We start from the raw sequence: 72,089 nt of genomic DNA, 5'->3' as shown, positions 1-72,089 counted from the left end.
TTGGCCCATCATTCACCCATTTGTGTGATCACTGTGATTGCAGGCATTTATGCCTATATGAACCAGTCCTTTCCACAGATCACTTATACAAACATCGGAACAGCCTCCCCATTTAGCTTTGAATGCGTTTACTTACCCATCTGGCTTGAAATCCTCCCTTCAGAGCACTGAGCACAGTCATAGCAACAAACTGGCTTCCCCTGACGAACCACTCTGCTCTGGCCAGGACGACAACTCTCAACACATGTGGATTGGAGCAGCACCTAAAAACAGAAGAGGTTTTCTGGGGAGAATTGTCATATTGCTTCATGATACTTATACCATCAGCCACCCCAATGCAGTTACAGATACATATATGCACTCCTGTAGTGGGAATGCATAGTCCCTCTACTCACTTCCCAATGAATTGGAATTAGACCTCCTGAAGCACTCTGGGGAGAGCTGCAAGGTGACAGTAGAATGTTTCCCTGCACTCTTCTGCTTTTAAAAGTAGCATGTTTGAGAGCAGTGTCTGAATAGGTCACATTCATAGAGCAGATTTTAAGCACTTCATATGGTATCTGAGGTTCAAACTACACAATGCATTAAATGAGTAGATTGTCCCTTTCCAGATCATTGGTGTCTGTAACCAGGAGGTGTCAGATTGGGGGCAATCTGCATCAGGAGGGCGATGTAAAGAAAAGGGACTTTTTTACTTTTCTCCCAGTGCAGCCCCAGTTCAGACCTATCTGCCCCCTTGGCTCCTACGTGAAAAATAACCAACAAGCATACAAGGGCCAAATTATGCATTTAAAGACATGTGCAGTTGACTATAAAAAATAATTACAATAGCTCTTTAAGTGTATTACATGCACTTGACCAAAAAAAAAAAAATCAGAGAAAACCAACAGTTTAAACACTGCAGACAATTCACCACCTGCAATTCCACTTATTAAATGCATACCCCAGAGTGAGCCTGAGACTGGAGAATGAAGCTGCTATTCTCTCTATAGGTCTCACTTCCCACATACCAGTCATAGTTTTTAATGAGACAGCATGTATTTTATGAATATAAGGATTTGCAAGGTAATTTTGAGTATGTGCAATTTTAGCTTTACATGCCGACTCTGGAATGTAACCCTTGAATAAGATGCAGGTTGACTATATATCTTATTGCAAATGCCATTATCAACTAGCTCCACCAGCTTTGTAAGAGCAGCCAAGAGTATCTCAACAGTTACCCAACAACCTGGATTACAACTTGCAACTGTAAAACCTACAGTTTGGTTCTTTCTACAGTAATGGTTCATTACCTACAGTAATGGTTCTTTCTACCTGGTTAAACCTGTGATTCCACACAATGGCACTTTCATTAATGGCAAACTCTTTTCCTCCAGGAGCCTGGTGGAACATCTTTCCAACTTTGACTTTATGGAAGGATTTATTGGTAAATGCAACCAAATTGATGATATCATATCCAGGTTCCAACTCCCCATTCTCATCAAAGAATATTTGCTCTCCTGCACTATTGTTGAAGTGGACATTTTTCAGAAAGAAGTGAAGCTAGATTGGAGGAGAAACCAATGAATAAACTGGGACAAGTTGTTAAAATTCACCATTTTTTAGTTATTATGCAAAACTATAATCTTAACATTAGAAGGCAACATTATTTTAATCTCCTCTTCAAAAATCACAAAACACAATTGTTCACCAGGACATCTTTTTTTCTTCTTCCAAATTTCACATTAGCAGTGTTTCAGACAACCTATTCTTGAATCCAATAACAAGATCCTTGAGTTCATCCCGGGAAGGCATAATGTCTCTACATACTTCTTGATCTTTATAGTACAGATGGAGAAATTATTCCCACCTGCCATGGCTGAATTTTCTGAAAGTTCCAAAGGCCTCCATAGCCCCTTGCTTCCTGCTTGGATTTAGAGGAATACATCACATGGAGAGCATGTGCTACAGCATACACGGCATTGTAGATACCATAGCTCAGGCCAGACATTTTCATTTCAAAGCGGGATCCCAGGGCATTTCTCAGCTTCTCCTTCCTAGTGCAGGTTTTCCTGCCTGGTGTGTACCAGTTATACGAACACTGAAATGCGACAGACCAAAACTCATGTATGGAATAAAGTCTAAAATGAAAAAGGTTTAATGTCTCCAGGAAAAGTTCATATCCTGCTACATCATTTGTGTGTGGTGTGTAGAACAAGGTGCCATTGAAAGATTTGGGGGTGAATAAGCCCCAATTGAACAGCGTTTCAAAATCCCACTGAGCTGTTACTATCCAAACTGTCCGGGTTGTGTGGTTTAAAAAATGTTCATTTATAAATAGAGCCCTTCGTAAAGAGTCCACAGACCGTGAAGGCGCATGAACGAGAATCTCATTAATTTGGGTCAATAAGAGAGTAGAATTAATTCTTTCTATATTTTCATATAACTGTTTTTCTTCCATCCAGTATGACTTCAGTGTTGGAATAATTTCCTTAAAAGCAAGACAGATATTGATCTGGAGGAGCTGAGGAATGAGAGTTCTCAATAACCTTTCCCCGCTGTCATCTTCAGAAACAATGAGGCCAACCCAGGTCCATCCAAAGTGCTTGAGCAGTACAACAATCCCAGCATACTGATCATTTTCATGGGGGATCATCCGATAAAGAGATGGAAATCGAGTTTTATCGCTCAGAGCAGGATCAAGCGAGCCATAAATCTAAGATGGAAAAGAATTGCTTCTTTAGCATGAAAAATTTACCATTAATCCTGAATACAAATCACAAATGACAAACAAAGGAGAAGTTTGGTCTCATGGTATTTGATCTTCTTATATATATTAGGCTAAAAACCCTTGGATTCTGCACCCTGGACATGATACCACACAATACTAAAGAACACTGATCCTTCCTCATTTTGGAACATGGGTCCCTTGTATTACGATAAACCATAGGAGTGGAGATAAAGATACATTCAAAGTGGCTGGTCACATTGCACCTAGTCAGTGACAGACTAGTAAGGCCTGGCAATCCAATATGAACTTATGTGGGAGCCAGTTCCTCTGAACCGAATGGGGTTTACTTCTGAGAACACATGCATAGGATTGCACTGTTTGATGCTCCATCTTAAAGGCAGAGCAGGTTAGATTGGGTTGAGGGTGGGTGGGATGATAATATGGAATATTTACACATTTCTCTCTACTGTTCAAGTTCAGAAAGAGAGAATGCCTCAAATACGTGCTAAAGGCAAAAATTTTATTCAATATTGATGTGTTTCAATCACATGGAGTTGCCAGCAAAAAACCTGTCCCCTAATGCAGAATCCAAAAAGGGCAGGTATTTTTTTCATCTTCCTTTTCTTCTCCACTAGCTTTGGTTTCTTCTCTCTTTCTTCTGCCAAGGCCCAGAAGATGTCTCTTTTCACCCCAACTATCAAGAACCAAGAGATCACAGGCAACTTTGGTTCACCAAAGCAACTCAGCGGTGTGTTGCAGTAATAGCTCTGGTACTTATAAGGATGGCCTTGCAGTGTTGTAAAATCAGGTCAATAAATCCTTCTGCCTGGGAACTCCCTTGGTGATTAGGGCAAAAGGCACTCTACAGTTGGTGCAAAAGTCTGAATTTTGGGATCCCTGGTTTCTTGCAGCTTCTTCACCCCAAAGCCCCCTCCCCCCATACTTTTCCAAATAAAGAGTTTAACATTCAGCTAATTTGTATATGATGTGAGCAGAGAACAGGTTAATTCCTCACCTCTGCCATTATCCCATTCTGATCCCCCTTTCTTAAAGTGCTTTTAGAAAGAAGGCATCAACATTTGAAGGTGTGTGTTGGAATAGATAGTGCAGTTAGCTTTGAACCAAGAGATGAGGAATATCTCATTTCTTTGGAGTTGCACCTCTCCATATAGACAATTGCACATACCTGTGGCATCTTATAGATAAGTAGGATATGGGGCATCTGCTTGGTCTTTTGGGGGGTAAGCCCTCCAATGATGGCCACCAGCTTCCTGTTCTCACCCCAGTGGTAGTTCAGGGGGTTCCCCTGTCCTGTAAAAAGGAGGGACATTGTTCCAAAGCTGGTTCCTAAGGCATTGTAAGCATTTTCATAGATCTTGTATCCCAACGTGCTATTGGGTAAGAGGCTGGCATCCTTGTTGATCTCACTCACAGCAAATGCCAAGGCCAGGACATGGTGGTAGTATTTAGAAATGATGCTGCAATGAGATTTGCATGCAGTGTGAGGTCCCAATGCACATTGCTGGATTAATGTACCCACCATGGCCTTTCTGACTCTTAGAAGCTGTTACTGTGTATATGTAGTAGGGCAAAACCTTCATAAATACACTGTCATTGTTAAAAGATGGTGTCACCTGGACTCAGCCCAGGTGACACCAAGTCAAGGCCTCCTTGGGAGTAAGCCCCAAGTGTCAGCAGGACTGGGGACCTGTGCAGGACACCTACATGGGGGTAGGGGCAGGGAACAGCTGGGAGCAGGAAGACATGTGGGCAGGAAGGGTGGGGTTAGGCAGACCTGAGGTAAGCCTCATAAGGGAGCTGGAGAGGGAGGAGGGGGTCGCTCCTCTCCAGAGTGGTGGAAGGCCAGAGGGAAGCCAGTGGGAGAAGGTGACCCAGGCCAAAGGAAAAGGAGAAAGGCCTCCATAGGAAGGGGGCTGCGGTCAGCTCTAGAGAGAGGAGGCTGGGGCAGAGACCTCCCTGACCCAGGGCCTGCCCAGACCCAGAGGACGTACCCTGTTGAGAGGTGGTTGTCAAGACGGACGCTCGACACCTACTACAACCCAGGGGGACTAACTGAGAAGGGAGCCAACAACAAGGTACCGTGGGCCCTCCCAAGGCCAGCCAGCCTGACTCCGGGGAGCCAGGGCAGTGCCCTCCAGAGCCAGGGCGCAGGGCCGAGGGACTCGGGCCGGGAGGCCGGGGCTACAATCTCCAAAGAAACGGCAGGACTGGGTCCTGAGCCGCTCCGATGATGATGACACCAGTCAGCCTAGACTGAGGGGGGCCGTGAAGAAATGAGCCCCCATGAATGCAAAGAGGTTGACTCAATTAAACCTTCTGTGTAAAGCTGCCCTGCCTGCTTCCTGTTCCTTAATTCACCGCCGACCACCACGCCTCGACCAGGTAAGCCCCTCGTGCTCGGTACCGACCCCAGGGCAGGGGCCTCCTCCCGCCACGGACATTACAGATGGTTACTGTGTTACTTTTGTCTGCTGCTGTTTCCCCACATCCTCTCCATTTCCTAAATCTGGTTTTGACTCTTTTGAGGGATGCAGTTGATCAGATACATTTGTTAGTCACTGCTGTAATCTGCCCAAACAAATCAGTAAATTTTACAATTAAGGAACAGGTGATTAAATCAATGAACACACAGACACGCAAGATACCAACCTATGGGGTGGGGCATTGGTGTTGGGGGTGGTTTTTGTTCTGACAGCAGCCTGACAGATCCTCACTGCCTTCCTGCCTCTTAGACCAGATGCAGCTCTCAGTACAGAAATAATTCTGTGCCTGGCTGTGCCGCTTCATATGCTCCTCTGTACAAAAATAAAATCCACTCAGGCAGAAAGCTAGTATATGAAGGACAAGGGTTCTAGACTGGTGTTCTCCTTGAAATTCTAGTTTTCTTTCTATTATTATCTCTCATACTTTATCATTATGTAAAATATTTTTAGAATTCCCCCCCCCCACCCTTCTACACCTTTTCTTTACTACAGAAATCAATGGGGAAAGAAAATGATCTGGAAACATCCCTGTCAGGAGAAGAGTATTTAACCTCAGTGATGATCAGGTCTAATAGGACGTCCATACGGATTTCAATATGTGGTGTGAATCTCTTGAACATCTCAGGAATCTATCATGCAGTCCCAGCCTCCAGTCTGCACTGGAACTGACCAGACACAGGTTCACTACCACACTGGAAACTGTGCCTTGGTTTTAACAAAGAGCAGATTATCAGTTCAACTCAATAATTGGGGATGTTTCTGCCTCTCACTCAAAGAAAGAGAAAAACTGTGGGAATCCAGCATGAAGCAGATACTTCAGAGTTGTGATTGGATACCAGTAGCCCAGACTCAAATCTATGATTAGTTGCAAAGCTCTCCCCATCACCTCAGAGAAATCACAGGGACTCCAGGATACTTATCAGGGCAACTATGAGAATTAAAATGAACACACACAGCTGCATGGATGGGGCTAAGAAGAGGAGGCCACCATCCAAACTGCACTCAAAGGCATTCCTGGTGACATGGATGCTCACAGGGCTATGACCACCCAACCATACATGGGAAGCAGGAGAACCGGAATGCCAATGTGGCCCTTGGTACATCTTTCAAGCACAGGAGAGCTACTTACTAAGCCTCCAGTGAGGACACATCTGGAGTTTTGCTGAAAGAAACCTCCTTCAGTTCAGCAACACGGAGGGGGACAAATTCGCCAATGACAAGATCATCGAAAGAAGAATCTTGAAGGCTGCGTTGAATGTCGAGCAGCAGACCCCAACTGGATTTAGAGTTCTTGCTGACAACATGAGGCAGAAGCAAAAGCAGCAGCAGCAACGAACAGGAGCATATCAGCCTGAACAGGAGCATATCTTGGTCTCAGTCTCAATTGTGCTCAAAGATTCTCAAGGTGATACGGACACTGGCAGTGCTGGACACAACCATCGGCCTTTGCAGACAAAGAAACAAAACTATGGAATCCCCCTTGACAGCCAAAGGGGTGAGGGAAACAGGACCTTTACACCATGTCTAACTCCCAAACATCCACTGAGGAAGGTTATCTTCAGTTAGGGCACAATCCTAACCAGGTCTACTCAGAAGTAAGTTCTGTTTTGTTCAATGGGACATACTCTCAGGAAAGTGTGTTCAGGATTGCAGCCATAGCCTCCTAAATCTACATGATGCACATTGTTTTGAAGAGAGGCTTTATAAAGGGATTGAAGCAGATCACCAGCTCCCAAGGAGAATTCAAGGGTTTTAGTTACAAGATTCTTCAGTGGCTGCTGTCTTCCCCCTGTGCTTTCAGGAGCTGAAGGCAGGGATTATTATGATTATAGGACAGGTTATTGCAGACCAGAACTTTTGTGACTATCTGCAGGGGTAAAGAAATCATTTTTGTCTGATTCATAGCCAATGGTTGTGTGTGTGTGTGGAGTTCAGCGGATTCAGAATAACCTGAGTATTAGAGATAACTTGGCGGGGGGTGTTGACAGACATGTTATACTGGTGTAGAAAGCAGGTGAAAAGGAGCCATCCATGACTCATTGAGATTGTGAGGCTGTTGGTCAACTAAAACATCACAGTTCAGACTGAAAGGAATGAACCAATGTCACATGGATCTCAATGTCACAGGAAATGCATCAAGTCTCCTGTGAACCAAATTCTAGACCTGTTCTTCCCCTAGAATCCTGTGAGAACTTTTGAGGAGTGAGCTCATCAAGACACGTTCATTTGTGACCTGAGGGCCCATGATTGCTCATCCCTGGTCCTCAATGGGTGCCATTTAGCTATCCACTGCCATAAGTGAAATTCTGATGGCACAAATGTTGCACCACCTCAGCGTCCTGCATTACTGGACAGAAATCTCTTTCTCTATTGTCAGGTCAGATGTCAGTGTCAGGTGCTTGACAGAAACATATCTAAGTCTCATCCCCCAAAGGGATCAACAGAACATATTTTGCTGCATCTGGGAGGAAAATGAGTCAATTCACCCTCATTTATTATCTATTCTCACTGGTTTCAACATGCTAAATGCAATACAAATACAATACAAGTTTATATTGCACAAAATTGCAAGGCACAAACTTGAATGGGAGGAGAAGTATGAAAAGAAAATAGAAGGCCAGTCAGGTACCCAATTTATTTTTCCTTACAATCTGCTTCCTGGTGTTCAGCTCAAATTCCACCACAATAATGTAGAATTTGGGAAGAAAGATGAAACCCAACGATCCAGCACAAGAGACCAAGACGGAGACCTCCACGGCAACCATGTATTTCTCCTTGGACCTGGGGAACATGAAGGCTGTCAATCACTCAATCAATTTAAAGATGCAGTTCAACATCTTCGTAACAATTTATTATTTTTTAAGCAGTTACAAACAGCTTAAGATAACTAAAGTAGATGATTGCATTTTGGAGGAGAAGGGAGGAATGAGAAATTAGATTGGTGAAAATTGAAAAGAATCTCAGGATTATGTCCAAGAGGAACAGTTGGGAATAGAGAAGGAAGTCACATGAGTTTCTGTAAAACAATGGACATATCTCATGGGTTTCATGCACAATGCTACGTACGAAGGTACTCAAGCAATTCAGTCAGGTAACAAAATTCTTTTTCCTTACTAAGTTCTTGGTGTTCAGTTGGGGCCTCAACACAATAATGAAGAATTTGGGGAGAAAGATGAAACCCAACAATCCAGCACTAGAGACCAAGATGGAGAAGACCTCCACGGTCACCATGTATTTCCCCTTGCTGCTCAGGTAGGCTGGCACAAAGGACACCCAAACACTGCAAAAGACTAACATGCTGAAGGTGATCAGCTTGGCCTCATTGAAAGTATCAGGCAGACTTCTGGCCAAAAAAGCCACCACAAAACTGACAAGGGCCAGAAATCCCATGTAGCCCAGAACAGTGGAGAACATGAAGACTGAGCCTTCGTTGCACTGCACTATGATCTGACCTGTCAGGGAGTGCGCGTCAAACTCTGGGAAGGGGGGAGACACTGCCAGCCATGCTGCACAGAGGCCAGTTTGAATCAGACAACATGCCACGATGACGGACATGGCCAATCTCGTCCCTAACCATTTTCTCATCCTGTTGGCTGGTCTGGTGGCCATGAAGGCCAGGACCACAGTGAGGGTTTTGGCCAACACTGAAGAAACAGCTCCTGTGAAAGTGATGGCAAACAAGGTCTGCCGGAGAATGCAGGATGCCTTTCTGGGCTGCCCAATGAACAGAAATGTGCAGAGGAAGCAACACAGCAGGGAGAACAGCAGGGCACAGGTGATGTTCCAGTTGTTGGCTTTGACAATGGGGGTGTTCCTGTGCCGAATGAAGCTCCACACAAGCACAAGTGTGATGGTGGAGAGCAGCAGAGCAGAAGAAGCCAGAACGATTCCCAAGGGCTCTTCATAGGACAAAAAAGTGATGGCTTTGGGAATACAGCGATCCTGGTTCCTGCTTGGATGCTGGTCCTCTGGGCAGTCACTGCAATGATCTGCATCTATGAGAAACATGCAGAGATTCAATATTTCAAAGTGTGTCTGTGTCACCTTAGGCTGTCTGGCAACAGTGCAGTGCGATCATATTATGAAGCATGTCAATTAATATATACAAAATAAATCACTCAAATTTTTCCTTACATCCATCACTGTATGTAACACAATCAGGTATCCTTCCAATGCTAACCTTTAGTAAAACTGGCATCAGGCTTTACCCAAAGGTCAGCTGTGCTGTGCCTAGGAAGTGTGTGCTGTCATGGGGGGCAAACAGCCGGCCAGCAGGTTCAAGGATTAGATACTGGTGCATGTTGCTGCCACCAGGATCCACCTCCTCTCTTCCCTGGCCTGACCCCACCCCATCCACAACATACCCCCACTTCTGAACCGGCATCTGCAGCAATGTGGTTCCGGATCTGCAACTGCTTTGAAGCAGATGCTTGGTTTGGCCCAGTGGTGGCACCAGCTTCACGCCATCACTGGGCCTTTGACAACAGGAGACACCTGCCCCACTGTCATCACAGTCCCATAGGACTGGGCCATACGTTCTGCTGATTTGCTGCTTTACTGACTGCATCAGTATGATGAATTGAGGATTGGGCCCTCAGGGTCCAATCCTAAAGGTTCATAGCGCTGGTGCTGAGCTCCAGTGCTGGCACTGGGTGTTGTAAACTTGTCATAAAGCATATTTACGGCACCCTTGGAATAGGTAGAATGCCATGTGACCGCATGGAGATATGTGGGACCACCAGGCAGTGGTATGGCCTTTTGGTTTTGGGATGGCGTTCTGTGAGGGGGAAGGTGGCATGGGGCAAGAGATGGGGTGGGAGGGGTGTTGGAGCGGCAGTGGCTTCCTCTGCCAGATCCTATCCTCAGCGTCCGACCTAATAGCTTGACATGAAGGTTCTCACATCTATGCCAGCAAAATAGCTAGTGCAAACATGAAAAGCCCCATAGCGGAACCTGAGACATTCCTAAGGATAAGGGGACAAAAGTTCCTGGACGCCACAGTTCCTCTGAGTGCTGGGAAAGAAAAGATTGGGCTGGAAGACCTTTGAGCAGCTCATTTCCAAAAACTTCTGCAACACCGATTGGATGGAGCATCACCTTCTTCACTTACCCAGCTGGCTGGAATTCCTCCCTTCAGAGCACTGAGCACAGTCATAGCAACAGATCTGCTCCCCCTGGCGTGCCACCTTTGTCTGTCCAGGATGGCAGCTCTCAGTACATGTCGATCGGGGCACCATCTTCAAAAGACCCAAAGGAAAGTGGTTTAATATGGAAAACAACTGTTTTCTCACTGCTGTGAAGTTTGGTTTGTTTTGCATGAGAATACAGTAATGACATATAAGTCACGTTTCTGTAAACATCTATATTCCACTTGTGCTCCTCATATACTGATTGATTTACATCTATATTTATATGTTTCTTGCCAGATGTTTCTTAGGCTGGTTTATGTAGGCAGGCTGTAGACCCAATAAGTGTCTTTACAATATTGTTCTATATATGAATCCTGATGTTTTCCTTCCAAGGTTACTTACCCTTCGTACCTCCTCTTCACCATATTCAATACAACCTCACAATTCATAGGAAGATATGGATAAACACACAGACAAAAGAGCATGGATATCATATGCCTGGGCATACACGAGCTTTGCATGTATTATCCATGGTTATTCATCCTATTCTACAAGCGCAAACATTTTAACAAGCCTGCCCCATTTGTCGGTATTACTCTTGCATCACTGTTATGATAACCACAGAAGTCTGGCAGATCCAGAGTAAATCCCAGTGAATACAATAGGTCTTGCTTCAGCGTAAGTGCATCATGTACAGGAATATGCATTCCCAGGCATCTGCTGAAGAGTACTTCTTCTGCAACTATGGAACTATAGCTCAGAAAATGCATTCAGATCCTTCCCACCTGATCAAACTTCTGATTCCACACAATGGCGCTTCCATTAACGGCAAACTCCTCTCCTTCAGGAGCCCAGGTATCCACCTCTCCCACCTTGATTCTATGGAAAGACAGATTGTGGAATGTGATGGTGTTGAAAATATCAAAACCTGTGGCCAGTTCCCCATTTTTATCAAAGAATATTTCTTCGCCCGCACTATTGTTGAAGCGAACGTTTCTCAGAAAATGGTGAAGCTGATTGGAGGACAAAAAAAATAAAACACTGGGGTCAAATGTTGAGCAGTAATTCTTTTGATATCACTGGAATCTGCACCTTGGCCTTCTGGCAATGCAGAGACTGTGATTATACATGCAGGCGCATGGCTAGGTCATTGGACACTTGTGGCGCATATATTTTTGACACCTCCCACTGTATATCACAAAATTATTTTCAATAGTAGTCATGACATGAAATGAATAAAAATCAGGGCCTGAAAATAAATACTGTGAACATTTCCTGAAAGACTGCATACAAGCAAAGCCCCCGAGAACATTTTTTTTCTATGTGATTATTATAAACTTTGCATAGTTAAACTTTCTCAGAGTTGTTCTCACCCCCTCCTCCTATTCCCAGTCCCCACTTCCACCAGAATTCACAATTCATTTAATAACCGCAATAGTAATTCTTCAATCTATTGCTCCTCTAAATTAAGTCCCTTTTCAAATGGAAAGGACTCGGGCTTAGACAAACGAAAGTGAAAATATTGTGTCACTTCTAGCTCAGTCCAGTTGCATTGCAAGAGTGGATCCAAGTCCATCCGTGACCATACACAGTAGAGGTTTACAGGAAACTCCTACCTGCCATGGTTGAACAGCCCAAACATCCCCTGTGCCTCCAGTTCCCTTTAATTGATGCTTGGATATTGAAGAGTACATGGAATGGAGAGCATGTGCTACGGCATGAACAGCATTGTAGATATTGTAGCTCTCACCGGACATTTTCATTTCAAATACAGAACTAGGGAGACTGCTCAGCTTCTCCTTCCCAGTGCAGATCCTTGTGTTTGGTACATAAAAGTTTAATATGGGGAATGAACACAGAAATGCAGCTGACCAGAAATTATACGAGAAAGCAAACACAGACCGATATGGATTTAATGCCTTCAGGAAGTTTTCATATCTTGGCACATCCTTTGTGTGGAGTGCGAACGACAAGGTACCATTGAAGGATTTTGGTGTAAAAAAATGCGAGTCTGTTACGGTTGCAAAATCCCACTGAGATGTCATGATCCAAACTTTCTCTGTTGGGTCTTGCTGTGCATTTTCATAACTTGCTAGAACCATTTGCAAACTCTCCATAGATTGTGAATCTCCATGAGCAACAATCACGTTGCTCCTGGACATAGAGACAATAGATCTTACTCCTTCTAAACGGTCATAAAAGGGTTTGTTCTCTTTCACAAACGTCTTTAGTACTGAAAGAACTTCTGTAAAAGCCACACAAATGTTGTTTTGGAGGAGCCTGGGAATGAGAGTCCTCAGAAATGTTTCTCCAGTGTCATTGTCTGAAACGAGGAGGCCAATCCAGTTCCATTTGAAATGCCGAATCAGTCGAACAATCCCAGTGTACTGAGATCTTGCATTTGGGACCATCTGGTAGAGAGAAGGGAACTGAGTTCTGTCACTCAGTGCAGAGTCAAAGAAGCCATAATTGATCTAAGGGGAAAGGCAATGAGCTTTTTAGGGCAGACAAACATCTCCCATTATTCCTAAATAAAAAGGTCCTCTCTCACATGCCTGGCCGGTTATATAGTAGAACTTTTTGTACTTTATCCTGTACAGAAAATGTGGGAGTCTCAATTTTCTGGGGTGTAGTGTTTTGGGCAGGATGACCAAAAGGATTAGGATAAGTTCTTCAGTCTACAATTCTTTCCGCACTTTCCTGGGAGCAAGTGTCATTGACTATCATGGGACTTACTTCTGAGTAGACAGGCATAGGCTTGGGCTCTCAGGATCCAATTCTGTCTAACTTTCCAGCTTTGATTCAGCTGTCATTGGATTATGCACTACATCCTGCAATGTGGGGCTTTCATGGAGGCCTCCATGAAGAGGTATTGGAGAAAATATTTTTCCCACATACATTTGCTGCTAACTCAGTACAATTTATTCCTTCCTTAAAGTGGTTTTTTAAAAATTTAGTCAGGTTTTGACATTCTCACACAACACTTGATTAACATTTGACTCCAAGCTATGTGCTAAATGGGCAGAGCAGAGTCTTCTGTCTTCACTTGTTGTAGCCCACATGGTCTGCTCTCCTAGCAATCCTAGTTGCTGAACCTCTCTCTAGATTATGGGACACACATAGCTGTGTGATCCTGTAGATATTGAAGATGTGAGACATCAGCATTCCAAGCTATGTGCTAAATGGGCAGAATGGTCTTCTGTCCTCACTTGTAGCCCAGATGGTCTACTTTCCTAGCAATCCTAGCGGCCGTACCTTTCTCCTGATTATGAAACATACATACCTGTGGGATCCTGTAGATATTTAAGATGTGAGGCATCAGCTTCAAATTTTGAGGAATGAGCCCCCCAATGATGACAATGAGCTCCTTTTCCTTGCTACAGATGTAATTAAGGGGATGCCCTTGATCTGTGAAAAGGAGACGCATAGTTCCAGAACAGGACCCCCTGGCATTGTTAGCGTTTTCAAACCATAAAAAATTCAATGTCTTGTTTGTCAAGAGGTTGACATCTTTCTCGATTTCGAACCTGGCAAACATCATGGCAAAGAGATGATGGAAGTACTTTGGAATTATGCTGAAATGAGACAATCATGTAGTCTTAGGCTCTGGTTCATATTCAGTATGGTGAATGGGAATGCTTCATACTCTTTGCATAGCCCCTGCTCGTGCTTAAAAGCAAGTTGATGGGCCCACATGCAGCTCTGCTTTCATGAACCCTCTAGTCCTCGCTATGCCCAGTTACAGGCAAGGAATTCCTGGTAACATCTTTTGATGGTCCAACAAGAAAAAGAGATGGAAAATAATATAACTATATGACGCTAGTTACATGTCAGTAGGGATCTGGTCGCCCTGCCTGCTGGATGTGTCCACTCATCTTCCCATAGTTTATGGGTGGTTGAACAGGATGCCATTTTCTTCTCCTGGAACAAGCCAATGAGGAAAGTGGAGCCTCAGTTCCCCACCTCCTGAGAAGGGAAGGCAGGCTTGAGCAGTAGTGTGTTTTGTTTCTATCATGGAACAGCTTTTTGCTCATAACTTGATGGCTTTCAAGGGTAGAAAGTGACAAACAGATCCCCTTATAGTGCAGGGATTGTTTCATTAAAAACAGGTTTTGTTTTATTTTGGAGATGCTCTAAGAGGATTTCCTGCTTCCAGGCAGGGGTTTGGACTAGATGACCTATTAGGTCCTTTCCAACTCTATGATTCTATTATTCTTTACCCCTGACCCCCCCAAATAAGATGCCAGGCTGAGGTTTTTGGGGTTGAACTAGGGCCACTTTATTAACAACAACAACACAAAACAGCAGCAGGACTAGATGGGGCCAGGGGGCTAGCCCCCCGGCATGCAGGGGCCTAAAATTGGGGGAAACGAATCTAGCCGTCTATCTCCCCTGGGGCTCAAGGTGGAACCAACTAACTCGGGCTGCCACCAGTCGATCGACTGGGTACAGCCTGTCTACATCACTCCCAAAGGGAGCAGGGGAGCTGGCCAGCTGGCTCGCTGGGCAAACCATGCAAGCGTAGCCAGACCAGTCAGGGGGGGTTGCCAGCCTACCTCTTCGAGCCGGATCGGCATCATGTGGGTTGTTCTGGCTCGCCCCCCTTGACCTTACTGCCCTGGATGGACACCGAGTTGCCCTACCTACCCCGCCCCGCATGCATCACGCCACAGGGAGGGACAGCCTATTGCTTGTCCCTCCTCTCCCCATCCAAAAATAGGCTACGCAAGCCCTGCTGCCAATCTGCTAACAACAAATCGTAGCCCTAAGAAGAAAGGTGAACACCATCACTACGAAAGAAGGCATGGCAATCCCACCAGATAACTGGGTGAGGAATAACCGTCCTGCCCAAACTCGCAACAACCCTCCCCAGGTAATCATTGACACACTTTCTGGTGACATCAATCCTCCTCACACTCTAGTGCCACGCCACACTCTACAGGGCAACAGGTTCAACCAAAAAATAACAACTCCTGGGAACCAACCCTGCAATGTTATAAAGTCCCTATGGGCCTGGAGCCTCAAGGACTTAGAGGTCCTCTGGCCCAGGTCGTTCTCACCTAAACGGATCAAGATTACCTGAGGAGGAGGGTGTGAAAGGGTGTGAACTGACAAACCAGGGGCAGGCATTGTCCCCAGCGCATGCCTCTTTGGGTTGCACAGCTGATATTGGCAGAACTGCTAAACCCCAGCTGCGAGCCATAGCTGGTGGACAAGGCGTGCTTCCTGGCCCCAAAAACAATAGAGTGCCCGCAGATGAGGACCTGCACTGGGGTCAGCCACTGAGGACCTGCCAAGTTAAGAGAAAAACAAATCAATAACCAGCAAAATGCCCAAACTCCCCTCAGGGCAGAAACCAGGAGACCAACTAGGAATCCCAAAACAAAACAGAGCCACACGGCCCCCAGGAAGGCACAATGCCACTGAGACCTCCCTTGAGGGGCAGAAGGGTCCCAAACCATACTCACAGAACTCTGAACAATGCCGGGCAGCCTCACCTCACGTAATACTTGAAGGCCCCAGAGTGCACCTACCAATCCTCTGAATGGCCGCAACTGGGAGGCCTAGCTGCGCTGCTGCCAAGGCCAGAACAATTCGAAAGGAGTGCAGACTACACTCACCTGGAGGGAGGCCCATACGCCTGATGGCCCTCTGGAAAAGAACTCTAAATTGCGCAACAGTTAATGGGGAAAAATCGCTGTGGCGAAAAAGGGGGTCCGGGCCAGGTGGGGCCAAAGTGCGATATGCAGCTAAGGCCCTGACAGGGCAAATGCTCACAGTAGGCGACCTAAGTGTGTCCAGATGCCCCCTACCTGCCTGATCTGTCTTGGACATTCGAATGCAAAGGCGATCAGAGTCCCTCTCCAACATGCAATCATCCCACTGGAGGGCTCTATCATTTTGAACTCCTCCTTCCCTGGGCTCTCGGTCCAGGGAAGCTTCTGGGGCCAGCTGCCGAAAATGCTCCTCCTGAGAACTAGAGAGCACATTGGCAATGCTGTTCTGGACCCTGGGCACATGTCTAGCAGTAAACAAGTGTATTTAAGCAGGCAGTGTGGAACAAAAACCCTCAACAAGCGCATGACTTGGGGAGATTTGGAGGTCTGTCTATTCACTATTTGCACCACTGCCTGATTGTCGCACCAGAATTTCACAGCAGAATTAGCAAATTCTGATGCCCATAAAAATACTGCAACTACAATTGGGATTAGTTCTAAAAAAAGTCAAGTCCCTACAAATGCCGTCGCACTTCCAAGATGCCAACCAGGGTACAGCGCACAAGCAGCCCCCAAATCAACCCCAAAGCCAAGGCCACCTGCAGCATCAGATTGGATCTGGAGCTCCGCTTCTAAAAGCCTTTGCTCCCTCCCAAAAGAAACTCCATTGAAATGCTCCATAAACTTGTGTCATAAATGCATGTCCTCCCGCCTTTCAGTTGTAACCCTAAGACGATGGTAGGGGCGCCTCAAACCTGCCATTGCAACACAGAGGCACCTCAAAAAAGCCCTGCCAGGTGAAACTACCCTGCATGCAAAATTTAAGTGCCCAACCAGAGACTGCAACTCCCGGAATGTAAGCTTATGGGATGAAATGGCAGCTCTCAATAGCTGCACAATCCTTTCAAGTTTTACCTGAGGAAGCCTGCTCGTTTGTTGGACCGTATCCAAGGAAAGTAAGACAAGTGGTGGGGCCCTCAGTTTTATCGTGAGCCAAAGGGACGCCCAGATCCTCACACAAAGAAATAAAGCCCGCCAAGGTGTCGCGGCAGGCACTGGATCCAGCATGGTCCTTAAAAAAATCATCAAGATAGTGGGCGGTGAATCCAGACCCAACTCTGGATTGTACCGCCCACTGGAGGAAAGTGCTAAAACTTTCAAAGGCTGCACACAAAACGGAACAGCCCATCGGCAGTGCTCTGTCCACGTAAAATGCACCATCAAAGTGGAAACCCAATTGACAAAAATCAACTGGGTGGACTGGCAAGAGACGAAAGGCGGACTGAATGTCTGCCATTGCCATTAAAGCTGCGGGGCCACATTTGAGCAAAAGGGCTATGGCTTGGTCCAAAGAAGTATACCTCACAGAACACAACTCATGGGGGATCCCATCGTTGACAGAATCACCCCTGGGGTATGAAAGGTGGTGAATCAAACAAAATTCAACAGGGGCCTTCCTGGGGACCACGCCCAGGGGAGACACCCGCAAGTTAGGCAAGGGCAAATTAAGAAACAGGCCAGCCACTTGACCCGCCCCCTCCTCCTTCTTAATTTTATTCTGAACTATCTCCTCCATAACACAGACAGAGCGAAGATTCTTCGCCCAAGTGTGGCAGAGAGGAGGCGGTGCCGGAATTCTGAAACCTTGATAAAAACCTCCAGTTAAATATTGAGCAACTGACCTATTGGGGTAATCAATCAATAAAGCAAACAATGTAGAAAACCTAATCAGCATTGGCCCCCTTTCCCGAAACTGCAGGTGCATGGCCTCCACCTCTCCTTCCACTGGAGAAGGTACCCCTTGATCCAGGGCGTGACCACCCAAGCATGGGGCAGGCAGCAACGGCATGCTTTGCCCCGCACTGGACGCATGCATGCAGGAAGTTGCAGTTAACCTGGCTACACCTACTGGAAGAGTCAAATTCAAAACAGGTGCACGGGTATTGAACCCCCTGCGCACCACTAGGTGCCCTAACATGATCATACCAGTTGTGGGCAATGAGATGGAGACTGTCCAAATGGTCACCCATGGCTGACTTTGAAGGCACGACCAGCTGCAACCACAACTCCCATTGGGGATCCTTCCAATGAAGGGCGGGGTCATGAGATGCCCTCAGTCTAAAGTGCTGGTCATAAGACAGCCAAGCGGGCCCCGAATAATCACGAAAAGCACAATGGATTATGTCAAGATACTTGAACAAGGCTGTAGCCTTATTGGGGTACATTTGCAGCACCACTGATGCATATATCACAAACCCATTCAGCCAGTTGGTCCAGTTCCTATCTATCTTTCTACGACGAACTAACTCTTGGTCTCTCAAAGGTTCACCCACCTTTGGAACTGGCTCGGGTTCCATCTGCAAGAGGTTGAATATGTCCACATATTCCCCCCTCCATATCTTCTCCTTAACAGCTAGAGCTAGGTGTCCACCCAGGGGAAGAGTAATATCTCCATAGGAGATCCTGGGCACTCACTTGTTTCAGTGATCAATCCACCCCCCAACCAGGGGCCCTGTGGGCCCACCAGCTGCCCCAGGGACGGGGAAGGCATCGGACCAGGAATAGTAGGTGATACCGAAGGCATGCCACCATAACCCAAAGCAACAGGAGCTGTGCCAGTATGCCCATAATACCCTCCAGCTGCCCAGGGCTGAGTCGGATAAATTTGTGCAACTGCTCCTTGTGGTCACCACCACTGCCATCCATTTGAATGAGGTGGGGCCAGAGGTGAGATCTGACCATGTGAGGCCTCTCCCTCCCCCCCATACCGTTGCAACGGCATCATTCTCGCTGGAATTGACCTCACCTGCACTGGCCGTAGGAGCAGCCAATGGCACTGTTCCAACTCCCCGGACACCTGCATTTCACCTTCAGAAGAGTCCTCAGCAACCACCATGGCCTTGGCCCTTTTTCCACAGGATAAAATTGACTTTAGGTTAGACCCACGCCCTGGCCTACTAAATGTACGCCCAGGTGCCTGGGACCCTGAAGAAGCACCACCGTCCCCCTAGCCAGCTCTACGGAGAGCTTTCTCCTTTGGGCATGCCCCAAAACATGCCACCAAAGCTCTCAGCTCATTAACTTCCTCCAACTCATCGGAAGATGAAGCAGGCTCCATCGGCTTGGGTGGGGGACGCTTAGGCACCTTCCCACCTTTTTTCTGGGCTTTCTTATGCATGGTAGCAACTTAAGCAAGCAGTGCCACTATACCAGCCTTTAAATAAATGGGGGGGGGGGAGTTCTGCACTTGAATGTTATGGAAAGCAAAGGGGGAAAAACACTATGTTATCCAATTCTAGGTCTCCCCTCCAAAACTCAACCATAGCCGACCCTGCTTAGCTTTTTGTATTGGCAACCTTCAGTCTCGAAAGACTATGGTATCGCGCTCTGAAAGGTGGTTCTGACACAGCGTCTAGTGTGGCTGAAAAGGCCAATCCGGGAGTGACAATCCCTTCCACACCGGGAGCAAGTGCAGTCTGTCCCTGGTCTGTCTCCCTGGCTAGGGGCCTTCCTTCTTTGCCTCTTTGCCTCAGACTGTTGGCAAAGTGTCTCTTCAAACTGGGAAAGGCCATGCTGCACAGCCTGCCTCCAAGCGGGCCACTCAGAGGCCAGGGTTTCCCACTTGTTGAGGTCCATCCCTAAGGCCTTCAGATCCCTCTTGCAGATGTCCTTGTATCGCAGGTGTGGTCTACCTGTAGGGCACTTTCCTTGCACAAGTTCTCCATAGAGGAGATTCTTTGGGATCCGGCTATCATCCATTCTCACGACATGACCAAGCCAACGCAGGCGTCTCTGTTTCAGCAGTGAATACATGCTAGGGATTCCAGCACGTTCCAGGACTGTGTTGTTTGGAACTTTGTCCTGCCAGGTGATGCCGAGGATGCGTCGGAGGATGGAAAGCAAAGGGGGAAAAACACTATGTTATCCAATTCTAGGTCTCCTCTCCAAAACTCAACCATAGCCGACCCTGCTTAGCTTTATTGTATTCCCAAACCCAAGCACCCTCAACCACCAGCCCACTCCTCTTATGGAAGAGCAGTGGCTACCAACCTTCATGGAAAAAAGGGGGGCAAGCAGCCCTAAGCAGCCCTCCCCCCAAAAAAGACTGCCTGTGAGGTGGCAGAGTGGGGTGTGACCTTGCCTGCTCCAGCAACCCCTTACTGAAGCGCCTGGGCACCCAGCACACCCCTCGCCCCTTGCAAGGGGTCCTGCAGCCTCGGGTGCACTACAAAGGCACTGCTCGGGTGGCTGCCCAAAGAGAGGGGGGAGGCGGGGGGGTCCTTGCTCACCCGCCTGCCGCTTTGCCTTCAAACACGGGGAAAAGAAAATCCCCCGCTTCTCCCAGACACTACTGCCGTGGTTCCTTGGGAGTGCTCCTCCAGCCAGCCTCCCTCCCGCCCGATATCACTGCCTTCGCAGCCTCGCTGGGTGCTGAGGACACGGAGGGAAGAGGAGAGCCTCTTGCGCGCGCCTGCCCTGCATCGCTGCTGCTCCCAGGACTGAACTCCTGCAGGCGGGAATTGCCCACATAAGCTCAGCCCCCACCGTGCCAAACTGCGCGGTCCAATGGGAGTCAGCCCCCTCAGCCTGCCCGCACGAGGTGGGGCGGGGCAATGGCCGGTAGCGCATGCAGCGCTAATGGTCTTTACTTTGCCACTGTATGCATGTCTCCTCATTGTGCTCAATGTGGTTTGCTTCCAGGTAAATGTGAATAGCCATGCAGCCTTGGGGACCAATCCTATGGGCACCTTCTGTTGATGGAGCACGTGTTCCACCACTGGAATCTCTCTCCACTACACAAGCAGTGACAGTGCATGCAATGGAGCCACCAGCGTGAATGGCTGGCGACCGTGTGTGTGCACCACCAGAAACCTCCAGCTCCCCCCCAGAGCATGCAATGTGCATCTCCATTTTTCAGTGGGCGGGGGGTGGGATTGGACAAAGCCTCTCTAATCAAGTATCCATTTGCCTCTTTTGATCTATTTCCTTCTACATTTTAAACTCTTCCGGCTTTTAAGAAACCAGCTTTGTTGCTGACATAGATCTGAGTAGATCCAAGTGACTGCATTCGACCCAGTCAGGGGGCTTAGCATACTGGCATCCCCACTGTCACTGAAGCTCACCCTTGACATGCCTCCCAGCCTGATCCTTCCTCAGAGCACCTCCTCTGCTGACCCACCAGCTCTGGAAGGGGATCTGCACTCCTTCCACGTTCAGGGCCTCCAGCCATTTGTGCTAGGGGCCTGTGCACCTCTGCAGCCCAAGCCTTGGCTGAAGGATTGCAAGTGCAATCAGCGGATCACACTGGGTCAGTAGTCTTGGCAAATTAGCCCCATGATTCCTGCAACTCTTCAAACTCCTGTAGCAGATACAGATAGATCACCTTTGACAAGCCTGGACAGTGACTCACTAAGCCTCTCTAGCTTCTTGTCACATGTCCAGCCAAGTTGATGACACAGTTAGCACCTCCATCATGTTGTCTTTGACATGTCTGAGTCCAGGACTCTTGTCTAGGTTGGAATCATTTAAGGGGAGGCCTGAGATCAGCCCCAAGCATTCAACATATGATATGAACATGTGGTCAGTGTTTATGGGATTGCAGCCCTAGCAACTGCTTAAGATTATGCCGAGTTGTACGAGTGAGTAGTGAATACACTGCAGCGATTTCCAACCCGTGTGAGTGGCACATTGGTGTGCCATGCACGGTCTGCATGTGTGCTGTGGCCATTTGGGGAGGGTCATTTATTAGGCCATTGGGTGATATGGGCACTCTGACTGGCAGCTGGGTGTGTCTTGTTCAAGAACCCATGGTGAGTCTTTACCATTTTACACCCCTGACACTGTGCCATGAGCTGAAAAAGATTGAAAATATCCGATACACTGTATTGCTTTTTATTTTGACTGCACATTTCTGCTACTGCATTATTATCCCCACAATAAAAGTGATGTATTGTTACACAGTCAGCCTTGTGTCCCATAGTTCTTGTGTGTCATTCCATTAAGTTGTGCCATTGACCACCACACTGGAATCTGCACGCATATTAGCTTTCCTCCATGTGTGGTCATGTTCTACGTGTCTTTAAAAGCACGACCCACTAGCAAAACCACTTTAGAGCATCGGCTGCAGCTCACATAACCAAAGGTTATGTTCCTTCCTACCAAAAAACTTCTCTGCACAAGGATAATGAGCAGGGCACATGGAAAGAGTTTAGCCTAGTGTTAATAATAACAATAAAAATAATAACAATAACAATATTTATTTAGTATTCATCTTGACCTTCCAGTTCTCTAGTTGCTGAGGTCTTTTTGCATATGTGAACTTGAACTCACTCCACGCCACCACTACTGCCCCACTATTGCCACCAGTCCCAAACTATGTAATCCCGAGTAATTTTTCTTTATTTCCAACACTGAATTTTAATCCAAACCACAACCCAACTTACTTTCCATTCACAGAAGACGCATCTGGAGTTTCTTTAAAGAAGAGAACTTTCTGGTCAACAATTGCAAGAGAGGCAAAGACTCCGACAGTAACGTCTGGAGGATGATGTGTGCTCTTCTGCCAACCCCCCCTGGAGTGGCAGTGGTTGATGACACCATAAGGCAGCTGCAGCAGTAGCAGCAGCACCATCTGAACAGCAGCATGTCTGAATCTCAGCCCCACAGCATTCAACCAATTTCCAGTGACTTCCATACACGAGGCACCATGAACACAATCCTCAGTCATGAGGAGAAATGACTGTAGAGGGGCTGAGCGAATCCCCACTGCCAAGTTTCTCACATGAAGTCTTCATACTCAAGCAACAGACACCTGGCTGTATGCAGTGAATACCCGACATCTGCCTCGTGTAGATGACTTTTCAAAAGCTTAAATTAACATTTTATCCTCAGCTCCCGAGTGGAGTCAGCTGTTTTTGTTATGAATTTTGAAGGTGGCTTCAGATTATCCTGGGACTTCTCTAACGGAAGACAGTGATTTAGATAATTACCAGGAAGATGACTGCATTGAGAAACCTTTTCAAATGTCTGCAAGGCATTTGGTGCTGCAGCACTCTGTAAATGCACAGGTGCTCAGGGGCTACCCGAGACACTACACATGCAGAGACTCCTTTTAGGAGTGTAAAGGGTTCCAGAAACCAAATTGTTTGTGAACTGCTGCTCTCACATAACCCTGTGCACGACTACTCAGAAATAAGTCCCATTGAATTCAATGGAACATATTGATAGCCTATAAACACTTCCCTGGGAGCACATCATATTGAGCTTAATGGTACTTTTGCATATTCACACATGGGATTGTGCTGTTGTTTCAATAATTAGTATGCCCACTTGCAGCTAAGGCAGAGAGGGAATGTCTTACGTAAATGGAGTATCTCCCCAGGCAAATCCAGATTCTTAGCTCATTCAGTTTACCACGATGCTACAATAAAGCTCTCATGATATGTCAGGACCAGCACTGTATCACTTTGACTATTTCTCCCATCTTGGCTTTCAGCCTGTTGCTTCAAGGCATAATGATCTCTGAGTGTTGCATGTTCATCAGGACAAGCAGGAAATCACAATAAAGAAATAAATTTACCTAAAGATCCAGTTCACCATCATCATCATCATTTATTATTTTTGGAGCAGTTAGAATTTGCAATTGGCCTAGGATAACAAAAGCAGATGACTGCACTTTGGAGGAGAAGGGAGGAATGAGACGTTAGATTGACCCTAAAATGTCAAAGTGGTGAAATTTGAAATGAATCTCAGAATTACATCCAAGGAGGAACAGCTGGAAATATTGAAGGAAGTCACATGAATTTGTATTTTTTAAAATGGACATATCTCAAGTGTTTTTTGCACAATGCTATGGACAAAGGTACTCAAGCTCGTCTGTCAGGTAACAACATTCTTTTCTCTTACTAAATTCTCCTTGGTGCTCAACTGGAGCCTCACCACAAGAATTTGGGGAGAAAGATGAAACCCAACTATCCAGCACTAGAGACCAAGATGAAGAAGACCTCCAAGGCCAGCATGTATTTTCCCTTGGTGCTCAGATAGGTTGGCACAAAGGACACCCAAACACTGCAAAACACCAACATGCTGAAAGTGATCAGTTTGGCCTCATTGAAAGTCTGGCAGTTTTCTGGCAAAGAAAGTCACATTTTGGTGCTACTTGGGAAGCAGCTTGAGATGCTGCGTTGGTGTGGCAGAGAAGCCATGGCAAGAATTAGACAACAGAGACAGGTTTCAGAAAGGTTGAAAGTGCTGGAAGCAGGAGCAGGAATGAAATCAAGGGAGAAGTGAAGTGAAGTCTCCCAGCTTCTGACCCAGCTTTTTATTAAGTCTCAAAACACATGATATAAGGTTACATAGTAGGGAAATTTCCACAAAGATGCTAAGATTCATTCTGGCTGCCTACTAGCTAGTTCTAGCTTAACCACAAACACATTCCTAGATATGATTCTCCTTCATAGCATTCTGCTGCTCACAGGCACAGAGTTCAATGACCCAACATATTTTCAAGGTAGGTTGAGCATGCTCAACTGCGCAGGCGTGCCTGACTGTCCTTGATGCCAAATATGCTAAGACATCTTAAACCTTAGTGCCTGTGTATGTAAATACTACATCTCACCCTTTTTTTCTTTCTAAATTACGCTATGGGGTTATTATATACAAGGTTTAACACTACAAAATACAAAACCTAACACAACAAGGGAAAACATTAAAACTTAATCAATTGGCTAAAATAATTCTAAAAATTTTGCTATCACATACATAGACTTTTCAAAAAATAATAACGCATCATTGAATTGGTTTTCATGGGCATACAGAGTTGTTATGGCTTTGAGTTCTTTTTGTTTACATACTGAAATCAGATAAGTCTTTTGTAATTTGTTGGGAACTGCTGTAGTGTGCAGGTTGTGATTGTGCCATGGCATTTTTAACTGCTGTTTAAAAGTTCTTTGGTTCCTTTTTCCATCAGGACAAACAATTGTTTCTGAACTTTTAAATGTCAATATAAAAATGGGATGTGCTTTTTGCTTAGGCTTCCTTTTTGTCTTTTGCTGTTATGGAAGGTAATCAAGGCTTGAGGCCTTGTTGCCGGGTGGTTTGGTTTTGAGTTTTGTTCTTGCAGTTGAAAGTTTGAAAATTGGAAATTGGATTTTTTCTTTTCAGGCCTTGGTTCTCCTGGCTGATTTTGTGGTGACACTAAGCGTTTCTGTAAAATTAAACACAATAATAGAGCCTACCTTAAATTCTGGGGGTTTGGGCCTGTCCCTTTTTTGGGTCTCACAATTGTTTAAACATATGGGTTAGTTACTTCATTTTTTGGCTAAAAGGCAATACTGTGCCTTTTTGTGGGCGGTGCTTTTCTTGAGAGGTGAATCCTTTCTGCATCTAATATTAAACAAACAAACAAACAAACAATTACATTGTCAATTATATTTCATTTAATAAAACAGGGAGGCTCCTAAGCCTAGGAAATATCTCTAAAATATATATTGATCTAATCAAACAAACAAACACATCATTATCATATTCCTCATTTTAATTATTTTTAAAAATTTTTTTACAAAGTGGGGTTCCTTCTTTGAAATACCTATATTTCTCACTAGAAACAATTCTGTTGTTCAATCTTACACATCACATACTTTCAACAGTGGCATTGCACTTTCACTTTCACTCACATGACTTCATTTCTCACAACCATCACACAACTTACTTCTAACCTTCAACAGGCAACATAACTGTTGCTAAAACTTACATGCTTTTACCTTCTTTGTGAGATCTTAAACTCTGAACTTTCTGATGTAATTAAACCACCACAATTAACTTAAAATATTATTTACTAATCATTTATACATATACATTAAACTATAAAAAAACTAAATTGACTGGTATCTTTTTATACAAGATCTGGGGGATCTGATATGGTTTTCTTTAGATAGTAATTGGAAGAGGCTTGCAAACCAAAAAATTAACCTGTTGGAGCACTTTTTTTCCCTCTCTTCTGTGATTGTAAACACAGCAAGACTTTCACGGTTGTTTACAATTTCTTATCTATGTTTGGGAACACTGTGGTTTACAGCTAAATTAAACAAACTGCTGGTGACTTTCGGTTTGCTTTTAATATTTAAAAACATAAAACTTAATAACATGACTTTAAATGCTATAATGACTGCTACTAATGGGTAGAATGGTTAATGGCTGCAGTTTTGAAGGATGTGGAATGTGAGATACTATAAAGTTTGAAAACTATTATAGTAACTTCAACTTATGGAAAAAGTTTGGGATTTTTTTTTATGGAAACTTACCAAACTTAAAATGGCTGGTGGTTGCTGTCTTAAAGGGTGTGGAATAAAAAAAAAAAAACACTGAAAAATGATGGCTATGGTTTGCTTAACACGTTTTATAGCTCATCATTGGTTGTTGGTGCTTTATAAAATCTTTTTACTAATGACTGTGGTTATGATGTTTTTTCATCTTTAATTGGGAAATGGAACTGTTTTCTTAAGGGCACTGGGAAAAACTAAAAGGTCAGTGCTGCTGCTATTGTTGCAGCTTTTGGGGGCTTTTAAAGTAATTGGAATTCGCAGGGCTATCCTGCATTTTGTGCAGGAATTAAAACTTAAAATTTACTTTAGGGACTTCTTACTATAAGATTTTTCTTAAGGTGATAGTTAGTTTACTATATTTTACAAATCTTTGGCATATACTAGTGATGCCAAAAACTTTAAATGCAATCTGTACCTATAAAAGGCACAGAATGAAGGGGAATTTATTGTTTTTTGAGGGCTTGCCTGTGGCATTGTACCACAGGGCAAATCATGGTTTTTTGTTCTGATGAACTAATACCCCAAAAAGAGGAGCTAACACAAAGTTGGGCTGTTAGACTTACTTTAAAGGAAAACTTGCTAATAATTTTTTTGGTCCTTTCTTTAAGGTGGTTGATGCTTATGGAGCCATACTGCATTTTGTGCAGTTGTTAAAACTATGCGCTTTAGGAGCTTCTTATTGCCAGAAATGTGGCATCACATTTTAAATATAACGTATGTTTGATGGTTAGAATAATAAGCTTGTGGTTTTGCTGTGTTAAATGCTTTTTCACCTAACAGCATATAGGAAAGCTGTTTATGGTGGGGGGTTGGTTTTGCTGTTTGAACTATTGGAGTGATGTCTGTCTTGGCAAAGTTAGGAGCATTGGTATACTACATTTGACTTTTTTGGCAGGGTGGCTGCTTGTTTACTATACTTTGTGGATTTTTGGCATCTATTAATGATGCCAGAATATTTAAGTGCAATCTATACTTTTTGTGGCACAGAATGAGGAGGAGTTTACTATTTTTTAAAGACTTGCTTATTTTATTAAGGCAAGCTCCTAATTTTTGAGAATATTTGTTTATGCTATTTCATTTAAAATTGAGGGCCTGCTCCATAATTAAATGGCTGCAAGGCTTGATTTACATATTGCTAACACAAGATGGGGTTATTTAACATCATAAAAATTAAATTTGGATTTGGGAGGCCAAATTAACGTGGTTTCATGGGTTGGATTCGTTTGTTTACTTCATGGAGATCATACAAGAGTCTCCATTTTTTAAATTTCTTTTCTTATGACAATATTGGTATATTCCATGGACTAAAGAAAAGAACAATGTTTAACTTATAATTGTTCTTAAATTAATGGGTGCAATGCCTCCAATTTTTCTTTAGACAGAGGCTATTGCTTCACCTAAACTGGGCTACCTGGTAGCCAGGTAAGTAGCAGGACATTGCCTGTGGAGTTGTGCCATATGGCAAATTATAGTTTTTATTCTGATCGGATGAATACACAAAAGAAATTATGGATAGCTTAAGAGTTTCTTTTGCTATTAATTTTTTGAGGGCTTTTTTGCGCCATAGCCTTTGCAAATAAAGGCTATTTGGTAATGTTTAATTGTTCCTTTTGTTCTGTTTGCAAAGCACCATGTTTGAAGGTGCTTCTTTCGGAATACCGAGGGCATGGTTTTTGTTGTTCTTATAGAGGTCTAGTTTGGTTTGGCTGTGTGTTACTCATGCTTGCTTACTGTGGAGTTCTTTTCTTACTAAGTTGGTACAGAGGGGGGAAAAATACAAGCTGACAAAAAAGGGCTTTTAAAGAGCACCTGGAGGAACACAGAGAAGTGCTTTTCTCTCGCCCTGGTGGCTTGGGCTGAGGAGCACAATTTCTGATAAGAGGACAGATGTATTACTGTTTATTTCCTCTAACTGCTTTACTACTCTGCATGCAGAGTGAAAGTTTGAATGGTAAATTAAGTCTGTGACCTCTTAGAAGAAAACAAGGTGCTCAGCTTTATAGAAAAGTGTGTAGCCGGAGGCTTGTACTATTTTAATACTTACCTAAGTACTTATGCTTACCATTGGTTGGGGTCCCGAAGGACGATTGAGCTCTAGCCCTTGCTGGGCGTAATTTTGGCCCCACGTGCTGGGCGCCTGATGTAGCAGCACAAGATGCTGCTCTGTGGAGCACCCAAGGCTTTTGAGGCCTTGGTGCTTGATGGGAGACACACAAGACTGTACCTTGTTGCCTGAGGGAGAGTGCTAAGCAGAAGCACTCTGGGGGTTTGAAAGTTAAAACTGGAACAACAGATAGTCAAAGCAATGAGTTCGGAGGCAGAGGACAGGCCGCTTGATCAAGGCCGCCTGGCTCTACTGTACCTGATCATTGCAGAAAGTCTCTGCCTGCTGCGCTAGATGTAGCAATAATGCTACCTGGGGAGCAGCCCGAGACCCCGGAAGTCAAGGACTGCTTGATGTGGCGCAGAAGCCAGAGAAAGAAAGGGTCCCCATTCGCTGTGCTAGATGTAGCAGCGAGTGGGGAACAACAAAGAAAGTCAGGCTGCTTGAAATAAGAAAAAGCGAGGGTCCTTGCGCCAGATGTAGCATTTTGGTGCTACTTGGGAAGCAGCTTGAGATGCTGCGTTGGTGTGGCAGAGAAGCCATGGCAAGAATTAGACAACAGAGACAGGTTTCAGAGAGGTTGAAAGTGCTGGAAGCAGGAGCAAGAATGAAATCAAGGGAGAAGTGAAGTGAAGTCTCCCAGCTTCTGACCCAGCTTTTTATTAAGTCTCAAAACACATGATATAAGGTTACATAGTAGGGAAATTTCCACAAAGATGCTAAGATTCATTCTGGCTGCCTACTAGCTAGTTCTAGCTTAACCACAAACACATTCCTAGATATGATTCTCCTTCATAGCATTCTGCTGCTCACAGGCACAGAGTTCAATGACCCAACATATTTTCAAGGTAGGTTGAGCATGCTCAACTGCGCAGGCGTGCCTGACTATCCTTGATGCCAAATATGCTAAGACATCTTAAACCTTAGTGCCTGTGTATGTAAATACTACAGCAAAGCTGATGATGGCCAGAAAGTCCATGTAGCCAAGCACAGTGTAGAACATGATGGGTGAAACTGCGTTGCATTGCACTATGATGTGACCTATCAGGGAGTGTGCATCAAGCTCAGGGAAGTGGGGAGACACTGCTAACCACACTACAGAGAGGCTGATTTGGATCAGCAACACACCACGATGATGGACACGGCCAATCTCTTGCCTAACCATTTTCTCATCCTGTTGGCTGGTCTGGTGGCCATGAAGGCCAGGACCACAGTGAGGCCAACACTGAAGAAACAGCCCCAGCGAAGTTGATGGCAAAAAAAGGCCTGCTGGAGAATGCAGGATGCCTTTCTGGGCTGCCCAAAGAACAGAAATGTGCAGAGGAAGCAACACAGCCAGGAGAACAGCAGAGCACAGGTGATGTTCCAGTTGTTGGCTTTGACAATGGGGGTGTTCCTGTGCTGAATGAAGCTCCACACGAGCACAAGTGTGATGGTGGAGAACAGCAGAGCAGAAGAAGCCAGAACCATTCCCAAGGGCTCTTCATAGGACAAAAATGTTATGATTTGGGGATACAGCGATCCTGGTTCCTGCTTGGATAACTAAAGTAGATGATTGCACTTTGGAGGAGAAGGGAGGAACAAGAAATTAGACTGACCCTGAAATGTCAGATTGATGAATGTTGAAACGAATCTCCGGATTACCTGATGTGCTGCCACCATCTCCCAGACCAGTCTCACGCATTGCCTTCTCCTTCTCAAGCGCCTCCCCTGTGCAACCAGGGTCCGCAGCACAGCTGTATCATCCTCCTCATCCGAGGAAGAAGCTGGTGCAGGATTGGGGGGGACGCTTAGGGGCCTTCCCCCGAATTTCTTGGTTCTCTTAGGCATACTTACAATTGAACAACTGGGGGGGGCACTGCTAACTAACCTATCACCCCTACAATACTTTCAATTAAATTACTCGAAGCGCAGGCTCAGGCATGAAACTGCCCAAGCAGAGCCACTACGTGCCCCAGCGCTGGCTGCCCAAACCGCCCATGGGAGTTGGGGGGGAGGTCGCGTGCTCTGCGGCTCCCGCTGAGCCCAGCCGGCAACCACGCCCAGCTGCCTCTCAGCCTGCGAGTGGGGAGCCCGTGTCCTCCCTTGCACCAGGCATGGGAGCACCAGCTGCGCTCACGCAGCCAAGGAGGGGCGCAGCCAGACAGCTGCCCCTGTAAGGAAAGCCCCCAGCAGCCCAGTCAAACAGCCCCAACTCGGGTACCACTGCCAGCAGACGCTCACTGCCCCAGGTAAGCCTCAGAAGAGGGCAGGTGGGCAGGCGTGTGCCCACTGCTGAGATCGCTGGGCTCAGGGCCACAGCAACGTAACCTGTGTCGGGGAGCAGCGCGAAGGAGGTCCTTCTCTGATCACTGCCTCGTCCTGACTGTGCGGGCTTTCCAAGCAGCCTGCACGTGGCCTCAATTCAATTAGCCCCCCGCCCATAGGTTGCAGGGCTGGCCCCTCCTGTGCCTCGTGTGGGACCAGGGCAAACGCCAGTGGCACGTTAATTCACGTGCCACCGGAATTAAGTTAATCCATAGGAATGGAGATAAAGATACATTCAAAGTGGCTGGTCACATTGCACTTAGTCAGTGACAGGCTAGTAGGGCCTGGCAATCCAATATGCACTTAGGTGGGAGCCAGTCCCTCTGAACCAAATGGGGTTTACTTCTGAGAACACATGCATAGGATTGCACTGTCCAGTGCTCCATCTTAAAGGCATAGCAGGTTAGATTGGGTTGAGGGTGGGTGGGATGATAATATGGAATAATCACATATTTCTCTGTACTGTTCAAGTTCAGAAAGAGAGAACGCCTCAAATATGTGATAAAGGCAAAACATTTATTGAATATTGATGTGTTTCAGTCACATGGAGATGCCAGCAAAAAACCTTCCCCCTAATGCAGAATCCCAAAAGGGCAGGTCTTTTTTCATCTTCCTTTTCTTCTCCACTAGCTTTGGTTTCTTCTCTCTTTCTTCTGCCAAGGCCCAGAAGATGTCTCTTTTCACCCCAACTATCAAGAACCAAGAGATCACAGGCACCTTTGGTTCGCCAAAGCAACTCAGCAGAGTGTTGCAGTAATAGCTCTGGTACTCATAAGGATGGCCTTGCAGTGTTGTAAAATCAGGGCAATAAATCCTCCTGCCTGGGAACTCCTGCCTGGGAACTTAGGGCAAAAGGCACTCTACAGTTGGTGCAAAAGTCTGAATTTTGGGATCCCTGGTTTCTTAGAGCTTCTTCAACCCAAAGCCCGCTCCACCCATACTTTTCCAAATAAAGAGTTTAACATTCAGCTAATTTGTATATGATGTGAGCAGAGAACAGGTTAATTCCTCACCTCTGCCATTATCCCATTCTGATCCCCCTTTCTTAAAGTGCTTTTAGAAAGAAGGCATCAACATTTGAAGGTGTGTGTTGGAATAGATAGTGCAGTTAGCTTTGATCCAAGAGATGAGGAATATCTCATTTCTTTGGAGTTGCACCTCTCCATATAGACAATTGCACATACCTGTGGCATCTTATAGATAAGTAGGATATGGGGCATCTGCTTGGTGTTTTGGGGGGTGAGCCCTCCAATGATGGCCACCAGCTTCCTGTTCCCACCACAGTGGTAGTTCAGGGAGTCTCCCTGTCCTGTAAGAAGGAGGGACATTGTTCCAAAGCTGGTTCCTAAGGCATTGTAAGCATTTTCATAGATCTTGCATCCCAACGTGCTATTGGGTAAGAGGCTGGCATCCTTGTTGATCTCATTCACAGCAGATGCCAAGGCCAGGACATGGTGGTAGTACTTGGGAATGATGCTGCAATGAGATTTACATGCAGTGTTAGGTTCCAACGCACATTGCTGGATTAATGTACCCACCATGGCCTTTCTGACTCTTAGAAGCTGTTACTGTGTATATGCAGCACTAGGGCAAAACCTTCATAAATACGCTGTCATTGTTAAAAGATGGTGTCACCTGGATCCAGCCCAGGTGACCAGGAGTTCCCTGGGCACAGGGGTGTCCTCGGGAGTCAAGGCCTCCTCAGGAGTAAGCCCCGAATGTCAGCAGGACTGGGGACCCGTGCAGGACACCTACATGGGGGTAGGGACAGGGAACAGCTGGGAGCAGGAAGACATGTGGGCAGGAAGGGTGGGGTTAGACAGACCTGAGGTAAGCCTCATAAGGGAGCTGGAGAGGGAGGAGGGGGGTCGCTCCTCTCCAGAGTGGTGGAAGGCCAGAGGGAAGCCAGTGGGAGAAGGTGACCCAGGCCAAAGGAAAAGGAGAAAGGCCTCCATAGGAAGGGGGCTGCAGTCAGCTCTACAGAGAGGAGGCTGGGGCAGAGACCTCCCTGACCCAGGGCCTGCCCAGACCCAGAGGATGTACCCTGGAGAGAGGTGGTTGTCAAGACGGACGCTCGATGCCTACTACAACCCAGGGGGGACTAACTGAGAAGGGAGCCAACAACAAGGTACCGTGGGTCCTCCCAAGGCCAGCCAGCCTGACTCCAGAGAGCCGGGGCAGAGCCCTCCAGAGCCAGGGCGCAGGGCCGAGGGACTCGGGCCAGGAGGCCGGGGCTACAATCTCCAAAGAACCGGAAGGACCGGGTCCTGAGCCGCTCCGACGATGATGACACCAGTCAGCCTAGACTGAGGGGGGCCGTGAAGTAACGAGCCCCCATGAATGCAAAGAGGTTGACTCAATTAAACCATCTGTGTAAAGCTGCCCTACCCGCTTCCTGTTCCTTAATTCACCGCCGACCACCACGCCTCGACCAGGTAAGCCCCTCGCGCTCGGTACCAACCCCAGGGCAGGGGCCTCCTCCCGCCATGGACATTACAGATGGTTACTGTGTTACTTTTGTCTGCTGCTGTTTCCCCACATCCTCTCCATTTCCTAAATCTGGTTTTGACTCTTTTGAGGGATGCAGTTGATCAGATACATTTGTTAGTCACTGCTGTAATCTGCCCAAACGAATCAGTAAATTTTACAATTAAGGAACAGGTGATTAAATCAATGAACACACAGACACGCAAGATACCAACCTATGGGGTGGGGCATTGGTGCTGGGGGTGGTTTTTGTTCTGACAGCAGCCTGACAGATCCTCACTGCCTTCCTGCCTCTTAGACCAGATGCAGCTCTCAGTACAGAAATAATTCTGTGCCTGGCTGTGCCGCTTCATATGCTCCTCTGTACAAAAATAAAATCCACGCAGGCAGAAAGCTAGTATATGAAGGACAAGGGTTCTAGACTGGTGTCCTCCTTGAAATTCTAGTTGTCTTTCTATTATTATCTCACATACTTTATCATTATGTAAAATATTTTTAAAATCCCCCCCCCCTTCTACACCTTTTCTTTACTACAGAAATCAATGGGGAAAGAAAATGATCTGGAAACATCCCTGTCAGGAGAAGAGTATTTAACCTCAGTGATGATCAGGTCTAATAGGACGTCCATACGGATTTCAATATGTGGTGTGACTCTCTTGAACATCTCAGGAATCTATCATGCAGTCCCAACCTCCAGTCTGCACTGGAACCGACCAGACACAGGTTCACTACCACACTGGAAACTGTGCCTTGGTTTTAACAAAGAGCAGATTATCAGTTCAACTCAATAATTGGGGATGTTTCTGCTTCTCACTCAAAGAAAGAGAAAAACTGTGGGAATCCAGCATGAAGCAGATACTTCAGAGTTGTGATTGGATACCAGTAGCCCAGACTCAAATCTATGATTAGCTGCAAAGCTCTCCCCATCACCTCAGAGAAATCACAGGGACTCCAGGATACTTATCAGGGCAACTATGAGAATTAAAATGAACACACACAGCTGCATGGATGGGGCTGAGAAGAGGAGGCCACCATCCAAACTGCACTCAAAGGCATTCCTGGTGACATGGATGCTCACAGCGCTATGACCACACAACCATACATGGGAAGCAGGAGAACCAGAATGCCAATGTGGCCCTTGGTACATCTTTCAAGCAGAGGAGAGCTACTTACTAAGCCTCCAGTGAAGACACATCCGGAGTTTTGCTGAAAGAAACCTCATTCAGTTCAGCAACACAGAGGGGGAAAATTCGCCAATGACAAGATCATCGGAAGAAGAATCTCGGAGGCTGCGTTGAATGTCGGGCAGCAGACACCAACTCGATTTAGCGTTCTTGCTGACAACATGAGGCAGAAGCAAAAGCAGCAGCAGGAGCAACGAGAACAGCCTGAACAGGAGCATATCTTGGTCTCAGTCTCAATTGCGCTCAGAGACTTTCAAGGTGACATGGACACTAGAAGTGCTGGGGCCACAAAACCATCGGACTTTGCAAACAAAGAAACAAAACTATGGAATCCACCTTGACAGCCAAAGGGGTGAGGGAAACAGGACCTTTACACCATGTCTAATTCCCAAACATCCACTGAGGAAGGTTATCTTCAGTTAGGGCACAATCCTAACCAGGTCTACTCAGAAGTAAGTTCTGTTTTGTTCAATGGGGCATACTCTCAGGAAAGTGTGTTCAGGATTGCAGCCATAGCTTCCTAAATCTACATGATGCACATTGTTTTGAAGAGAGGCTTTATAAAGGGATTGAAGCAGATCACCAGCTCCCAAGGAGAATTCAAGGTTTTAGTTACAAGATCCTTAAGTGGCTGCTGTCTGCCCCTGGTGCTTTCAGGAGCTGAAGGCAGGGATTATTATGATTATAGGACAGGTCATTGCAGACCAGAAGTTTTTTGACTATCTGCAGGGGTAAAGAAATCATTTTTGTCTGATTCGTAGCCAATGGTTGTGTGTGTGTGGAGTTCAGCGGATTCAGAATAACCTGAGTATTGGAGATTACTTGGCAGGGGGTGTTGACAGACATGTTATACTGGTGTAGAAAGCAGGTGAAAAGCAGCCATCCATGACTCATTGAGATTGTGAGGCTGTTGGTCAACTAAAACATCACAGTTCAGACTGGGAAGGAATGAACCAATGTCACATGGATCTCAATGTCACAGGAAATACATCAAGTCTCCTATGAACCAAATTCTAGACCTGTTCTTCCCCTAGAATCCTGTGAGAACTTTTGAGGAGTGAGCTCATTTGTGACCTGAGGGCCCGTGATTGCTCATCCCTGGTCCTCAATGGATGCCATTTAGCTATCCACTGCCATAAGTGAAATTCTGATGGCACAAATGTTGCACCACCTCAGCGTCCTGCATTACTGGACAGAAATCTCTTTCTGTATTGTCAGGTCAGATGTCAGTGTCAGGTGCTTGACAGAAGCATATCTAAGTCTCATCCCCCAAAGGGATCAACAGAACATATTTTGCTGCATCTGGGAGGAAAATGAGTCAATTCACCCTCATTTATTATCTATTCTCACTAGTTTCAACCTGCTAAATGCAATACAAATACAATACAAGTTTATATTGCACAAAATTGCAAGGCACAAACTTGAATGGGAGGAGAAGTATGAAGAGAAAATAGAAGGCCAGTCAGGTACCCAATTTATTTTTCCTTACAATCTGCTTCCTGGTGTTCAGCTCAGATTTCACCACAATAATGTAGAATTTGGGGAGAAAGATGAAACCCAACAATCCAGCACAAGAGACCAAGATGGAGACTTCCACAGCAACAATGTATTTCTCCTTGGAGCTGGAGAACATGAAGGCTGTCAATCACTCAATCAATTTAAAGATGCAATTCACCATCTTCGTAACAATTTATTATTTTTTAAGCAGTTACAAACAGCTTAGGATAACTAAAGTAGATGATTGCACTTTGGAGGAGAAATAGGAATGAGAAATTAGATTGACCCTGAAATGTCAGATTGGTGAAAGTTGAAAAGAATCTCAGGATTATGTCCAAGAGGAACAGTTGGGAATAGAGAAGGAAGTCACATGAGTTTCTATAAAACAGTGGACATATCTCAAGGGGTTCATGCATAATGCTACGGGCGAAGGTACTCAAGCAATTCAGTCAGGTAACAACATTCTTTTTCCTTACTAAGTTCTCCTTGGTGTTCAGCTGGGGCCTCAACACAATAATGAAGAATTTGGGGAGAAAGATGAAACCCAACAATCCAGCACTAGAGACCAAGATGGAGAAGACCTCCACGGCCACCATGTATTTCCCCTTGGTGCTCAGGTAGGCTGGCACAAAGGACACCCAAACACTGCAAAAGACTAACATGCTGAAGGTGATCAGCTTGGCCTCATTGAAAGTATCAGGCAGACTTCTGGCCAAAAAAGCCACCACAAAACTGACAAGGGCCAGAAATCCCATGTAGCCCAGAACAGTGGAGAACATGAAGACTGAGCCTTCGTTGCACTGCACTATGATCTGACCTATCAGGGAGTGCGCGTCAAACTCTGGGAAGGGGGGAGACACTGCCAGCCACGCTGCACAGAGGCCAGTTTGAATCAGACAACACGCCACGATGACAGACATGGCCAAACTCTTCCCTAACCATTTTCTCATCCTGTTGGCTGGTCGGGTGGCCATGAAGGCCAGGACCACAGTGAGGGTTTTGGCCAACACTGAAGAAACAGCTCCTGTGAAAGTGATGGCAAACAAGGTCTGCCGGAGAATGCAGGATTCCTTTCTGGGCTGCCCAATGAACAGAAATGGGCAGAGGAAGCAACACAGCAGAGAGAACAGCAGGGCACAGGTGATGTTCCAGTTGTTGGCTTTGACAATGGGGGTGTTCCTGTGCCAAATGAAGCTCCACACGAGCACAAGTGTGATGGTGGAGAGCAGCAGAGCAGAAGAAGCCAGAGCGATTCCCAAGGGCTCTTCATAGGACAAAAAAGTGATGGCTTTGGGAATACAGGGATCCTGGTTCCCGCTTGGATGCTGGTCCTCTGGGCAGTCACTGCAATGATCTGCATCTATGAGAAACATGCAGAGATTCAATATTTCAAAGTGTGTCTGTGTCACCTTAGGCTGTCTGGCAACAGTGCAGTGCGATCATATTATGAAGCATGTCAATTAATATATACAAAATAAATCACTCAAATTTTTCCTTACATCCATCACTGTATGTAACACAATCAGGTATCCTTTCAATGCTAACCTTTAGTAAAACTGGCATCAGGCTTTACCCAAAGGTCAGCTGTGCTGTGCCTAGGAAGTGTGTGCTGTCATGGGGGGCAAACAGCCGGCCAGCAGGTTCAAGGATTAGATACTGGTGCATGTTGCTGCCACCAGGATCCACCTCCTCTCTTCCCTGGCCTGACCCCACCCCATCCACAACATGCCCCCACTTCTGAACCGGCATCTGCAGCAATGTGGTTCCGGATCTGCAACTGCTTTGAAGCAGATGCTTGGTTTGGCCCAGTGGTGGCACCAGCTTCACGCCATCACTGGGCCTTTTACAACAGTAGACCCTTGCCCCACTGTCATAACAGTCCCATAGGACTGGGCCATACGTTCTGCTGATTTGCTGCTTTACTGACTGCATCAGTATGATGAATTGAGGATTGGGCCCTCAGGGTCCAATCCTAAAGGTTCATAGCACGGGTGCTGAGCTCCAGTGCTGGCACTGGGTGTTGTAAACATGTCATAAAGCACATTTACGGCACCCTTGGAGTAGGTGGTTCTGGATGAAGAATGCCATGTGACTGCGTGGAAATAAATGGGACCACCAGGCAGTGGTATAGCCTATCAGTTTTGGGATGGTGATCTGAGCAGGGGAAGCGGGGAAGGGGAAAGAGATGCGGTGGGAGGGGTGTGGGAGTGGCAGAGGCCTCCTCCGCAAGATTATATCCTTTGTGTCCGACCTAAGAGCTTGACATATAGGTTCTCACATCTGTGCCAGCAAAATAGCTGGTGCAAATATGAGAAGCCCCATAGCGGGACCTGAGACATTCCTCAGGGGAAGGGGACAATAGTTCCTTGATGCCACAGTTCCTCTGAGTGCTGGGAAAGAAAAGATTGGGCTGGAAGACCTTTGAGCAGCTCATTTCCACAAACTTCTGCAACACCGATTGGATGGAGCATCACCTTCTTCACTTACCCAGCTGGCTGGAAATCCTCCCTTCAGAACACTGAGCGCAGTCATAGCAACAGATCTGCTCCCCCTGGCGTACCACCTTTGTCTGTCCAGGATGGCAGCTCTCAGTACATGTCGATCGGGGTGGCATCTTCAAAAAACCCCAAAGGAGAAATGGTTAGCATGGAAATCAACTGTTTTCTCATTGCTGTGATGTTTGGTTTTGTTTGTTGTCCACGAGAATACAGTTATGACACACAGCTCATGAGCTCTTCTGACCTCTTATAGGTATCAATTTACTTCTATACAGGCGTGCGCCGCTTAACAACACTTCACTTCATGACTGATCGCATATATGATGATGGTCAAAGCACAATGAAGGTGCTCGTAAGCAGGCAATCGCATCTCCCGTAGCCTGCAGCAGAGTGTCTGTCTACACAACAGAGAGGCCCTTAATGCAAAGAAGAGGCCATCTGTCTCCAGTAGCCTGTGCAGCCAGCTAGTGTCTGGCAGGGCGTGTCTGTTTCCACAACAAAGGCAATAGATTGGACTGAATGTTCACTGAATGACCTAATCACATAACAGGGATCAGGGAATGTATCCCTGTCTTTAAGTGGCGCACACCTGTATTTACCTAAGGCCTTTCTCATCAGATATTACTCAAGACGGTTTACATAGGTGGGCTGTCCTAGTTAGTTCCAATGAGGGTCTTTACAATATTGTTGTATATATAGAATCCTTCAGCCTCCAGATGTTTTCCTTTAGTTCCTTTACATACCACCTCTTCTCATCACCTTAATCAATTCAGCCTGAATATTCATAGGAAGAGATGGACAAACAAGAGGACAAAAGAGCATGGATAACATATGCCTGCACATGTGAGAGTTTGGCAAATATAATAATAATAATAATAATAATAATAATAATAATAATAATAATAATAATAATAATAATAACAACAACAACAACAACAACAACAACAACAACAACAACAACAACAACAACTTTATTTTTACCCTGCCTTTCTCCCCGAAGGGACTCAAGTCTTCATCATTCGCAGCTCCTCAGTGAACCAAGGAGCCACTCCGAATCTGCGATGTGGCGGAGGTCGCTCTGGAGCAATCTCATCCACTGCCCTGGTCATTTCCCCATTCCAAAGGTCAACCAGGGCCTCAGATGAGATGCTAGTCTTGGCAGTGGGAAGATCCCCCAGAGCCCTCAGGAAACCTTCAGGATCCATTAGCCTCCGGGGGCGGACCATAGAAAACGGTCCCCTGCCTCTGCGGAGGTAGGAAGTCGCAACAAGCCTAAACCTTACTAGGAAGTGATCTGTCCATGACAACGAAGTGATCTGTCATGATCATCTTGATCTCCTCTACATCCAGATCACTACCCCCGTGCCCAGCTGTAAACACCAGGTCCAGCACGTGTCCTGCAGTATGTGTTGGGGCCAAGATTTTCTGGGACAGGCCCATGGTTGTCATGGAGGCCATGAAATCCTGAGCCGCACCTGCTGCAGGGGCCTCGGTATGAACATTGAAGTCCCCCTGCACTAGTAGACGGGGGGGGGCCTCCAATGCTTCTCCCAAGATCACCCCAGTCAGCTCAGGCAGGGAGACTGTTGGGCAGCAGGGCGGGTGGTACACCAATAGAATCCCAATCCTGTCCGGCCCTCTCAACACAACATACAGGCACTCGAACCCATCAAACTGCTGGACAGGGCACCTGGCAAGGGAGATGGACTCACGATAGACCATTGCAACTCCTCCTCCCCGTCCCTGCAATCTTGGCTGCTGCAACACCTGGAAACCTGATGGACAAAGTTCGGAGAGATTAACTCCTCCCGCCATGTCCAACCAGGTCTCCGTAATACGTACCAGGTCGGCTTTCTCATCCAGGATTAAATCCCGGTTATCCATGGTTATTCATGCTTATCCATGGTTATTCATCCTAGTCTACAAGCACAAACATTATAACAAGTCAGTCAAATTTGTAAGTGTTACACTTGCATCACTGTTATGATCATCATAGAAGGCTGGCAGATCCAGAGTAAATCCCAGTGAATGCCATAGGGCTTGCTTCAGAGTAAGTGCATCATGTACAGGAATATGCATTCCCAGGCATCTGCTGAAGAGTAATTCTGGGTTCTTCTACAACTATGGAATTATAGCTCAGAAAATGCATCCAGATCCTTCCCACCTGATCAAACTTCTGTTTCCACACAATGGCGCTTCCATTAACGGCAAACTCTTCTCCTTCAGGAGCCCAGGGGTCCATCTTTCCTACCTTGACTCTACGGAAAGAGTGATTGAGGAACGTGACTATGTTGACGATATCAAAACCTGTTGCCAGTTCCCCATTTTCAAAGAATATTTCTTCGCCTGCGTTATTGTTGAAGCGAACGTTTCTCAGAAAGTGGTGAAGCTGATTGGAGGACAAGAAAAATAAAACACTGGGTTCAATTGTGGAGCAGGAGTTCTTTTGAGATCACTGGAATCTGCCAACTTGGCCTTCTGGCAATGCAGAGACTGTGATTATATAAGCAGATGCATGGCTAGGTCATTGGACACCCGGGGCCCATACATTTTTCACACACACACACACACACACACACACAGACGTATACAACAAAATTATTTTCAGTTGGAGTCATGACTTGAAATAAATAATATTCATGGTCAGAAAATAAAGGCATTGAACATTTCCCCACAAGCAAGGGGTCAAAGTCTCTGCACCTAGTACTCTGTGATATCCTGCCCCTGCACCTGGAGGTTCAATGTAGCCAGAATGGTTAATAACCACGGATAGACCTGTAGTCCACCATTAATGTTTGGAACCCACTTTTAAAGTCATCTAAGGCAGTCAACAACAACACACAAAGTCCCCAATGCCCCACATTAACTAGCAACCCCTTCCTCCTAGTCAACAAGCTGCAGGAATTCCGTGTGACCTGAAAGACCTTGCATGCCAGCAAAACCCATGAGAACATTTCTTTATCTGTGATTATTATAAACTTTGCATAGTAAAACTTTCTCAGAGCTATTCTCACCCCCTCCTCCTATTCCCAGTCCCCATTTGCACCAGAATTCACAATTCATTTAATAAGCCCCAATAGGAATCCTTCAGTCTATTGCTCCTCTACTCATCTCCGTCCTTCCAAGATAAGAAACTTTCCATCCCCAATGTTATCCCCTCCCCCACATGTCCCCCTCTTTGTCATCCTGTCCCCACAAGATTCTGGCGTCCACTAACTTAAAAGTGACAATCTAACTTCAACTCAGTCAGTGACTAACACCACCCAAAAGTCCCACTAGTGTCATGACTAGGGTTAGTGTCACCCCCATTAACTTTATTTATTTATTTTACTATACAAAATTCCAGGTCAACCAACAAATCAGTAACCAACAAAGAAAAAGTGGCAAACGTGATGACACACACAAAAGAATAGGAGTGCTAGTGTGAGTTCTCATCCATGGAAATTAGAGCTGACTCAGACTAACACTTATTGGTTCCATGATGTTTTATTACACCTCACTTGTTCTTGGAACAATTCGGGCACAATCCTAACCAACTGTCCAGCACTGACCTAACTGCAATGCAGCCCCAAGGTAAGGTAACAAACATGCCCATATGTTGAAGAGGCCCCTTTGACTGCCTCCCCACTGCAGGATGCCATACACACTGCATTGGTACAGCTAAGTCAGTGCTGGAAAGTTGGTTAGGATTGCACCCCAAGTCTCATTGGTTAGTTTTGAGTTAAAGAAATCCACTTTTTGTTTTACACAAAACAGTTGTGTTTTCCTTTTCTGGTTATTTGGCTAGAATGTTTGACAGAAAACAGACAACACGGTTTGTTTCAGTACATTTTACATTAAGTTACCTATCAAAGGATATATATCATGATGGCATGATTCAAAAACGCAAAAATATCCACAGTTTAGGCCACTCATATTATCACCGTCCCTGAGTGTGTCACATGGTACTACCTGCCTCCCTTGAGCTAAACCACTGTAGACATACTAATATTGTGACATTCAGTTCAGAGGTAATCAGCATAGTAGCAGAACTGAGGGACAGCCTGTCTCAACTGGGTTCCTCACTGTTAAGAATGAGCTTAAAAACTGTTAATACATGGTTGACGTTGCGGGCAATTAACAACCCAATCCTAGCCACACTTTCCTGGAAGTAAGCCCCATTGACTCTAAAGGGACTTACTGCTGAGTAAACATGCATTGGATTGGGCTGCCAGTCCTTTTCCAAATAGAAAAGACTTGGGCTTAGACAAACTAAAGTGAAAATATTGGCTCACTTCTCGCTCAGTCCAGTTGCATTGCAAGAGTGGATCCAAGTCCATCCGTGACCATACATAGTAGAGGCTTCCAGGAAACTCCTACCTGCCATGGCTGAACAGCCCAAATATCCCCTGTGCCTCCAGTTCCCTTCCATTTATGCTTGGATATTGAAGAGTACATGGAATGGAGAGCATGTGCTACGGCATGAGCGGCATTGTAGATATTGTAGCTCTCACCAGACATTTTCATTTCAAATATAGAACTAGGGAGACTGCTCAGCTTCTCCTTCCCAGTGCATTTACTTGCATTTGGTGGATATAAGTTAAATGTGGGGAATGAACACAGAAATGCAGCTGACCAGAAATCATACAAGTAAGAAAACACAGACCGATACGGATTTATGGCCTTAAGGAAGTTTTCATATCTTGGCACATCCTTTGTGTGCAGTTCGAACGACAAGGTACCATTGAAGGATTTGGGTGTGAAAAAAAGTGGGTTTAATACAGTTGCAAAATCCCACTGAGATGTCATGATCCATACTTTTTCTGTTGGGTCTTGCTGACCAATTTCATAAAATATTAGAATCATTCGCAAACTTTCCATACATCGTGAATCTCCATGAACAACAGTCACGTTGCTTTTGGATGCAGAGAGAGTAGATCCTATACCAAATAGATGATCTTTAAAGGGTTTGTTATCATTCAAGTACACCTTTGCTTCCAAAATAGCCTTCGTAAAAGCCACACAAATGTTGTTCTGGAGGAACCTGGGAATGAGAGTCCTCAGAAATGTTTCTCCAGTGTCATTGTCTGAAACGAGGACACCAATCCAGTTCCATTTGAAATATCTAATCAGTCGAACAATCCCAGTGCACTGAGATCTTGCATTTGGGACCATCTGGTAGAGAGAAGGGAACTGAGTTCTGTCACTCAGTGCAGAGTCAAAGAAGTCATAATTGAGCTAAGGGGAAAGACAAGGAGCTTTTTAGGGCAGACAAACATCTGATTTTTCCTAAATAAAAAGGTCCTCTCTCAAATGCCTGGCAGGTGATATAGTAGAGTTTTTGTACTTGATCCTGTAAGAAAAATTTGGAAGTCTCTGTTTTCTGGGGTGTAGTGTTTTGGGCAGGATGACCAAGAGGCTTAGGATAATTCATTCAGGCTCCAATTCTGTCCACACTTTCCTGGGAGTAAGCTCCATTTACTATCCTGGGACTTACTTCTGAGTAGACAGGCATAGGCTTGGGCTCTCAGGACCCAATCCTGTCCAACTTTCTAGCTTTAATTCAGCTGTCAATGTGTTATGCACTGCATCCTGCAGTGTGGGGCATTCATGAAGGCCTCCTCAAGGGACGGTATTGGAGAAAATATTTTACCCACATAGATTTGCTACTAATTCAGTACAAATTATTCCCTCCTTAAAGTGGTTTTTGAAGAACTTAATCAGGTTTTGACAATTTCACACAAAACTTGATTAACATTTGATTCCAACTATGTGCTAAATGGACAGAGAAGAGTCTTCTGTCTTCACTTGTTGTAGCCCAGATTGTCTGCTCTCCTAGCAATCCTAGTGGCTGTACCTCTCTCTAGATTAGGGAACACACATACCTGTGGGATCCTGTAGATATTTAAGATGTGAGGCATCAGCTTCCAGTTTTGAGGAATGAGCCCCCCAATGATGACAATGAACTCCTTTTTCTTGCTACAGATGTAATTAAGGGGATGTCCCTGATGTGTGAAAAGGAGACGCATAGTTCCTAAACAGGATCCCCTGGCATTGTTATCATTTTCAATTGATAATATAATCAATGTCTTATTTGTCAAGAGGTTGACATCTTTCTCGATTTCGAACCTGGCAAACATCATGGCAAAGAGACGCTGAAAGTACTTTGGAATTATTCTGAAATGAGACAATCATGTAGTCTTAAGCTCTGGTTCATATTCCATATGGTGAATGGGAATGCTCCATGCTCTTTGCATGTGCTCTTTGCATGTGCTTACTTGTGCTTAAAATCAAGTTGATTGGCCCTCATGCCCCTCTGCTTTTATGAACTTTCCAGCTCCTGCTATGCCCAGTTACAGGCAAAGAATTTCCAGTAACATCTTTCAATAACCCAACAAGAAAGCGAGGTGGGAAATAATATAGCCCTATCACACTAGTTCCTTCTGAACAAAAGTCTGAAGGGATCTGGTCACCTGGCCTGCTGGATGTGTCCACTCATATTCCCATAGTTTATGGGTGGTTGAACAGGATGACAAGTTTCTTCTCCTGGAACAAGCCAATGAGGAAAGTGGAGCCTCAGTTCCCCAACTCCTGAGAAGGGAAGGCTGGCTTGAGAGGTAACGTGTTTTGTTTCTGTCACGGAACATCCCTTTGCTCGTACCTTGATGACCTTCAAGGGTAGAAAGAGACAAACAAATCCCCTTATATTGCAGGGATTGTTTCATTCAAAACTGGTTTTGTTTTATTTTGGGGTGCTCTAAGAGAATTTCCTGCTTACAGGCAGGGGTTTGGACTAGATGATCTATTAGGTCCTTTCCAACTCTAAGATTGTATTATTCTTTACTTTGCCACCATATGCATGTCTCCTCATTGTGTTCAATGCGGCTTAATTCCAGGTCAATGTGAATAGCCACGCAGCCCTAAGGCCTAATCCTATGGCACCTTCTGTTGATGGAGCAGGTGTTCCATCACTGGAATCCCTCTCCACTACAGAAGCAGTGACAGTGCATTCAATGGAGCCACCAGCGTGAATGGCTGGCAACCATGTGTGTGCACCACCAGAAACCTCAAGCTCTTCCTAGAGCATGCAGTGTGCACCTCCACCTTTTAGAGTGGCAGGAGATGGGATTGGACAGTCTGTGTCTCTAATCAAGTATCCATTTTGCCTCTATTGATTTATTTCCTTCTACATTTTAAACTCCTCCGGCTTTTAAGAAACCAGCTTTGTTGCTGACATAGATCTGAGTAGCTCCAAGCGACTGCATTCGACCCAGTCTGGGGGCTTAGCCTACTGGCACCACCACTGTCACTGAGGCTCACCCTCAACATGCCTCCCAGCCTGATCCTTCCTCAGAGCACCTACTCTCCTGACCCACCTGCTCTGGAATGGGATCTGCACTCCTTCCACGTTCAGGGGCCTCCAGCCATTTGTGCAGTCAGCACAAGGCGCGGATCACACTGGGCCAGTAGTCTTGGCAAATTAGCCTCATGATTCCTGCAACTCTTCAAACTCCTGTAGCAGATATAGATAGAGCACCTTCGGCAAGCCTGGCCAGTGACTCACTAAGCCTCTCTAGCTTCTTCGCACATTTGCAGCCAAGTTGATGACACAATTAGCACCTCCATCATGTTCTCCTTGACATGTCTGAGTCCAGGACTCTTGTCTAGGTTGGAATCATTTAAGGGGGAGGCCTGAGATCAGCCCCAAGCATTCAACAAATGATATGAACACGTGGTCAGTGTTTATGGGATTGCAGCCCTAGCAACTGTTTATGATTTTGCCGAGTTGCATGAGTGAGTAGTGAATACACTGCAGTGATTTTCAACCCCTGTGAGTGGCACATTGGTGTGCCATGCACGGTCTGCATGTGTGCCGTGGATGTTTGGGAGGGTCATTTATTAGGCCATTGGGTGATGTGAGCACTCTGACTGGCAGCTGGGTGTGCCTTGTTCAGGAACCCATGGTGAGTCTTTACAATTTTACACCCCTGTCAGTATGCCATGAGCTGAAAAAGATTGAAAATATCCGATACACTCTATTGCTTTGTATTTTGACTCCACATTTCTGCTACTGCATTATTATCCCCACAATAAATGCGATGCATTGTTACATAGTCAGCATTGTGTCCCATAGTTTTTGTGTGTCAGTCCACAAACTTGTGCCATTGACCACCATAATCAAACCTGCAGGCCTATTAGCTTTCCTCCATGTGTGGTCATGTTCCACATGTCTTTAAAAGCACACCCACTAGCAAAACCACTTTAGAGCACCGGCTGCAGCTCACATAACCAAAAGTTCTGTTCCTTCTTACAAACAAGCTTCTCTGCACAAGGATAATGATCAGGGCACATCGAAAGAGTTCTAGCCTAGTGTTAATAATAACAATAACAATAATAACAATAGCAATATTTATTTTGTGTCCATCTTGACCTTCCAGTTCTCTAGTTGCTGGGGTCTTTTTGCATATGTGAACTTGAACTTCATGCCACCACTACTGCTCCTATTGCCACCAGTCCCAAAGTATGTAATCCCGAGTAATTTTTCTACGTATGTTTCCAACACTGAGTTTAAATCCAAACCACAACCCAACTTACTTTCCTTCCAGGGAAGACACATCTGGAGCTTCTTTAAAAGAGAGATCTTTCTTGTCAACAAGTATGAAAGAGGAAAAGACACCAATAGTTACATCTGGAGACCGATAGCTGATCTTCTGTGAACCCACCCCCCTGTAGTGGCAGTTGTTGCTGACAATGTAAGGCAGCTGCAGCAGTAGCAGCAGCACTGTTGACCGTCTGAACAGCAGCATGTCTGAACCTCAGCCCCACAGCATTCAACCAATTTCCAGTGACTTCCACACACTGGGCAGTATGAACACAATCATTAGTCACGAGCAGAAATGACCGTGGAGGGGCTGAGCGAATCCCCACTGCCAAGTCCCTCCCTTGAAATCTTCATAGTCAAGCAGTAGATAACACAGCTGTCTACACAGAATATCCCAGAGCTACGTGGTGTAGCTGGCTTTTCCAAAGCTGAAGTGCATATTTTATCCTCAGCTCCCGAGTGGAGTCAGCTGTTGTTGTTATGAGTTTTGAAGGTGGCTTCAGATTATCCCTGGGACTTCTCTAATGGAAGGCAATGATTTAGATAATTGCCAGGCAGATGATCGCATTAAGAAACTTTTTCAGATGCCTGTAAGGCTGAAGGAGCTGTGCACATGTGTGTGTGAGTTTGTGTCAACAGCCCAACACATGTAGGACCCAGTGTTTGCTGATGGGTGCATGGATGGTGATCAACAGGTGGAGGAGTTTAACCGTCCAATCCAGAGTCCAGCACCCTGAGGAGCAGCAGCACTAAAATGGTGACCGCTGCATCGTGAGTGCACCAGGCAGCTGCTGGTGGCTCCTTGAGGGAAGGGGATACTCATTCCCTTCCCCCAGGTAGGAGAGCAGGTCCCAGAATGGGGCTACTCAAGTCTGCACCGGAGAAACGGCCAGCACAGAGTTGAAATGCCCCAGGAGGCCTGACGCAGAGTTCTGGACCCAGTGGAGCAGAACTCTGCCTGTCCCATCCCACTCCCTGCTACACTTTCAGGGATTCATGAGCACCATGAGTGGCTGCCATCTGCCCCCTGCCCATTTTGTTTGTCTGTCCCTCCCACCCCATTGCCTTTTGCACTCCGCTTCTTTTCTGGCTGTTCACTGGTAATTCAGCAATGGGCTTGGGACTAGCTGGTTGCTCTGCGAGGGCCTGGTCATAATTCTTAATCACCATCTAAATTGGTTTGTGATGGTGGTTATTTTGCCTACCCCAGACTGACTGTGGAGTGGGTTTTGGGTCTTGATATAGGTATTTAACGTCCTGGTCACTGGCGTTAGAAGTGCAGGGTGGGCAGGCAGAAGACATTCTGGGTGTCCAGTCTAAGTCAGCAAGGATGAGGGGTGAACCAGAACTGCTCCCATGATGCCTGACCGGCTCGAGGAGGCCGGCTGGCAAGCCCCTTGCCCAAACTGGTGGGCCTTGCAGGGGTGACCTGCAAGGCATAGCAGTTCTGCTGACTTACCCTCTTCGGGCAACATTGAGAGGCGGGCTTCATAACATTTGAGTTACGCCTGGAGTCGGGTGGATGCACTATGAGACCGGGGAACCAAGACGGCTAGGGCCATTTCCCCCGTTTAGGGACGGGTTTTTTGCCCTGTTGCAATATTTTGTATTCAATAAAGTGGCCCATTTTAATTCCATACCTGATTTCAGCTGTCTTTATTTGGGGAATGCGTGGTAATGTGAAATTAGATTCAGCCTGAAATGTCACATAGCACGATCCACCATTTAGCACAGCCAGGCCACTGCCACAAGTAGTAAGTGACCACAGCTACATGGTAGTGGCCTCCTGAACAGCCCTGGCACCAATACATTGGTACTGGGAGTGGGCTGGGGTGGGCAGAACAGAGAGTGGGAGGAACAAGGTGGAGACAGAGTCAGGGGGTATGTTTTTTGAGACCAGGAAAGGGGCAGTGTTGATTACAATAGCACCACTGATATCCTATCCCCCTTTCTGGCCTCAATCCACTTTTCCAGGTCCACTCAGGCTTGAGCAAGCAAAATTGATGGAACAGGTCAGAGGAGACCCATAATGTTAGCAGAGGCTTACCAGGCAAGGGAACAAATGGTCCCTTACGTAGAGGAGATCTCCAGGATTATCCCTCCCCTCCACCAGATGCAATAGGTGCTTTGGTGGTGCAGCTGGAGTAGTGGGGTGGGAATGTAGATAGGATTGGACTGTAAGTTATTTCACAATGAAATGAGACACAAAAGCTTCACCTTTCTTCAAATCAATCCAACATAGTCAAATTTCCTGACAAATTCAAACTCAGCAGTTTCTCAATTTTTTCTTTGTAATTCCTTTGTTGGAAAATAGTAGCTCTCAGGTCCACGGCTGAGGTCAGTGGAAGTGATGACACTGGACCTGTGCTGAATTATTTTCAACTTACCACAGTAGAGTAGAAATGAGCAAGTTCAATTGGATATTTTTTAATGAAAGTCATTTTGATTGTGCAGTTATTCACCTTTTTGATGCAGTCTGGCACTACATACCCACTGGCTGCTGCTTTTTTCTGCCGAGTGAATTAGGGATACAACACACCTAGTGCAGTCCGTGTAAACTGCCCTAGCAGCCTTGGCCAAAACCAGACAACACAACCAACAAAGCCATTTATTTTTTTCCACACTCAAACTCCTTAAGTGGTATTTATTCCAATTTTGCCATTATCCAGGCCCCTGCTGAACTCCAAGTTCCTTGCATGAGGTCTCTCTATATTTCACATTGGCTTTCATGGAGTGGTAGAAAATGCTACAGAAAACATGACTGTGTCTGTCAGCCTCTGGCCCTGTTAGCAAACGCTGTACTGCTTATTATCCTGATAGCTCCAGGAAAGAGGATAGTGAGCTACGATATTTTATTGTCTCTTGCAGACAGCTGTATTGTCTTGGAACTTAGTTTCCTTCATGGGCATTTAAATGTGCAGCTTTTTAGGTTGAGAAGATGCTGATGAACTCCCATGATGATACCAGCACTGGCAACGCTTCAAGCCCAAATGTGTTTTTTGAGAACAGGAAAGGCAGTACTGATGACAGTAGCCCCATTTTATCCTATCCCCCTTTCTGGCCTCAATCCACTTTTTCAGGTCCACTTACACTTGAGTGAGCAAACTTGATAGGTCAGAGTAGACCCATAATGTTTGCAAAGGCTTACCCCCATGCAAGAAAACGAATGTTCCCTTTCCTAGAGGAGACCTCCAGGATTATTTACCCCCCCCCCCCACAGGATGTAGTAGGTACTTTGATGGTGCAGCTGCATCAGTGGAATGGGAACATAGATAGAATGGGACTGTAAGTTATTTCACAATGAAATGAGACAGAAAAGCTTCACCTTTCTTCAAACCAAATCCACTGTGGTCAAAATTCCTGACAAATTCTAATTCAGCAGTTTCTCAATTTTTTCTTTTTAATTCCTTAGTTGGAAAACAGTGACTCTCAGGGCCACAGTCGAGGTCTGGGGAAGGGATGACACTGGACCTGTGCTGAATTATTTTCAACTTACCACTGTAGAGTAGAAATTAGCAATTCCAATAAGTGGTGTTGCTAGGGGGTGCAGGCGGTGCGGGTCGCACCGGGTGATGTGCACGGGGGGGTGATACACTAAAATTGCGGTGGTTAGGAGTAACCCCAACATATTATATACCATTGGATGTGGAATTTTGAGCAGAATGCAATGCAATAAACCAGAGTGAAATATCTCCTTTCTATCAAAAGTTATGACCAATAAACCAGATAACAAAAAATGCATGGATCTCTATGGAAAGTGAGTTGCATCGCATGTTTACTCGTGAGTATGCAAACCTGTCTTAGTCCGTTGGAAAGGGCAGGCTGAGAGGAATCCAAGGACACCAGAACAGTCCTGATTCAATGAATGCAGCCCCCAAAAATACCTGAAAAGGACGTCCTTCCCTCCAAGCAGATGAATGTATTGAGCCCTATGGAAAGCAAAACTAAGCCTCACTGTCGCGTTTACTCACAAGTAAGCAAACATGCCTTGGCTGGTATGGAAGATCGGGTGAAGGAGAGTGCAAGGCTACCAGAATGGTCCTGAGCCTATGCACCAGGAGCTAAACAAGTGCTCCAGAAGGCAGCTTCCCCTCTCCACTGAAAAGGATCCAAAAAACCAGAGGCTTCAGCTGATGAGGCTGGCTCTTGCTTATTTAATCATTTGTTTTACTTTAATTATTTGTAGTTATTTATTTTAATTTGCCTGATGATGTCACTTCCACCATGACATCACTTCTGCTGGGCCTTGGGACAGATTGTCATTCTAACAAGTGGGTCCCTGTGCTAAACATTTGAGAACTGCTGTAATAAGGTATTAGTAAATTGACACCCGGGGGTGTGGGGGTGTGACACCACTAGTGACTAAAATCGCAGTTTGGAGGAATAATACCATCATAGTATATCAATCAATGTGTAATTTCTTGCAGAATGCGTTCTATCTTTGTTCTATCTAAAGGTACAGCCAAAAAACCAGGAGTGATGGTACATCACCACGCCCACCACTGGGGGTGTTGCCCCGCCCACTGCATGGGGGGATGACACGCTGCCATCCCGCACCAGGTAACACAAACCTTAGTGATGCCACTGATTCCAATTGGATTTTTTTTTAAATGAAAGCCATTTTGATTGTGTAGATATTCATCTTTTTGATGCTGTCTGGCACTACAGTACCCATTGGCTGCTGCTTTTTTCTGCTGAGTGAATTAGGGATACAAAGCACCCAGTGCAGCCCATGTAAACTGCCCTGGCAGCCTTGGCCAAAACCAGACAACACAACCAACACATTCATTTAATTTTTTCCACACTCAAACTCCTTAAGTGGCATTTAATCCAATTTTGCCATTATCCAGGCCCCTGCTGAATCCCACATTCCTTGCCTAAGGTCTCTCCATATTCCACATTGGCTTTCATGGAGTGGTAGAAAATAGAGAAAACATGACTATCTGTCAGCCTCTGGCCCTGTTAGCAAATACTGTGCTGCTTATTATCGACTCCTGGTAGATCCAGGATATAGTGAACTATGATACATGATTGCCTCGTACAGGCAGCTGTATCATCTTGAAACTCAGTTTTCTCCTGGGCAGTTTCCTTCACAGGTGTGTGACGTCCATGGCTGGCAGAGACCCCGCCCCTTTGGGTGTGCCCAAGCACGGGGGGCTTACCCGGACGATGCGCGTCGGTCGTCGGCGAAAAGAAGACCGTGAGGCAGATATAGTGGATTTATACAGCCGGTTTACTCGTGTTAAGTTCTTCACACTCATGGGGCCTGTTACGTCACAGGCCCCTTTGTTTTACATAGACTGGTGGCGTCGGCGCATACCCGGCCCGTTCCCCACGTCGGCCTGACCCCTTGGGGCTTCAGGCCTGGCTCTCCCGCTGCTGTCTGTCGGCCAGGGGTATGGGTTCCCGAGAACTGCAGTACCTTGGCTGGGGGTCTGCTCAGCTGTCCTCAGGAGGGCCCCTTGTACCTCCGGTCTTGCCCCTCGAATCCCTGGCCTCCAATGGGGTTTGTTGAGAGGGGGTCCTGGCTGTTGTAGACTCGCCTCTCTGATTTCTACCCCAGGACCCCAGGCATGACTAGGGTCTGGAGGCTCCCAGCCCCTGGCCCTTCTCTCCAGGGCTGAGGTCTGCCGAGTTCCCTGAGGAGCCCCAGTTGTCTGGATGAGGCCGGGGTGGCTACCCCCTTTCGCCTTCTCTGGGATCCCTCTCCCGACTGGAGAGGAGCGACCTCTCCCTTCGCCTCCCAGCCTCCTTATGAAGCTCCCCTTGTTCTGCTCCAGCCCCGCCCTTTCCACCCACGTGCCTGCTGACTGCTCCCAGGAGGCAACAGGGCCTGCTCCCTGGGAAGGGACTTGGCTGGGGTCCCAGTCCTGATAGTAGTCCTGTTTTACTCCAGAGGAGGCCCTTACCCCTGAGGAGGACCCTGCTCCAGGTTGATTCCAAGCCACCTGGGCTGGGCCTAGGTGACAAGGTGTTTAAATGTTTTTTAGCTTTTTAGGTTGTGAAGATGTTGATGGGTTCCCATGAAGACACCAGCATTGGTAACCCTTCATGCCCAAATGGCAATGATGGCCATGACAGAGAAACCAAGGCCAATGAAGAAGCAAGAGACCCATGGAACTTGACTTGCCAGAGTGTTTTGGATTGGAGAGACCCATGGAACTTGACTTGCCAGACAGTCAGTGTTTTGGGACGACAATCAATTTTTAAAACCAGAAGCCAGTGGACATGGAGCAAAGTTCAACAGCACCAGAATGGGTGACATGTTGGAATTGTGCTTTAGAACTGAAAGATGAGACAATTGTTGATCCCCTTAGTGTGGCTCCCCAAGAATTAGAGACGGGTGCAGGACCCTTTTGGCCAAAACCAATGGTAAATATACACGCTTTACAATAAGTGCTTATGACATAGAAGGGTGGTGGGAAGTGTGCTTATAACCGGGGGGGGGGGTTTGTGAATATTTGTGCTTATGGTTTAACTATACATTTTTATAAGCAGAGGTTGGAGGAAATGGAGCGCAGGATGACAGCGCCAGAATGGGTGACATACTGGAGTCGTGCTTTAGAACTGGAAGGAGAAGAAGAAGCAAGCATCCTCCCACTTGTTGGGGACCACACAGCGGCTGGAAGCCGAGAATTAGAGGGGGATGCAGGGCCCGGTCGCCTCATTTCACCAGTAAATATATGGAGGTAGAAGTTTGGGGCAATGTATTGGGGCCTGCTATTCCATCGTGTATACTGTGTGTTGAGAACATTTTTCTTTGTCTAGACAGATGAGCTGGTTAGAAGTGTTCAAAATCTGTCTATTGGGGAGCTTCTAGGACAACCCTGCAAAGGCCTGTTCCTTGAATGACTTGTTGTGGCAAAAGGAGAAGAATCACCTGTAAATAAAAATGTTTTACAACAGACACTTGTGTCCATATGTGTGCCAGTCAACAACACGGCAGATCAAATTTTAAAGAACATATATTATTCACCAGGGTCAGTCAGGAGCTACGGAGGGGTGAACCTACTCTACCAGGAGGATAAAAAGCAAAGTAAATCACTGACCAGAAAACAAGTTAGCACATGGCTTTCAGAACACAATGCTTACACACTGCACAAATAGGCATGAGTCCATTTTAAAAGAAACAAAACTATTGTCTCGGGAGTGGATGCTCAATGGCAGGCAGATTTAGTGGACATGCAGCAGTTTTCTAAGTACAACAATGGTCACAAGTATATCTTAACGGTGGTGGACATACTGTCTAAATATGCATGGGCTAGGAGCCTAGAAGATAAAACAGGAAGGCAGGTTTCTGGGGCTTTTCAACATATCTTCAAACAGGGAAGAATACCTCGCAAGTTACAGACTGATTCTGGCAAAGAGTTCCTGAACAAGCCTGTAAGGGAGCTACTAAAAAAGCACAACGTCCACCACTTTGTTACCAACAATGAAGTCAAAGCCGCAGTTGTGGAGCATTTTAACAGGACTCTGAAAACAAGAATGTGGAGATTTTTTACAGCTACGAACACATTCAGATATATTGAAGTGCTTCCACAGCTTATAAGGTGTTATAACCATTCTTTCCACAGAACAATCAAGACACGGCCTGTGAATGTTAACAAATCCAACACACTATCTGTCTGGAGAACAGTTTATGGAGACAGGGTACACAGAAAAAAAAGCAGCTCCCTTGTTCAGAAAAGGAGATCACGTACGAGTCTCCAAGCTCAAGGGGGTTTTCGAAAAAGGTTATGAACAGAGTTTTACCACAAAGGTTTTCATAGTTGACCAAACCCACCACAAAGCAAAAAGGCCTGTATTCAGGTTAAAAGATTATGCAGGGGACCCAATTGTTGGGACATTCTACCCTGAAGAATTACAAAAGGTGAAGAACAAGGACCAGGTTTACAGGATTGAAAAAGTTCTAGCTACGAAGGGGCAGGGTAACAAAAAGCAACACTTGGTGAAATGGTTAGGCTGGCCTGTCAAATTCAACAATTTGGTTGCGGGTGCAGATCTGCGTGAACCTGCATAGGTGAGAAAATGGGGGGAAATGGATTTTATATCACTCTACCTAGCAATGCATGCTCTAAGGTATTTCCTCAGAACACCAGTGCATCTTTCACCACACAGCTGGCACAACCCCTGGAACTGCCGGGGGACTGGGAAGTTGGATTAGCAGAGATACAGTACCCGCACAGCTGGAATACAAACACAGGATGCAACATTTGAAATTTCTAATGGGGTGAGGAAGTGGGTGATTTTTCTACCAAGGGGCTATTACGCATCCATACCTGAGCTGCTGGATCACATGAACAACACCATGTGGGCCCATGAGGCCCCCCGGAAACGGTTCTGCACTATGACACCATGGCTAGGAAGGTCAGGCTTAAACCCCCTTTACTTACACATTTCTAGCAAATGGTGAGCTGGCCTATATATTAGGGCTGTTCCCTGGCAACCCCGTCAAGAGAGTACATTTCACCGCAGATATAACAGCAGGGTTTACCACTTTGTACATCTACTCAGATATTGTAGCACATCAGATCGTGGGAAACTATTATATTTGGCCCATAGTTGCCTGGCAATAGCTGGCAAGCATTTGGCACCCTATATAGGAGTTCCTTTGTAGGTTCAATATTACTTTATTGGCCCATGTTTTCACTGAAGTAGCCAGCAAGCACTCAGCAAAGTATAAGGGACTACATTAACAAGTGAAATAAGCCTTTACCGGCCCATATTTGCCTGGCAGCAGCCAGCGAGCATTCAGAACCCTCTCTGGGGCTACATTTGCAGATGCATTTATTTGCCCATGTTTGTCCGGCAGTAGCTGGTGGGCATTCAGCACCCTATCTGGGGCTACATTTACAAGGGAAGTAGGCCCTTTAGTGGCCAATGGTTGCCTGGCAGTAGCTGGTGGGCATTCAGCACCATATATTGGTCTATATTTGTAAATGAAGAAGGCCTTTATTAGTCCTTGCTTGCATGGCAGTAACCACCAAGCTTTCAGCACCCTATTTGCAAGTGAAGTAGGCTTTACTGCCCATAGTTGCCTGGCAATAGCCAGCAAGTATTCAGCACCCTATATGGGTCTACATTTGTAAATGAAGAAGGCCTTTATTGGTCCAGGGTTGCAAGGCAGTAGCCAGCAAGCTTTCAGCACCCTATTTGGGACTATGTTTGCAAGTGAAGTAGGCTTTACTGGCCCCTAGTTGCCTGGCAATAGGCAGCAAGTATTCAGCACCCTATATTGGACTACATTTGTAAGTGAAGTAGGCATTTACTAGCATATAGTTGCCCGGCAGTAGCCGGCGAGCATTCAGCACCCTATATGGGGCTATGTTTGCAAGTGAAAATAGTATTTATTGGCCAATGTTTGCCAGGCAGTGGCTGGCGGACATTCAGTACCCTAGATGCGGCAAAATTTGCAAGTAAAATAGGTCTTCATTCCGTGTTTGCCTGGCGGTAACCAGAGAGTTTCATTCCCCTATATGGGGCTATACTTACAAGTGATGTCCTTTAGTTGCCAATGGTTTCCAGGAAGTAGCTGGTGGGCATTTAGCACTCTTTGTAGGAATAGGTTTTTGTGAGTGAAAGAGGACTTCATTGGCCCCTGGTTACCTGGCAGTGGCTGGCAAGCATTCAGCACACTGTATGGGCTACATCTGCAAGTGAAGTAGGCCTTCATTGACCAGTGTTTGCCTTGCAGTGGCTGGTTGGTATTCAGCACCCTACATGGGTGGGCTGCATTCATTCAGAATTGGGGCAGCATCTGTTGCAGCAGTATTAGTCTTTCACCAGTAGATATTAATGCATCGGCCAGTGGAGGTTGGTCGCTTATAAGTTCTACCTAAGTAAGTACTAGGCCAATAGGCTATGTGCTGGCCTGGCCTGTGGCTGAACGGTACCTGGTGTGATAGGTACCACTGAGTGAGTGTTTGGGTGCCCGGTGTGATGGGCGTCCCATGTGGGGGCCATGGCTGCGGCCTAGTCAGGGACTGGTGTGATAGATCCTAGTTCTTTTGCCCAGTGTGATGGACACTTAAGGTGTACTGTTACAGGTCTTGGGTTACAGATTCAGGTTACTTACACTCCTTTCTGTATTTTCAAGTCGTTGCTGAGTGTTCTCCACCTGTGTCCGCATCATTATTATGTTCTTATTGGACACTCCATTGTATTTTGGGCGAGGAAGAGGGCAGCAGCCTTGGAATTTGGCACCCAGCTCGACTTGGGCGACATGGCGGAGATGTAGTGGGCTTCCAAGAGATGTATGCTCTGGGGCCAGCTACTCCCTTTTCTGTGTGAACTTTCTGGATTCCAGGACGCCCGCTCAGGTACTGTTAATACACTTTAGTGAGAATGACCTGCGCCAGAGGATCTCGTTTTCCTTCAGGCTACTGGTCTGTAGGGATCTTACTCTGACTCACAGCTGGCTATCAGGAATTGTCATAATCTGGTCAGACAAGCTTCCCAGAAGGGTCTGGCTTGGGGCTGTCAACCCTCTTGAAGTTGACATCTCCAGGCACAAGATCAATGCATACCTGAGGTGGGTTATGTCCAGACAAGGTGGAACTGCATCTTCCACCCTGAGATCATATTCTCACAGGGTACATCTATCTATGACTGGGGCCAATATTTTTCTGTTTCACCTGCAGCAGGGTCTGTGGAGCCTGTTGGGTTTTTACTTGGGGTGGTGGGGCTTAAGCGCTAGGTTACCTCCCCCCCCCCATGTGGCAGGTGGCGTGCTGGCTGGGTAGCCAGGAGTGGGGGTCAGCGTACATGCTGAGGTTAGCAAGGCCAAGGGGTAAGCCAGAACTGCTCTGACAACATTTGCCCCAGTTGATGGCTGGCTGGTGTGGTTCGAGCAAAGGCTTACACAAGGTTTTCCGGTGTGGGTCTGTGCTGGCTGGCTGCCTTGACCCTTTGGGGTTGGCCTTGATAGGATAACTCAGTCCTCGATTGAGTGACACCTTGAGCCAGGATGTGACATCCTATTGGGGTCAGGGGAAGGTAGAAGGCCAGTGCCATTTCCCCCAAGCTATTAGATGCCAGCAAACTGGGGGACTTCAGATAAATTTCTCCCTGCTGCAGGTTTGTTGTTTATTAATAAAGTTTAAATCATTCCAAGCCTGTGTCTCGTGTGCTTCTTTCAGGGGTGCCAGTGTAAAACACTGATCAGACTGGTGACTGCTTATGACATCCTAGATTATTTTCCAACTATGATGAAGACACAACTTATCCGTAGGATTACATAGAGACGGAGAGGGGGGAGGTGTGTGACGAACTGGGAACATTAGTTAGTGCTGCAGATGTTTGTGTCTTACCAGCTGCTCTCTAGTATTTAGGTTAAGTCTCAGTACAATAATATAACACTTGGGGAGAAAAATGCATCCTAGTAGCCCAGCACTGGAAGCCAAGATGGAAAAGATATCCACTGCCACCATATATTTCCCCCTGGTGCTCAGAATATGCTGGGACAAAGGACACCCAAACACTGCAAAAGACCAACATGCTGAAGGTGATCAACTTGGCCAGATTCCACTGGCATAGATCAGAATAGCCCCGTAAAGGGTGGCTGGTGCGTGACATGGGGTAAGGGGATAGATATTTGTTTTCTCCAAGTTGCACCACAGCCACCTCCTCACCTGCACTGGATACAGCACAGGCCAGTTGGCCTGTCTGCTCCAGCACAGGTTAGGACTGGGCTGCCTGGGCTTTGTGATATGGTTCTCAGGAAAGGATTACCAATGATCTAATTCAGTTATCTGCAAATGCAAGTGTCAGAACCTCAATTACTTCCTCCCCCCCCCCCCCGAAAAGCAGTTTATACAGGTGAGATTTAGGAGCAGAGCAACAAGAAGGGGTTGGGGGTGTTTGCTAAAACCTTTCTGTGCACATTGCTGCCAGTGGTTCTCCTGCTTTTCATGGCTCATTTATAACAGAGATGGAGATATGCAAGAGGAAAACACCTGCTTTGCAAGTGCTTCCCAACCCCAGAGGTCTCTTCCCATTAAACTGATGGCCCCAATCCTAAGCGTGCAGAGCACCAGTGCAGCAGCTGGTGCTGGGTGTTGCAAACCTAGTGCCACAAACATTCTCTTACACTGAGGAAACCTCCAGCCTGCTCAAACCCAGCACTGGGTACAGTGTGGGCTGTGCGTCCTGAAGCTATGGATGATCGCAAGTACCTGTGGAATTTTGTAGATACTTAAGATGTGAGGTCTCTTCCCACTAAACTGATGGCCCAATCCTAAGCGTGCAGAGCACCAGTGCAGCAGCAAATATTTTTCTGGAGGAGCCTCAGTCTCAGTGTTTGGTGAAAATTTTCTCCATTGTCGTCATCTGGTATGAAAAGGCCAATCCAATTCCATCCAAAATGATTAAGCAATTGAACAATTCCAGCATACTGAAGGCTTTTGTTTGGAATCATCCGGGTGAAAAGGGGGAACTGAATTTTATCACTCAACATGGGGTCAAAAGCGCCATAGCTCAGCTTGGGGAGACAAATATTTTTAAAGTGAGAAATGTATTCCTTCGTTATTAAACAGTGTATTTCTTCTTACATTCATAGAAAACACTACTCCAACAGATGTACCCTTCAAAAACTTGCCATTGGAGCAGAGAGCAGTGATACACACATAAAATTATACCATGGAGTGAATGCTAAGCAACTATGAGAGGAGTTGCATGGACTCATGTCTGACTCATGGCTTAAAGTACAGTGGGCTCATGCTCTGTACATGAGGTGAAGCAAACCGTACTAGAATTATAAGGCCATGGCCCTGTCATTCCAAGAAGCCCACAGAATTTGTAATGATAGCAGCTTCTGCTGAGTAGTCCTGTCAACTTCCACACTTGGAGGGGGTACAGGTAGGGTACTGGAAGCAGATCTCCGCTTCTCTGCATTGAAAGTGCACACCTGTGAAGAAACATGCCTATGAAGACACATACCTGTGGGATTTTGTAGGCATTCAAGATGTTGGCCTTCTGCACGGAGTTTTGAGAAGTGAGCCCACCAATCGCAGCCATTAACTTCTTCCCCCTGACACAGTTGTAATTGGAAAGTTTCACTTTGCTGAAGAGGAGTTCCAGGGTGTTCCAAGAGGTTCTTCTTGCATTAAAAGAATTGTCCAACATCTGGTGTCCTAGCGTGGCATTGGGCATCGGCTTGGCATTCTTGTTGATCTCATTGATGGCAAAGAGAAATGCAAGGGCATGCTGGTAGTATTTAGGCACGAACCTGCAGTGTGGGGTTTTTTAAATGTAGTCTTACTCCATGTATTAGATGAACAAGTTCACTTTCTCTACATACCCTGATCTCATTGAGGTGCTCTTTGCTGGAGATTGCTGGCTATTTCAGAATCCCATGTTCTGACATTCTGCTGTCCAGCTTGCTACCCACACAGAGTGCTGGAGTGTGTTCTGGGACATTAACACTCTCCACAAAACACTGAGAGTCTCAAGACTTGTTTTCAAAAGATGGGGAAAGGTTTCATTTTTCCACCAAGTTGTGGTTTACTTTATGAATTGCCTGCACACCTCCAATAAATCACAGAAGACAAGGCCCTTATAGGATGGTAGAGCCACAGTTTATTAAATAATGCATATATCCGTTTCAAGCATGGCCTGCAGTGGACATTACTTCCTATCACATATAAATTCCCATTTAGTCCTCCAGTGCTATGCTGGAGGAGAGAGCCAGCTGCTGTCTTTTCTCCTCTTTTAAGCTATCCCATCCTGACTCCATGCTTAATTCCATCAAATGTCAGTAATGCTTTCTCAATAACATCAGAAAAGGGGGTTGAGGAAGCTCAGAGGTAAGTCCCATTATAGTCAACAAGGCTTTCTCTTAGGTAAGTGTCAACAGGATTGCAGCCTATATCTCATAACACACACACACCACTTGAAGACCAACAAATCTGTTGAAGTGCAAACATTTCTGTGTCGCTGTATTTTGAAGCTACCAGCTGCCTGTCCTTATTTCAGGAGACCCTTTGCAAACTCCCCACCCTGGAGCATCTCCTGCCCGGCTGGGCCCATGAAAGTCCCCCTGCCATTACCACCCGAAGGCACTCTCCGGGATCAGCAGTGGCCTCTTTCGAGGCACCCAGGCCTTTAGTACCTACCCAGCAATACTGATTCAAGACACACATGCCAGGCTCATTACAATTACGTACACTGAAATTATCTTTTAATGGAAATTCTCTTCTAAATCACGTTTAATTGAAAGAAAGATGGACTTTATATCAGGATCATGATTCTTCCAGTGTCATTTTAGCAGTGTGAAAGAGCTGCCTGTGCATCACAAAAACCCTGCGTGAAACTGAACGAAAGGAGATGCCACTGAAGGCAAAGGGAGCTGTTTGGCCCTGTCACACCCAGAAGGCTCACTCCCATTGGCTGAAATGGCTGTCCATTGACCAGGTTGAAGAGCACTGTAGCCAAACAGGGCTAAAGGGAGGCAGCCTGGTGGCAAAGGGATGGGATGCCAGTGGTTGCAGCAGCATGGCCAGGATCCTCTGCTTGGTAGCAGCCCCCCACTTGTGCTGTGCTGCTTGGCTTCCTTGGCTGGGTTATGCCCCGGCACGTCTTGTGCTGTTCCCACCAAGTTCCTGTCAGTGTGCGAAAGACTCAGATTTTTGGAACATTCTGGATTTTGGAATTCCATGTAAGGGGTAATCAACCTCTCTCTCTCTCTCTCTCTCTCTCTCTCTCTCTCTCTCTCTCTCTCTCTCTCTCTCTCTCTGTGTGTGTGTGTGTGTGTGTGTATGTGTGTGTGTTTGCTTGTGTGTGCATACACATTCTTTTTCATCAAGTGAAGAGCAGGGCTCTGCTGGAACAATAGTTGGGCAAAAAAATGACATATGAGGAACCTTTTCTAATGTACTAAATGCATGCATGTTCCAAAGTGTTTTACAAACATCAAAGTAGTTGGACTTAACAATTTTTTTAAAAGACAAACCATAAAAGTGAGGGGGGAAATAATGAGACAAGTAAGAAGAAAGAGAAGTTCAGTCAGGTAGCAAAATCCTTTTTCCTTACTAGCTGTTCCCTGGTATTTAGTTCAGGCCTCAGTACAATAATGTAGACTTTAGGGATGAAGATGCAACCCAACAATCCAGCACTGGAGGCCAAGATGGAGAAGATCTCCACGGCCACCATATATTTTCCCTTGGTGCTCAAGTAGGCCGGGATAAATGATACCCAGACACTGCAAAACACCAGCATGCTGAAGGTGATCAGCTTGGCTTCATTGAAAGTATCTGGCAGTTTTCTGGCAAAGAAAGCCATGGCAAAGCTGATGATGGCCAGAAAGCCCATGTAGCCAAGCACAATGTAGAACATGGTGGGTGCACCTTCGTTGCATTGCACTATGATCTGAGTGGGCTGAGAACGCATGTCTGATTCTGGGAAGGGGGGAGACATGGTCAGCCACACTGCACAGATGCCACTCTGAGTCAGAGAAGAGAGTATGATGACCAACACTGCCAGCCTTTTCCCGACCCATTTCCTCATCCTGTTTCCTGGCTTGGTGGCCATGAAGGCCACCACCACAGTGAGGGTTTTGGCCAAAACACAGGAAACAGCAGTGGAGAAGATGATGCCAAACAGGGTTTGACGGAGAAGGCAGGTCACCCTCCCAGGCTGGCCAATGAACAGAAAGGAGCAGAGGAAGCAAAGCAGCAGAGAGCAGAGGAGGGCACAGGTGATGCTCCAGTTGTTGGCCTTGGCTATGGGAGTATCGTGGTGTTGAATGAAGACCCACATCACTATTCCAGTGACTGCAGAAAAGAAGAGAGCCAAGGAAATCAGTGTAATTCCCAAGGGCTCTTGTCTCGACAAGTAAGTTATTCTTTTAGGGATGCACTGATCCTGTTTCCTGTTTGGGTGGTGATCTTCTGGGCACTTGTGGCATTCTTCTGCATCTGGAAATAACAAGCAAATTCATGCAAATATAGTACAGGAGAACTTGCATACAGTTTGTGATTTTATTTAGTTACAGTTCCACATACCGTTATTTAAATATTGTCATATTCTGCTCTATGGATTATAGCAAGCCTTTCATCACCAGGATTGGGCTGTCACATGAAGCCACTTACAATGGTGGAAGGCACATCCACTGTTGGAAAATGGCGGCCAACAGAGCAGGCAGCACTCCATTGGTGGCCATTTTTATGAGCGCTGCGTCATGAGGCAGCAGTGCTGCAGCTCAGCCAAACAGACCCTGCAGAACCTAGTAAGGTGTTCAGTGGGGGCAGGTGATGGATAGGAGGGTGGGTGGGGAGAGGTGGTTAGTTGCAAAACTGGGTGAAGAGGGGGAGGAACAGGGGCGTGGAGGCAGCAGCAGTTAATGTCACTTTGTATTCTTTTACTTACCTGTCTGGATCGAGATGCTATCTTCAGAGCACTGAGCGCAGTCATAGCAACACACCTGGGCACCCTGACGAACAATCCTGCTGTGTCCAGGAGGACAACTGTCAACACATGTGGACTGTGGAAGCGTCTATCAACAGGTAGAAAAGCATCACATTGAGAACCTGAAACCAGCCATTTCTTCCTGTGTTCTGTCATGTTGAGTTCAACCTATTTACCCACGGAGGTTCTAAGAGGGATTGAAAGAGTCTCTGTGACACTCAAAATACCATGGTGCAACAGGGCCTGAAACAACAATAGCACCGAGAATGAAGTGTTCTGGGTCAGAGCACACCCTTCCTCTGATCTTTTTCTGCTCTGGATTCTACAATTCAGGAAGATAATAGAAATCCTCACTTGGTTGTACTTGTGATTCCACACTATGGCACTTCTGTTGATGGTGAACTCTTTTCCTGCAGGAGCCCAGGGGTCCATCCGTCCAACACGGATTCTATGAAAGGACTTATTGGGATATGTGACTGTGTTCATGATATCATATGGAGCTGCCAAATCCATGTTTTCATCAAAGAATATTTCTTCCCCGACACTATTGTTGAAGTGAACATTTTTCAGAAAGGAGTGAAGCTAGCTTGGAAGTGAGAAAAATGTGAATGAGCTGCTTTCAGTGGTCAAAACTTAGTGCAACTTCCCTGAAACTCTTGGATTTGTTACATTCGCGCATAAGTTAATGGCCCTATCCCCAGGGCCACAGCACTAGTCTTAAGTGTGCGGCCCTGGCAGCAGCCATCACAAACCTTCTGTAAAGTGATGGAATGTTTATAGTTATTAGATGCAATTTGAGGTACATTTGCCTGGAAGTAACCCCATCTGAACTCAGTCTAACTTTCCTGTACGTGTAGGCATGCATAAGAATGCCCTGAAAATCAGTGATCGGACTGTGGGGGAAATGCACCCCGTCCTGGATGACATTAATAAGCACACTCCCTAACTCCCACCAATTACATCCAAATTATGGCCCACCCTGTAGTCTTCTTAGAATTGACTAATTAGAGAAGACTAATTAAGGCCCAAATCCCAACCAACTTTCCAGCACTGACATGGCTGAGCTAGTGGGGCATATGCTGCAGTTGGGGCCAGTCATGGAGGCATCCTCAAGGTAAGGGAATACTTGTTCCCTTACCTCGGAGCTGCGTCGCCCTTATCTCGGTCCTGGAAAGTTGGTTAGGACTGCACCCGAAAGGGGACTGCACAAAACCTAAGATGATTTTGCCAGTCTTAGTTAAATGATTGAGAAAACACTTCCATTTTTCCCATATGTGAAACCAGCAGGAAAGAGAGAGGGTGCTGGTAATATCTGCAGTAGGGCAAGGTACTCTTGCCAATTACAGATTGAGCCTCATTATTTGTGTGGGTTCTGTTCCAAGCACTCACATAGAAGGTAAAAAATACACTATAGCAAATCAATGCAAAAAACCAAGTTTCTTTGCTCTGGTGATTTAAAAACAACCTTGCTGACCTTTGTGATGTAAGATAAGAGTCACTAAGAAGACAATCCATCAATCAGTCGTCCTGCAAGGGCTTACAAAGGCGCTTCACTCAGTCCCTCCTTTCACCAATGCAAAGTGATTACCTTTCTTTCACATGCTGAGGGGGAAGGGAGGGGTCGCCTGGAGAGAGAAGGATTGATGGATTGTCAGCCAGCTGCCCTCTCTCTCTCTCTTTCTCTCTCTCTCTCTTTCTCTCTCTCTCTCTCTCTCTCTCTCTCTCTCTCTCTCTCTCATTAAGGAGGCTATTGATAAAGGACTGGTCAGTATTTTAAACTGAATTTAAAGGGATGCGTTTTTCCCCTTCTCCAGGGATCAGCACATTCCTTCTCATCTGCAGTGGCCATTTGTGTTGAGTCAAATCCGTGTATAAAAAATCCATGTATAACAAGGCTGGACCTGTATGACGTTTCTTATTAAACTGAATTAATAGGAGAATCCACTCTACCTGCCACGGATGAACATCCCTGAAGTCCCATGAACCTCCATCTCCCATCAATTTCTGTTTTGACCTCGATGAATCTATGGCATGGAGTGCATGTGCCAGAGCATAAACAGAATTGTAGATGCCATAACTATGACCAGGCACTCCTGTTTCAAATATGGACTTGGGGAGGCTGCTCATCTTTTCCCTCCCCGTGCAGGGTTTTCCTGCTGGTATATATTGACCAACTAAAGGCAATGAACAGTAAAACATACTGGACCAGAAAATCTGGAACAGAAATTGATGAAATTCTTTAAGATATAATGTCTCAAGAAAATCTGCATATCCTGCCATTTCATTTGTGTGGAGTGCAAAGGACAAAGTGCCATTGAAAGATTGTGGTGTGAATAGATCCAGATGGAATACAGAAGAGAAATCCCAGTGAGCTGTTATGATCCAAACCCTCTCTATTGGTTTCATTTCATCATGTTCACTTTTTAATAGAATCTTGCGTAAACCCTGCATGGAACGAAACCCCCCATGAACGAGAATCACGTTGCTTTTGGCTGAGGAGATGGTAGAACGTGTTCGTTCCAGTTGGTCATGAATCTGCTTCTCCATTTCTCCCCAGAAGGACTTGAGTGTTGGAACAACTTCCCTAAAAGCGATGCAAATGTGGCTCTGGAGGAGCCTGGGCTTGAGGATCCGCCCAAAGGTCTCTCCGCTGTCGTCATCTGAGACAATGAGGCCAACCCAGGTCCATCCAAAATGCCGAAGCAGCTGCACAATCCCATCGTACTGAGCCTTTTCATTTGGGATCATCCGGTATAAGGAGGGGAACTGAGTTTTGTCACTTAAGGCTGGATCAAAGGAGCCGTAACTGAGCTAAAAGGAATGCCAGGGATATTTTCAGAGCTAAGAACCATTCACAGTCTGCAAATAGCAATTGCGTCCCCTGATGTGTGACACAATAGAAGTTTGATTTCAATTTGTGTTTCATTGTCCAGCAAATATTGTGGAGACTTCTGATGCTGCAGTCTGGGCAGGATTACTGGAGTACTAATTATACCTTATGCACAATGCCACATGTCAGAGTCCAATTAAAATTTTTAAAGGGTTCAGGATTTGGCATAGAAAATGGGCAGGTTGTACTTTCTTTCCCTGCCCATTGCTTCTTTACTACCAGTTTTTCTCGTTTTTCCCCCTCCACTCAGTGTACAAAATGAAGGCCGGCACATGTTATGAACACTACCAGTTGACACATTGCTGGTAGCAGAAGAGCTTAGCTTCTGGTTTTCTAACTAGAAAGCAACCTAACTCTAATACCCAGAATGCACACATTCTCATGCAAAGTGTAATTAGAACCTGATTGAAACATGAATGACCAATGCTAAGCAAAGAGAGCAAAACAGAGTCTTTTGGCCCATCACTTTGGGTGAGAGATATGTAGAAATACAGCGTGTTTGCCTTCCCTAACTTTTCCATTGCTTGAAAATATACACAGAGATGAAGGCACATACCTGTGGTATCCTATAGAGATTGACAATGTGGGGCATCTGCCTGGCGTTATAAGTGGTGAGTCCTCCAATGATAGCCCTTAGCTTGACTTTCATTCCACAATTGTAATTGAGGGGATTCTGAAATGCTGAGAAAAGAACTTCCATGGTGCCAGCACAGGATCCCTTTGCATTGTAAGCATTTAGGGAGATTGTGTAACTCAGTGAGTTGTTGGGTAAAAGGTTGGAATTTGTGTTGATCTCACTTATGGCAAACCAAAAAACAGAGACATGGTGGAAGTTCTGAGGTACTAAGCTGTAAAGAAGTATGCTCGTTGAATATTAGACCTTGTACGTGTAGACAAGCACAGTATCTCTGAACTAAGGTATAGCTACTAGGCACTGCGGTTTGTAGTACTTAATATCTCATAGTAGGTCTTTTGTATTTTGATCCTTTAGAACAGGGATGGCCAACCCGCAGCATACCCCATGCCATGATTTATGTAGAGAATCTTCATTGTGCAACTCCACCTTAATGTCACTTTTAGCGATTACCATGACAGATAAGTAGAGCTATTAGAGCCTCCAAATTTAAGGGCAGTATATCTCCCAGTGCCAGAAGGTACAAAGCAAGAAGGCTGGGAGTGCTGTCTGGTGCTTTCTAAAGTCATCTGACTGAGACCAGAAAGGTGGCCTGCATCAACCCTGAGTCCAGCCCAGCAGGACTTGTTCCAAGGTGCATGTAATGTATGTTCATTGCCCTTCTGCACACCGAAGCCTCCCTCTGCCTGCCCATCTTCTCATCCTCAGAGATGATCTTAGCCAGGATCTCTTTGCAGATGGTTTTTCTGAAGATGTGATCTTTGCCAAACTGGGCTTTGCTGATCTTGTTGGTCATCTCTCGTTGGCACCACCACCTTCTTGTTGGCACCACCCCATTCCGTCCCTGCCGCCTTCTACAGCCACCCCTTGCCTTTTCAGTGCTCTACCAATACCGGCATTCTCAGGTAAGAAAGTAACCCACCAGTTGGCGGAATGCAACTCACTGGCATCCGCCCTATTGGTTTTCTGTCCTGTCCGTCATTCTTTTCCTCCCCTTCTCCCATTTTCCAACTAGAGCAAACCAAGAGGAGTGGGCGTGGCTGCCCTGAATGGACCCATTACGGTGTTAGAAACTTGGGGGCATGCTGTGTAAGGAGTTGCAAAGGAAGCAAGCAAACCATCAACTGCTGCAATGCTTTCTTTGTTATGATTTACATGTTTTTCAGAAATGCATGGCGACTTTGTGAGTGCTACTTGGAAAGTGTGCACGTGCCACTAGCGGCACATGTGGCACAGGTCTGCCACTCCTGCTTTAGAACATTGGTACATCATTGGAAAGGAAAGAAGGATGAGGTGGAGGCTAAGAGGCAAGAATGGGACAGGCACCATTGGGGAAGCAAAGGAAAAGAAGGAGGGGGGAGAGAAGTTGCTACTAAACTGGAGTGAAGAGAAGAAGAGCAGAGGAAGAGAAGGTGGGGCAGTGGTAGCAGGAAGGAGAAAGAGATGAACACTACAAGGCAATGGGCGTGGCCTGATGTAGAGAGGAGGGCAGGCACCCGAGAGCAGGGGTGTCAAACTCATTTCATACAGAGTGTCGAAGTTAGCATTCAGGGCTCTAGCTGAGGGCCGGAAGTGATGTCATTAAGCAGAAAGTGACATCATTAAGCAGCTAATGGTCAGAAATCAGACCCTGTTCTCATATAAAAACTCATTAACTGCAAATGACAGAAGAGAAAGTACGCAAATCTTGATCATATCTCAAGATTTGGGAGAGCCCAATTTTCATATGGGCCGCCTTTTCAGTGATAACACCTCAGAAGCTGAGAGCCTGAGAGCCAGATAAAAAGTTTCCAGGGGCTACATTCGACCCCTGGGCCTTATGTTTGTCACCCCTGCCCTAGAGACTGGGGGAGTTTGAGAGGGGAAGAGGGCTATTACCAAGGAGTGGCCACCAAGGTCCCGAGTTCTGCAAAGGATGGCACTGGAGAAATGGGAGCCCTAATGCAGAAGACTCCAGATTGGGAAGGAGTGGAGGCCAGGAGGAGGGAAGAGAAGGAGGGAAGAAGCAAAGTCTGAGCAAAAACGAGAGCAGAGAACCCTTGGCTTCAGCATTTCCAGAAACTATATATCTAGCCATCACTGCATGATATTGAAAGTCAATGCACATTTTTAAACTTCTGCACCTCAAACGCTCTGCATCTGATTCCTCTGAAATTTGACCAGTGTACGGTGCACAATAAGGCTGCAAGCCTATACACACTTTCCTAGGAGTAAGCCCAGTTGAGCACAATGGAACTTACTTCTAAGTAGACATGCATAGGATTGTGCTGTCAGTATATTCTCTGAGCCTTGGTTGATACAGTTCAGACAATATTTTTTCATATTACAATTAATGGAGTGTTTATAATGGGGAATGCAGTTGGATTCATCGGCATTAAATGGCCCCATTATAACGAGATCAAAGATAATGACGACTTCTAGTCACAGAAATATTGAGAATGTCCATTTTCACACACTGAGGAACTACTTACAAGCCACTTTGTGAGAAAAGTGGGCGTGTTCTAAAGTGGAACTCATCCCAAATGTTAAGGAAAAGAGAGACAAATTCAGCAATTGGTATTTTATCTGGAGAAGCCTCAATAGGAGTTGGAGACCTTGGCCTCCAGCCACATTGGTAGTCCTGGTGCTTGCAGAAAACATGAGGCAGCAAAAGGAGCAGCAGCAATGCCATCTGCCCGCAGTTCTTGTCCACAGCTAAACCGGTCGATGTTTGTTGTGTGATACACACCAACTGCACAATCGCCACAAGAATCAGTCTTGAAAGAGGCTCCTAAAACCAAGATGCTGCACCCAGTTCCCCACCTGGAGTCTCAAACATTCAGTTGATACTTTCTTGCCTGCCTCCAATTTACCTTGAAGAAGCTGGTAGCTGACAGGTTGCTTTGGAACCAGCCTTCATAGATGGAATGCATCAACAGCTGCTCGGATGGATTCATCTGTTTCTGTTTTGAATTCTGCTTGTGGTCTCTGGTTAGCCATGGGACTTTTGGAGCTAGATAAGTATAATTATCCGAATTACAGGGTTGAGAATTGCCATTTCCAACTTGCTCAGTTCTCTTCAAAACTCAAGAAGTTATGTCTGTTGGCTATACAGCCAGGGGCCAGACGCACTGAATGATGGGTATTGAGTAGAAGTTTCTGAATTGATTTAGACTAGCATGAGAACAGTGGAAATAGGAGGAAGAAGTGACCACAGGTGATCAGCTTGGATTTCCATCTGTGGCTTTTAGCCAGCAGTAGTGGACCTAGCATTCACTGAAAAGGGCTAATGGCCAGATGCAAAGTTCTGCATGCCTCCAGGACCACGCAGAAGCCTTACTGAGACTCCAGACATGGTCGAACATGCGGGGAAACCTCAGGTGCCCTCCTTGGTTTGTCCTGGAGTTGTGTGAGGCACTGTAGCGATCCCATGAGTGGGGGGTGTGTGGATTTGAGCACAGGGCGGTGGCAGCATCTTGCGGGGGAGCCATCGCGGATCTTGACCCTGAGCGTGGGGCTGGGAAAGTCCACCACTGTTAGCCAGCCAACCAAAAAGTCACCCCAGATAACAGGATAAGTGAAATACAGAATTGAGATCGTACTTATTTCTTTTCATATTTTGTATTTAGCTTTTTGCCTAGCATAGAAAATGCTAACGACCCGATCCTATGTGTGAGACAAGCTGGTATAAAGGAGCCCTGCCAGCACTCTGTCGGCAGAAGACAGTTTCTGCTGACAGACGTAGACCTAGTGCCAGCCAAAATGCTGCACCACCGCATATCAAACACAGACAAGATGCTAGTGCAATCCCAGCAGCATGAGGGTATTCCATGGGTTTGTCACGGAGTACGGCAGTGCCAAATCCAATCCCCGCCCCGCTTCTTGGGTCTTTCTGGGGCCTTTCTTGGGTAGGTGGGTGCCTCCCTCTCATAAGGCTCTCTATGGGACCTAGGAGGGAGGGTTTGTCCCTGGGGTGGTGCAATCCCTGGCCCACTTTGCACTCACCTTCACTAGCTAATGTACTGGGCTGTGATGGGCAGTGCCCCAGGATCTGCTGAGCTGGCTTTGCATTGGTGGGTGGGATGTCCATGGCCCTTGTCATGAATATGTGCAGTTTAGGCCTAGTAGCATTGCAAAGCCTGAACCAAAGTAACCCAGTAACATAGAAATGGCTTGTATCCTAGCTGCAAGGAATTTACAACTCAATGAAAGGTGATAATGTAGCACCTCGGCAGACCGAGAGGCACCCATGAATCCCCAGTGGGGAGGGGGAGAACTAAGAGGGCTAGCATCCAGCCCCACTTCGAGAAGATTCTGTCCCCAAGAGTTCTGATTGGTCAGTTCAAAAAAGTACAGAGTCACCTCATCCTGTAGCATGAGAAGTATAAGAACAAAGCCCAAAGGGGTGTCTTGTCTCTTATTCTTTGGTCTTTGTCTCTTGGTGGGAAAGGTGGTGGGTGCTCATCCTGCCCCGCCAGGGCCATGTGGCCTCATAGGTAACTGGGGCTGAAGATCTACAACAGAAGCTGACCCAGGTGAGAGTTAGGGAATAATAGAGATAGCCAGTTAGCTCTATTATTTTAATGCTGAGATATTTCCTAGAAGTTTCATGCCTCTAGTATTTGCTGCCTTTTGGAACTTTATGTAACCTTATGTACTTCATAAAGTAAAAATCCTTTTACTAAGTTGTTCATTGTCTGCTGGGGACAAAGGTTCATAATCCTGCCTAGCCGTTCAGCAAGCTACCAAATACTCATCGAGGACTAGTAACTTGAGGTCTGAGGCTTTAAATTAAAGAAAGTACTCAGTGCCTGCAAGGGATAGAATTAAGCCTAGAGCGTCTCAGTGTCCCTGAACAGAGACACTGGCACATACAGGGTGGTGGCAGTTCTACCGAACAGGGGTCCTTGAGGCTCTAGGGTTCAAGAACCAAGAACTCTGAGCACCACACAGCACCCAAAACCCTGGGAGTGTACGACAAGTATACGACAATCCTAAGCCCCCTTCCCCATCAGCCAGGGCTGCTGTGTTCTTCTGCAGGCCATACTGTGGAACATGGCACAAACACCTTGGTGACCTTGGTCCTCATCAGAAGCCCCCTGGATAGTTGCAGGCACCAGAAGAACATCTTCAGCATCCCAAACA

General features: G+C 46.1%; 3 protein-coding genes across 3 annotated transcripts; all 3 read right to left on the bottom strand.

Moving 5' to 3' along the window:
* Positions 1–8,301: 8,301 nt before the first annotated feature.
* LOC136654026 (vomeronasal type-2 receptor 26-like) lies at positions 8,302–18,956 on the bottom strand. The gene is made up of 6 exons (XM_066630888.1): positions 18,867–18,956; positions 16,976–17,132; positions 15,423–15,633; positions 11,129–11,222; positions 10,325–10,451; positions 8,302–9,209 (listed from the first exon to the last, which is right to left on the bottom strand). Exons 1-6 carry the CDS (start codon positions 18,954–18,956, stop codon positions 8,302–8,304), a joined length of 1,587 nt encoding a protein of 528 aa, XP_066486985.1.
* A 17,454-nt stretch (positions 18,957–36,410) lies between these two features.
* LOC136654025 (vomeronasal type-2 receptor 26-like) lies at positions 36,411–38,563 on the bottom strand (the record flags this gene model as incomplete). Its single annotated transcript, XM_066630887.1, has 2 exons — positions 36,411–37,321; positions 38,449–38,563. Coding segments are annotated over 2 exons (1,026 nt in total), but the record flags the coding sequence as incomplete, so codon positions are not given.
* Positions 38,564–62,040: 23,477 nt separating this feature from the next.
* Positions 62,041–63,954, bottom strand: LOC136654024 (vomeronasal type-2 receptor 26-like). The gene is made up of 2 exons (XM_066630886.1): positions 63,796–63,954; positions 62,041–62,886 (listed from the first exon to the last, which is right to left on the bottom strand). The coding sequence occupies exons 1-2, from the start codon at positions 63,952–63,954 to the stop codon at positions 62,041–62,043; spliced, it is 1,005 nt and encodes a 334-aa protein (XP_066486983.1).
* Between the last annotated feature and the right edge of the window lie 8,135 nt (positions 63,955–72,089).

Source organism: Tiliqua scincoides, chromosome 5, assembly GCF_035046505.1.
Source record: "Tiliqua scincoides isolate rTilSci1 chromosome 5, rTilSci1.hap2, whole genome shotgun sequence".
NCBI lineage: Eukaryota > Metazoa > Chordata > Lepidosauria > Squamata > Scincidae > Tiliqua > Tiliqua scincoides.
Note: the sequence above shows the minus strand (reverse complement) of the source record. Positions and strands in the feature narration are given on the sequence as shown.

Bases quoted from the DNA above. Each gene is read 5' to 3' on its own strand.
- LOC136654024 (XM_066630886.1), bottom strand. From the start codon at position 63,954: ATGGATTTGGCAGCTCCATATGATATCATGAACACAGTCACATATCCC. The intron at 62,887-63,795 runs GTGAGGATTTCT...GATCAGTGCATC, and splicing joins GGAATCACAAGTACAACCAA to CCTAAAAGAATAACTTACTT.
- LOC136654026 (XM_066630888.1), bottom strand. From the start codon at position 18,956: ATGGTGGTTGCTGAGGACTCTTCTGAAGGTGAAATGCAGGTGTCCGGG. The intron at 15,634-16,975 runs GTAAAACTTGAA...TTAACTTGGCAG, and splicing joins AAACGAGCAGGCTTCCTCAG to GTCCTCAGTGGCTGACCCCA. The intron at 11,223-15,422 runs GTAATCTTGATC...GTCTTTCCATAG, and splicing joins TTTCACACCCTCCTCCTCAG to AATCAAGGTGGGAGAGGTGG.